At 28.0% G+C, this 60,948-nt stretch overlaps 3 protein-coding genes across 13 annotated transcripts in view; 2 read left to right on the top strand and 1 right to left on the bottom strand.

Annotated features, from left to right (window-relative positions):
- The first annotated feature begins 3,161 nt into the window (after positions 1-3,161).
- LOC100198164 (nuclear exosome regulator NRDE2) lies at positions 3,162-29,478 on the top strand. Of its 2 annotated transcripts, none has more exons than XM_065805808.1 (7): positions 3,162-3,246; positions 10,087-11,203; positions 12,928-13,057; positions 13,441-14,280; positions 18,153-18,795; positions 18,889-19,083; positions 28,128-29,478. In XM_065805808.1, the coding sequence occupies exons 2-7, from the start codon at positions 10,642-10,644 to the stop codon at positions 28,248-28,250; spliced, it is 2,493 nt and encodes an 830-aa protein (XP_065661880.1). In that variant the 5' UTR covers positions 3,162-3,246; positions 10,087-10,641; the 3' UTR covers positions 28,251-29,478. The 2 variants fall into 2 exon arrangements, with proteins under 2 accessions (XP_065661880.1, XP_065661879.1); XM_065805807.1 differs by having other exon boundaries at positions 18,153-18,807.
- A 5,680-nt stretch (positions 29,479-35,158) lies between these two features.
- On the bottom strand, positions 35,159-37,817 carry LOC136085497 (zinc finger MYM-type protein 1-like). The gene is made up of 3 exons (XM_065806811.1): positions 37,547-37,817; positions 36,316-37,401; positions 35,159-36,222 (listed from the first exon to the last, which is right to left on the bottom strand). The coding sequence occupies exons 1-3, from the start codon at positions 37,815-37,817 to the stop codon at positions 35,159-35,161; spliced, it is 2,421 nt and encodes an 806-aa protein (XP_065662883.1).
- Positions 37,818-46,895: 9,078 nt separating this feature from the next.
- The window catches only part of LOC100202335 (kinesin-like protein KIF16B), a 108,880-nt gene continuing 94,827 nt past the window's right edge, over positions 46,896-60,948 (top strand). For 3 of the 10 annotated variants that reach the window (XM_065805801.1, XM_065805804.1, XM_065805798.1), the window contains exons 1-2: positions 47,548-47,817; positions 59,402-59,504. In XM_065805801.1, coding sequence (XP_065661873.1) covers positions 59,458-59,504 — 47 coding nt within the window. In that variant the 5' untranslated portion in view covers positions 47,548-47,817; positions 59,402-59,457. Of the gene's footprint in view, positions 46,960-47,547; positions 47,818-48,028; positions 48,190-59,401; positions 59,505-60,948 lie in introns of those variants that run through there. The other 7 variants (XM_065805800.1, XM_065805803.1, XM_065805802.1 and 4 more) reach the window with 4 other exon arrangements.

Below are 60,948 nucleotides of genomic sequence, written 5' to 3'. Positions count from 1 at the left end.
AAATACAGCTGTTAAATGTGTGCTATGTCTAGTGTAGAATCTATGATGGTTCCGAAGTACTTTGCCTCCTGAATTTCTTTAACAATATGTTGTTGGACTTTAGAAGGCATTACTTTTAAGATTCCTGCCACAGTCTGAGAGGACAGATAGTTGACATGGCCCTTTCCTTTATTACCATGTTCACCAATGTGGCCTGCTAAGAAAGGATCAAACTTGCTGATTAACTCTAATAAACCTGAAAAATTGCCATTTTGTTCAGAACCAAAGGTTTCATTATCGCCAAAAATACCCAAACCTCGCTGTGCAATAAACTTTAATACTTCAACAATACGCACTATAACATCTCTCCAGTATGAACGCTCATTTTGATTTCGTTGTGCCATTTGGCTCTCACTACGCCCAGCGTTTTTGGAAAGTTGAGACAGTTGGCACACACTAGTACGATGCAAAAGTGACGTTTTACTAGCTAGTCTTGATGTGACATTCTTCCAGTCCCTAAATCCAGTGGTGCAAAGACCTTGATCGCTGTTTCCAAAAAGGTTGCAGAAATAGCAAATTGAACAGGAATCTCCAAAGGCAATTACTTCTTCTGAAGCAATTTCTTTTTCAACTGTAATTTCTTCAACAGGAGAATTTTCTTCATGAAAAGCTCTTTCTTCATGATGAGGATTTTCTTCATGAAAAGCAATTTTTTCATGAGGAGCAATTTCTTCATCAGGAGCACTAAAAACAACAAATTTATCCAATGACATGCATTTTGGTTTTTCTTGGACTTTTCTTCTTTTCTTTTATGTTTTGAAGATCCAGACGGATATTTTCTCGGAAACATTTCAAATAGCTCAATATAGAACATATAGGGATTAAAATAGGGATTAAAATCGTAATATTTATATTCGCTCTCTGGTTGAACGAAAAAAGCATAAGGCTAGAGAAGGTTAACGGATTACCGGAAATACAGCTAGGCTTATTGGCTTTTAGCATTACCGTAATTCTAAAAGCCAATAAGCGTCGGAAGAGAAATTATAATATGTTTACTGAATGTACAGATTTTACCGCTTAAATCGAAACAAATCATTTTGAAATCGTTTCGGTTCTTTTTTACACATAAAAAATTATTTATAGAAAGTGGTTAAAGAAAAAATTAAATCAAAACTTAAAATTTAAATCTAAATTTAAAATATCATAAAAATTCATATTTTAAATATCCTAAGGCAAGAAAAATAAACTAAATGTATATACCATCAATGTAAATCAACAAATCATCTTCATAATTTCATTTTTACTGTTTTCTAGCTCATCTATGAAGTTCTGAATTTCTGATTCAGCTAAATGGCAACCTTTATAAGTCATAACTGTTATACTTTTTTAAGTAAACATTTGGCCAAAAGCTCTTGATAAAATGACTTAAATGTTTTTTCAGACTGTTGTGTACCATGTTCATGATTTTAATTCCGAAATGCAACAGAACATAAGGTTTTTGAGATTTTGAGTAAAACATAGAGGTATATTTAAAAACATTTTAGTTCTTTTTTACCTAAAAATTTTTTAAATGAAATAAATATTTTTAAATTCTACTGTTACGTCAGAAAAGTTCTGATGGGCTAAAAAAGTATTAAAAGCTGAAAATTAGGGGGCCGCCTAAATTTTGGGGGCCCTAGGCCCGGGTCTTACGTGCCTTGCGGAAGATTAGGCTCTGCTTTCTAGAAGATTTTGTTTATTGACTTTTTGTTTATTGTTTTTCAAACCAATATTTTAGTTCATATGTCTGTTTTGATTAATGAACCGTTTTTCAATCCAGAGAATTAATAGTAAGGTAGAAGTACAATGTGCTGAATTAAAAATAAATAATTGCTGCGTTCATTAAACTTTAAACTTTGTAATTTCTTGGTTTAAATTAGGAGCGCTGTTCTCCATCTTTGACCCTGGCGCCATTGGCGCTCTCGAAGGCCCTAAACATAAGTGCAATATAACACTTTTATTAGAAGTGTTCTATGTTGTTATACTTAATGTATTTTACTTACTATTTTATTTGCTATTTACTTAAAGTAATCAAAATAACTTTCATTGTGTTTATTGTTTATTTATAACTTTATTTTACGTCTAACAACGGTCTGAACTGATCGGTCTGAAATTAAAAAAACAGTTAGCCCTTAGCCGTTTTAACAACATTAAAATGGAAACGTTACCATAATTATTATATTATGGTATTGGCGACGTTTAGCTATGGATAAGAAGTAATGCGGCGGAACTTCCTCTTTAAATACTCTTCCGCGGTGCTCTGTAAAATAAAAATATTTTTTATTAAAATTGCTTATAATTTAAGGAATAGTCCTTGCATAAAGATAATTTTATTTCTTATATAATCATTATATACATTATAATAATGATTATTATAATGTATACTAATTATATAAAATAATATTTGATTAAAATTTAAAAAAATATATGAAAAAAGCAGTGGCCAACTTGAAAATAAATAAGCTTGGAAATGTGATATTTAAGGCCTAATACTTCCAGATCAGCCACTGCTTTTTGCATTTTTATGTCATTATTATTAATAAAATACATAGTTTAATGACATTAAAAGTTATGACTTTTATAAAAAATTTTCGATGAGAAAAAGTTTGAGAGTGGATTTGGTAGGGCATACACTAGTACTATAATAGTAACTATTCAATAGTACTACTAATGTAGACTAATAGTCTGTAATTATACATTACAGACTATTAGTCTAATGTACAATTAAAAATATATATAAATAAAAATAAATTATAAATATTAATAAATGTATTATGTAGTAATAATATATTAGGATAGAAGACTATAAGTTTATTTTAACTTCAATATGCAATATTCAATATGTTATAGTATTTTATCTATACTATATTATAACTATATTGTATTGTTATAATATACTATATTATAATTAGTTACTTTGACAAGAAGGTTGTATGAAAATTTGTTGATTAGATTGCTTTTAGCATGAACCCAAAAAGAACAACAATCACATTAAATGCCTTTTTGATTATTGGCCTCTTTAATAATGATTGTATAGTAATTATTAAAAAATATATAGTAATAAAAATAATAAAAAATATAAATTATATTATAACAATATAGTTAAAAGCTACTATATAAAAGTATAAAATTTTTTAATTGTAAATGGTATCATTTAGATCAATAATATGAGCGGTTTATTGTTTCCTTCAGCAGCACATCTACTTACACAGAAATTTGATACTTTAGGTTTGTTAAAAGAAAATATTTTTTTAGTTTTAAAAGCCATCAAGTTACAAGATTCAAATTTTTATCTTAAGCTATAAATTTAATATAATATAATATAAAGATATATAATATTTTAGTACAACTTATTACAAAAAAGTTGATTATAATATTTTTATTATATCATGGGTTATAAATCTAAGTCTGGTGATTTTAAAGAATTATCTTAACACTTTTCATTAACAAACATGCTACCCCATGCAAAATAAAAATGATGTGTACTATTCTAAAATCCTCTGAAACTAATAATGCCAAACATTGTAAATGGAGTTATTCTTAAAGTATCAGTCATAAATATTAAAATAATATAAAGTTTTTGGTATTCAAACATATATTATGCATAAATTTGTTTAGCTAAATCAAAAGATATACATTAGGGTAAAGCGATTTTCATAGCAAAAAAAAAAAAGTTTAAAAATCAATATTCCTGAGACAAGAATTGATGTATAGTAATTATAAGATGAAAGTAAAAATATATTTTTTGATTTTGATGAGATTTTGAAACTCCTCTTTGGATTCTAAATTCTTGATGGGTCCTAATATACATTTTTTTTCTAATTCATATCAACCTTGGACTCAAAAAAGCAGAAAAAAATGCTTGTTGTATAAATAATAATTTTATTAAAAAAAAGTTTATGGTAAAAAAAATATTTGTTTTGTTGAAAACGGAGTTTTTTTTTATAAAAAAAACAACTCTTTTTTTTTATTTTTTAGTTTTGAATTAAAACAAATATTATTTTTAAAATCAGCATATTATTCTGCTTCTTTTGAGTACCAGGTTAATAAAGTTTAGAAGAAAAATAATTTCAACAATATCAGGACCTGTCATAACTTTAGAATCTAAAGAGGAACCTCAAGAACTCATCTAAATTAAAAAAAAGTAAGGTTCTTTTTTCACCAAAAGACATCGATTTGCATTCAAGCAAATCAAATTTTGAAAATTTTAAAAACTGCTCCACCCTAATATATATATTGCGGTCAGACAAAACCATTCGTTGCGTTCAGACTTTATGTATTTATAACAAAACTGAGTACATATATTTGTCCAAAAATGTATTTTTACAATGTTCAACATAAAGTTATACAAAGACATTTATCTTAAGTTACTAAAATAGTTGATAAGGTGTGCATTTTGGGAAGTTGTGGATAGATCTAACTATTTTGGGAGGTTGCAGAGTACACCATAATGTCTTCAGTTGAAGGGTAAGCGAACTCCACAGAAGAAGAAATCCATGCTTGTATAAAAATGGTATATGCTGACTCAAAGAATTCTGAGATTCAGTAACTAAGGTTATCACATTGCCAACATATAAAGCTGGACCTTTTTTTTTTGTTAGCGAAATTAGCTTTACCACTTTATAATCATCCACTTTGACAACCAAAGATGGACGTAGTGGAGCAGTTTTAGTGAGAAGATATAAATTAGATGAAATGATAGGGAGCTGAAAACCACCTGACGATGATTTATTTTTGTTGGAACGCACTGCATTGAATTAGGGTCACCACCTAAACAATTAAAAAGGTGAAAATGGTATTAAAAATTTTGATTAAATACATTTGATCAATTTTTACCTTCTGTAGGAATATCAACAATTTCAAATCCACCAATCATTTTGCTAAACTCAAGCATGCATATAGTGTTCTGGTTCTAAGCTGAACAAACAATTGAGACAATACTTTCATGAGTGTTTTTGCTAAAGATTGGAAACGTGTTGCAAAGGTTGACAAAAGTACCAATTTTCTACTGAATCTGCAACAATCTTTTCACTGGGGTAGGGAATAATCTGAAAAAAAAATAAAATGAGATAGGTTATACAAGATTTTAACATCACTAACAACATTATGATCTTGTAAAAAGGAATGCAGTATGTCACCTACCTGAATTTTCTCTGGTTTTTATGACAGATATGTTCATATATTTACCTGGATCACAGTCTGCATCCTCCAATAGTTCCAACCAACATTCAGAAAACTTCTTATATTGAAGATTACAACAATGTTCACATAAAAGTAATATACACTCTTCACGGGATGGATTGGGATGGGATGGCAAAGAAAATTTTTGGGATGTATGGCTTGAACAAGTATAGTGGCAAGTGAGTTGATCATAACCTGAAAATTCCCATGTATAGCACACAAGCATATATTTTCTGGAACTTCTCTTTGGAGCCTAACATAAAATGGTCTGCTGGAAGTGAATTTTGAAATTTCCCAGACACACAAGCATTGTCATTCTTGAATATTCAAAATGCTTCCTTCAGTGTGAATAACAAATGACAAGTTTGTCTTTTCTCCTGAGTGACTTTATTGATTGTAACAACTTTGATGAAAGGGGTTGAACATATCACCGCGTTCATAAAATTTATAAATTAGTAAAGTGAGACAATTCTTTTGTTCTATAGGTGTACTACTTGGTTGATCATTATTAACTTCTTGCAAACCAATCCTTTTGCCTACTTCTACAAATGCAACCAACTTCATCCATTGGTAAACTCTTCATAACTTTGTTTACGCCTTACCAAAAGATGTGATGTAAAATATGGCTGTTGATCTGTGGATGTACTTTCTGTCTCTTCCTTTTTTTTTTTGCTTTTCTTTTCCTTTTATGTTGTTCTTATAATTGATCAGATGTTGTGTTTTGTCTCAAGGAGTGTACCCGGTAATTTCTTTCACTTTGTAATCTGGATGAGTCACAAAATTTTTTGAATCTAGATCCCATATCTAAAATAAAATAATATTGAAATATAAATTATGACAAACAAGTGCTTAAATAGTCAAAACTGACTCCTTAAGAACCTAGTGAAGCAAACAAAACACAATGGCATCCTTATACATTATAAAAATGTACAAGAAAATGGCTTCTTGGCCATCCAATAAAGAGATTTTGTAGAAAGGTTCTTCCATCCTATCAAGAATACCATTTGAGACTTTAGCACATTCAAGATTGTTCTCCATTTACTTTTCGCAAAGCTTCCTGGGATCGAAAGTGCAAACAAACAAAACAAAATGCAAAGAAACTTAATACCAATTAAGAAAAAAATGTGTATGAAAATGCAATAAACAATGTTATTAGGATTTATATTCATCAGATTCTTTCTACCTTAAATGTTTGCCAGCTAGCATAATAAAAAAAACAGGAAGAACTAAAGATTCGATGACAAACTTGAAAAAATGGATAAAAGAAAAAGAAAGCTTTTGAAATGATATATTTAAACAAAAAGTTTACATCTTGCAGATTTTCTTGTTGAAATAGAATAAAAATGATACTAACATAGATGTAAATCATATGTGTAATCATTATAACAAAAAATTTTATAAACTCTACATTTGTTCTGATTTAACTACAGAATGCAACATGGTTGATTTTAATACTGGAAACAGCCATGGTTTTATTGTTGATTTTCTGTATCATTTAGTCCTTTATTATACAAACATGAAAAAGATGATTTTATTGCTTTAATGAATCTAAATTTTCTACTTAAATGATTTTCTTGTTCTGTCAAATCATCGGCTTTTATATTTCAGTTCAAGCAGTGTGAGGGTTGAAATAAAGTCTTCAAAGTTATTTGTAAAAATGCATAAGCATTTATAAAATTTTATATCAGTGTAGCATTAGTAATGTGGTTATATTTCAGAAGTGTGGAGTTAAGAAGTATATTAATTTTCAAAGTTCCCTTATCTTTTAAAGGATTTATAATTCAAGACTTGCTTTTACAGAAACAAACAACTATTTATATTGCACTACTTTTAGGTGTGTAAAAAGTTTACTAAAGAAGAGGTTATGCATTCAAAAGTTATTCTCAAAAGATTCAAATGAAAACAAACAGTTCAATCAAAAGTTTAGATTATTTGATGGAGTTATGCTTTATTTATTGGCACTAGCATCTTAATTAGTTTATGTTGTTTCATAATTGGTGAACTTTTAACAATGCTTCTGTACTTGAATATCATTGTAATTTTAAAAATTTGTTTTAATAAATTCAACTGTTTTTTTATTTTTTTTGCAAATTGGCATTTGTTCACTTTTTTTTTTCTATGTGTGCATATAAAGATTCTTTGTTGTAATCTCTGTACAAGTACTAATATACAAAAAAAAAGTAAATTTTAAAAGAATAAAAACCATTTTTAACGAATTTTTCAGACTTAAATCTACTGATAAAAATAAAAACTTGAAGTAATCAGGCTTTAAAATATCAAATTCAAACTAACTGATTAAGAAACTTTCGTAGTAAACAGCTCCTAAAAGTTCACTAACACTAAATAAGAATCCAAAAAGTTATTGAGAGTTTGTATTGAAAACTGAGAAACTTGTATAGCTGTTGCTATACATTTTTTAATTGTTTGCCCGCATTTCGATCCCAGAATCCTTAATTTTAACTTATTCAATATTTGTGTGATGAAAACAAAACAGTAACCTGTTCAAAAGTAGAAGGAGTTTAAATAATCTAGCTCTGAAAATATTAGCGAACATACTATTGTACACAAATCTTTGTGCAATAAAAATTGTTTTATTTTGGATATTTTGCTCATTATATTGTAGCAGTTTTTAACAATTTTATTTATTTGTGTTTTAAAGATAATTCATTGTTGAGTATCACACTATACTTTTTGCAAAGTCAACAAATCTAATGCATTCCATGTCAACAAAAATATTTTTAATAATAATATATTTTTGATTGATAAGTGGTCCCATAATTGATATTTTTGTTTTTAATTGGTTGATATATAAGAATAATTCACTTATTCATTTAGATATGCATAAAAGGCATTTTGGAACTTCAGATTTTTTCTATCTATATTAGCAACGTACTATAGTATATTAGCAGCATCAATAAGTAAGGCAGAACTTCCTCATTAAATGCTCTTTTGCGGTACTTTGCGACTGTTTCCTTAAAATTTAAGGAACAGTGCATGAGGAAAAGTTTGATTATTTATTTAATAATTACTAATTATATAAAATATTGTGCACTAATTATATAAAATATTGTTTGAATAAAATTTAAAAGAATAAATGAAAAAAGCAATGTCTATTTAAAAAAAAAATAATGCAACTAGAGATGATATTTCTAGTTGTATTGAGTTAGCACTGCAACTAGAGATGATAGCTCAATTGAGCAACTTTGCTAACTTTGCAATGGATTGGGTATATAGTTTCCACAAAACATCAGTAGTAAATAATAATCAAAATAAGACGTAAAGAAGAGGACTTGGTAAAAGGGTTGCCATTTATTTATATAGCAATGTTGACAATATTGCCGTTGCTGTTTGCAGTGAATTACTGAGTTTTGCTGAAGGTAAAGTTCACAAGCCACTGCAAGCCTCAAGCTGCTATAGAAGAGAGATGACATTCAAGATCTGTTCTAGTGATCGAAAAGGCTTTTTTGTCAAGATGGGAGTATAAAGTTGAGTCATGAGCAAATAGAGCGACTTGAGATGTAAGTTTATTAGAAAGATCATAAATGTAAATAAGAAATAATACAGGACCAAGGATAGAACCTTGAGGTACTCCAGAAGTTACTGGAAATATAGAAGAGTGTTAACTTTTGAGGATGATTTCAATACTGCATTTAGAAAGAAACGACTTAATAATCTCAAAAATTTCCCCAGATACACCAAATGAAGCAAGCTTGTGGAGAAGGCTAGCATGCCAAATTTCATTGAAAGCTTTAGATATGTCAAAACCAATAGGTCTTGCTTCGCCGCCTCCATCTAATGCACAATAGAATCTTTCAGTCACAGCAGTTAATAAGTCTGCTGTGAAACAAGAAAATCAAAGTCTGTATTTATTGTCAGAGAGGTGCTAAAAATTTATTAATCAAAGACTCAAAGACCTTGCTAATAATAGAGAGAAGACTTTTTGAATAAGAATTGGAGGGGATAGAATGTTCTCCAGAGTTTTAAAAAAATTGTGACCGCAGATGCCATTTTCCAGCTGGTAGGAAAATAAGATTCAGTCAAGCTCTTGTTAAATAGTTTAAAGAGTGTTGAAGAGAGTTCTAGAGAACACTTTTGTAAGACTAGGAATATTGCCTAGACCATAGAAGAAGGCCGTAGAAGAGTTGAATTGATAAATGACTTAAGCAACCAAAGTTGGAGTGATTTGGATATCTAACAATGGGTTAACCTGTTTAACTGGAATGGAAAGAAGAGTACGGCCATTAGATTAGAGTCGAATTAGAGGAAAAGTTCTCAGTACAAACTGGTATCATTGATTCTAGTTTTAGAATCAATGATGTATTAGCAATGTAGTTTAGTCAACTTTGTCCATTATTTATGATGTTTGATAGTTTTTTTTTTGTTTTTTTTTTTGAAGACAATGGATGAACTAATGTGCAAATGTATGTTATCTCATTGACAAAAATGTCAAATTGACAAATGGCAATTTTGCCAACTTATACAGCAACTTATACAACGAGCACAGCAATTTACGCAACAACTTATACAACGAATACCATTTTATTAGGAGTTTAAATAAAACATTAGTTTTGCTAATTTTATTTTAATTATTTTATTTAGATTTAATAAAATGTTTGGTTTTTTATTGTTGTTTTAATTGCTTTATTTACAATTTGAATAAAAGGTTTTTAGTTAGAATTCAAAGTGAGTATTTGTTTTTTCCTTTTTTTATTAACTATTTTATTAAGAATTAAATAAAATTTTTAAATTTTTAAAAATTCAAATTTTTATTTCGATTTTGGTCTGACAGTTGTTTATATGATGGTAGTTTTGTTACCTCAGTAAGTATGTCAGATAAACTATTATTTAATTTAATTTGTTTGAAAATATTTTAATAAATATTTTTAGATGAAGATCATAAAAATGTCCCCTCACCATGTAACGAGTTAAAAATATCAAAAAAAGAAAACAAATTTAATGTTTGTGTAAATGAAGAAAATGTTTATACTGATGATGAAGACATGAGCTGGGAAAGTGGTAGTTTAACTGAAAATGAGAATATAAAGGCTGTTAAAAAAAAAAAAAAATAAAGAGAAGAAAAAAAAAAGAAAAAAAGAAAGGCAAAGAAAAAAAAAAGATTTTTGCAAACCAGATATAACATGGTTAGAAAATACATCTTTAACTATTAAAGATGCTTATAAAAAAGACACTAAAGGTGATTTTAAAAATGTCGAGTTTGATGGACTTTACAAATGTGATATTCCTTCCTATCATGAAAAACTAACTTTTTTGTGTATTGGTTTAGGAAGTAGTTATTTAAAATTTTTTAAGCAACTTAAAAGAAAGAAAAATAATAAAGATATTAATATTCGATATTTCAAAAATCAAAATAAAATTAAGCAAGTAAGCATTTCAACTGAAAATGTTTTTCCTCAACATGTTGAAAGTAAGGAGTTTCTTCCAATGATTTCACTTAATGAATCAACAACAGACAATAGTTCAACAAGTTATATTAGTGCTGCATATTTAGAAGAAAATAAAAAATTTTCTCAGTTGCTTTTGGAACAACCTGAAAATGAAAAAGTATGGTTAGAATTTGTTGATTATCAAGATCTCTTATTTTCTTGTGAGGAACCCTTAAGCACTTCCTGCAAAGTTGTTTTAGAAAAAAAAGCCAGCATTTTGGAAAAAGCTCTTTCTTATAACCCTGTATCAGTTAGGCTGATACTTAAGTACATGAATATTGTAAAACAAATATGGACATCTGATAAACTATATACAAAGTGGAAGGACTTAATATTTCAGCTTCCAAATAAAACATTAATATGGAAAGAATACTTATTATTTACACAATCTGATTTGTTATCTAACAAAGTATCTAAAGTTATTACAGAATATAATCGTTGTTTTCGCATGCTTTTTGGAATTTTAAATGGAACTGTTTTGTCTCATAAAGCAGAAGAAAATATGTTGGAGGGTATAGTAGCATTATATATACAGCTTGTGTCATACCTCTGGCTGGCAGGTATTTAAGTTTAAATTGTTTTAATAGTCTTAAAAGTTGTTTTAATAGTCTTAAAGAATGTTTTATATGCATTGATTTATACATACATACATGCATACATACATACATACATACATACATACATACATACATACATACATACATACATACATGTATACATACATGCATGCATACATACATACATACATACATACATACATACATACATACATACATACATACATACATACATACATACATACATACATACATACATACATACATACATGTATACATACATGCATGCATACATACATATATACATAAACATTTTAAACCCCAAACTTAGCTGAAATTTTTAGTTTTTAAGGGGTTGGCTGAAAATATCCATCAGAACCTCTTTTTGACTAAAAATCATCTATATGGCAAGTAATTTAAATTAAAACAGTTTTCCCTTAAAAGAGCAATAAAAAGTATGTAAGAATCGATCAAAAGGTGGAAATAGTCATTTTGAAAGTTATAACACTTGTTAAAGACTCAAATATATATTATATATATATATTGTATATATAATATATAATATATATATTGTATATATAATATATGATATATATATATATATATATATATATATATATATATATATATATATATATATATATATATATATATATATTCTATATAGTTTAAATTTTAACTTTCAGTAAGAGTATTTTTTTTCTGTTTATTTGTATGTTTCAAATTTTACTGTTTTCTCTAAAAAGGTAAAAAAATAGAAATTAAACTAAAAGGCACTCACTACTTTCTTTAAAGAATTAAGTTCTTAAATACTTAAATATGCACATTGCTGTGTATAAATAAATTTAAAAAAAACAACAAGAATAAAGATTAAATATATATATATATATATATATATATATATATATATATATATATATATATATATATATATATATATATATATTAGGGTTTCCTAAAAAACAAAATTATAGAAAAATATATGCTGGCATCCCATTAATGTGTTCTATATGATAAAAAAACACTAGCTTTTAATAATTTTTGAATAAAAAATATTTTTAAAAAGATGTGACTTAGTTGAATGACAAGTTGACAACAATTGAGATTGAGTTTTGGTTGATGTAACAAGTAATGATAGCTTGCTTAATTAGCGACCATATTAGTATTTTTAGAAAATAAAAAAGATAAAACCTCACAATTATCGAACAGAGGTTCTAATTTAGCAGCTATAGCATGTCCAACAACATTAAAAATGTGTTTTTGGACCTTGCCTTAAAAGAGAGTACTCATTTAGTAAGTGACCGGGGTTGATATTTGACTGGGGCTGAGTTTGTTAAAAGAATGCTGGGGCCTGTGTTGAATTTGTGAGCGGGGCTGCATAAATATTGATACATCCTAAAGTATATTTTTTTAATTTGAAAATCATGTTATATTATATAAAGCCCTTGTATTTAGGAAAAATGAGGTCGGCAGCAGGTCTGCATATGTTATATATAATATATATATGTATAAATATGTGTGTGTATATATGTATATATATATATATATATTTATATATGTGTATATATGTGTGTGTTTGTATATATATATATATATATATATATATATATATATATATATATATATATATATATATATATATATATATATATATATATATATATATTGAGTCTTTCTCATTTAATACGGTTTTAACCTGTTTAGTCTTTATGGATTAAAACTTTTAGGATACAGTGAAAAAGTTACTTGTATGCTGCAATGTATAATTGAATACAATGTTGCACCTCCCAAGGAAATAAGTAATGAAATAAACAAGTTAAAGTTGTTTGAAGAATTTTATAACAAAGGTTTACCAAGGTATATTTAGTTATTTCCTTGTATTATATTCTTACATTTTGTTCAGGAAATTTTATAGGGTAAGTAAAAACTTGCATATTGAATAGACATCATTAGAGCCATTCAATGAAAAATAGAAATATACATAGCAGTATATTGTTATGTTTACGCAGTATAATATGTTTTGTTGAACAATAAATGTTTTGCTTTCAGTTGCCTTAGTAACCTTTCAAAAGCATATGTTTATACTACTAGTTGAATGCAATATGAATGAAATGTGATATTAAATTTATGTTTATTTTTATTTACATTAAGTTTCTTTCGAAAGAATACTCTCTTTTACATATTTTGTGGATTTTATTAAACAGCTATATGTTTGCATGTATACTCATTTGAACTTTTAGGTTGGGTGAATCTGGCGCTGTTCATTGGAATTTAGATGAAAAAAAAAATAACGTTGCACCAATCAAGTTTAATGATTCATTGGAGGAACTATCTTTTGAAATTTCTCTTGAAAACTTGAAAAATTCAGCTGCACCAAAAGATAAAGTATGGTTACATCTTGAGAAGGTACGAAGTTTACTTGAAGTTTTGCCATTTAAAAATGATCTGGAATCATGTGAAGATCCAGAAAGAATCATATTTTTTGAAGATGTCTCATTTACTTTATTTACAGTTAATTCTAGCCAATTGAGTTTTCAGTTTATTCTAACTTATTTGTTTATTCTTGGTGTTACTATACCAACCTATATGCTTGATTTTCTTGAATGTTATCAAAGTTTTTTTTTAGTAAAAAAGTGTTCCCGCTCTTGTCTTTGTCATCCAAAATCTTTTACTAATTTTGTATCCATTGATTCAATATTGTTTGATGGGCCAAAATTGGTTAAAAGTTCTGTGTTGCTTGTTAGAGAAATTTTTTCTCAATGTCTGGGACTTGTTTCAGAAAAATATGTTACAGACCTTTCACAAATTTGGCTTCATTTTGAAACAATGTTATTTTGTTTTGAGTTTGAAAATACAAATAAAGAACTTGATAAGAAGTATTGGAAAGAGATTTTAAAGTTTATTAAAAATTTATTGAAGTTGCCTTCAAATCGTGGTTCTGTTATGCTTTGGAAAATGTATGCAACATTTGAATGGAATTTAGGGAATACTGTTGACTCAAATAATATATTTTTCACAGCTGTTCAACTTACTGGCAAAGATAAAAAACATGGTATATATCACTGTGCATCCATTACTAGGTAATTATATATATGAACTGTTGTCATACTTGTTTTTGTTTTAAAATTATTTAAATTTATATAAGAAATAGTTACTAGCTGTATCACAGCTAACTTAAAAAATAACACTGAAGTTTGTTACAGAAAGTCCTAATAAATTTGAAAAGTCACAAACTGATGATTGACAAATTTATTTTGAACTAACGAAACTGAAAATATTAACTTAAGTAAGGACAGATTTTATCTACTTTGTATGGCTATGCTTGTTGTGATAAATTAAGTACTAAGTTAATTATTTTTTTAAATTTGATTCCATGGTATAGAATTACATCTGGGCATATCACTGATATAAAGATATGTTTGTGTAAATTAAAATAAAGATATGTGTGTGTGTGTGTGTGTGTGTGTGTGTGTGTGTGTGTGTGTGTGTGTGTGTGTGTGTGTGTGTGTATGTGTGTGTGTGTGTGTGTGTGAATCTTATTTTTAACTGTATATTGCAGTTTGCAAGAAACTTAGAGTTTTAAAAAATATGTAGTTTTTACTTATAAAAGTATAGACCTAACTCTATTTTAGTTAAATTTAGTTTATTCAACACTCTCTTGAATATTGAAAGATATATGTAGACTATACATCCAAACAAACTGCAATATAAATACTTTTATACTTACCAGCTTTTTTTTTTTAATGTTAATTCACCTCCCCAAGGCCGAGAAGGCCACTACAGTTGAGGAGGCTACTATAGTTACGATGTAACCCTCTAAACTCCGAAACTCAAACCTTGGCAAACTAGGCCACTGCACAGAGAAACAAGTTGAGAAGCATAGCTGCATAGAGAAACAAGCTACCATGAATGTTAAAAATTTTTTGGCTTCTATGGTAATCTAAATAGTATTTTTAAAGTTTTAAAACTTGACTGACTCCTTTTAGTGGATGTTTTAATGCTTGCGGGCGCCGTCACACATGCAAGTATTTTTTCAATTTTTTTTTGTCTGAGCATTTATTCGAACACTTACCAAAAAAAAAAATACTTTTAATCATATAAAAATCTTTTTCATTAAATATTTTATAGAAAATTACTATAATTTTTAACACTTGCATTTAATCAACATAAAATAATAACTTGTTGATGTCATTGCAAACCAATCAGAAAATATTGCTAACTTTTATTTATGAATAGGCTAATTAGTTGTTACCTTTTCCAATACTGGAAAAAGACTTCAGCTTTATGAAAGTAAGATTAAAATGAATGCTCAAGAAAATAAAAAGAATAAGTATAGAACATTCTATAAATGATATTTTAAAGATTTTTTTGGTTGCAAATTTTAAAGATTTAAATTATAAAGGAAGAAGGAGTTGAGTATGTTGGTTTAGTTTCAATTTTCTGTATTCTTTATTCTTTTATTTATTAAAATTAATTTAAATAAATATTATTAAAATAAATTACACGTTGTTAACTTAGATTAATTCTGTTTAAAAAATTTTTAAGCAACATAATTTTTAAATGAATTATTTTAATGGACCATAACTAAATTAATGAGAAAACAAATCATTAATAAATTTCCTTAATAATTCAACAATTAAAGCAATTAATAAATTTCATTAATAAAAAAATATAGAAGTTTCGTCATTAATAATGAATAAATTTCATTTTTTCTTTTTTAAATTCTTTCGAGGTATGAATGGTCGAGCAACTATGCAAAATTTTAAAATCTTTTAATTTTGTCCAGGAGTATTATTTAATTTTTAATATTATTATAAAAAAGGCCGTAAAATAAATTTTACTTTACACCAAAACTCAATTATATAATTATCATCATTCTTATTCTAACAGTTTTGTCATCTTTTTACAATTAAAGTTATATTATACATTGCTCTAAGTTTAAAAGAAATAAAAAGAATAATACTCTCCCTTTCTTATTTTTTTATTTATTCATAAGTTTAAAAATTGCATTAACCCCTTCGCCACAGTTTGTACTTATGTGCACAAAATTTTTTTTAAATTTATATAAAATGGTTTTTTAATATACCAAAACTTTATTTTGTTTTTCTTTCAAAATTTAATTATTTAAAAGAAAAAAGGTGCAAAAAAAACACCTAAGCATTAAATTTTTTTGAATTAAACAGCCCAGTTTTTATCATTTATATTAAAACATTGCAATTAATTATTAATTTAAATTTATATTTCAGTATTTGTTTTATTTTTTGTCTGATGGTTTTTATAAATTTCAAACAAATATTTTAGCTTTTAAAACCCCTTTTAAATTTATTTTATAAAAACTTTAACGTAATAGTTTGTTTAATGCCTAAAGAAACCACTATTGTTTATTACACTATTAAATGTTACATAACATTTGCTTTCGCGCCAATTTAAGTATGTATGTATGTGTATATATATATATATATATATATATATATATATATATATATATATATATATATATATATATATATATATATACACACACACACACATACTTAAAATATCACCTAAAAACTAACTATATTCAAATAAAATGTCAACACACACCAATAAGTTGAAGTTTATTATACAAACTAACAAGTTGAGGTTTGTAATACTTCAAAACTAAGAATGGTAACACTGCGCTGCAGCAACCACGCTTTTGTTTTGATTTCCTTAAAATACAACTTTGCCACCAAGTTATCGTAACCAAATACGATTTTTATTTTATTTATTTTTTATTTTATTGTTTGAAGAATAGCCATTAAAGCAAAATATCGAAGATTTTAGTTTTATTATGTAATGTTGTTTATTTTATTATAATATGAATTTTATTAAATTATAAATTAAAAAAAAAAATTTTCGTAAAAAGTGAGAAATTGTTTTTATAGATCGTTTACGCTTTTGTTTAATTCTACATTTTAACTAGCATTTTTGCAAAGCATAAACACACCACAGCGCTCATACCTAATATATAAAAAGTTTTTAGATTGTAGTTTTTTTTAGCAGTTACTTAATTAAAAGGTATTTTTCCGAAAACGCTATTTAGTTGTTTTTTATTTTAAAAATGAATAGATTTTTTTCAGAATGTCAAAAAAAAGTAAAAAAAGACCCATACTTGGATTAAAAAGTGCTAAAAGGCCCATATTTAAATAAAAAAGTGAAAAGCCAATGTGGGAATCCTGCACGGCCTCTGGGGCCACCACACACTTTTTATAGTGATAAGAGTATTCCATACATTCCCTGTATGGAATACTGTTATCATATTTCGGCTGGTTCTTCTAATAATGCTCTTTATCTTTTAGACAAGGTCCAAAAATGCGTTGTAATTGTAGTTGGACCTGTTTTATCTGCCAAGCCTGAGATTCTAACCCATCGTTGTAACGTTATATCTCTTTCTCTTTTCTACAAATACTATCATGGTTACAGCTCAAAGGAGCTAACATCTCTAATATTTATTTTTATAGAGGAAATAAAGTTTGTAATTTAACTTTAAAAACTTTAGTTACTCTAGTTTTTTCCCGCGCTTCAACAATTTGTTACACTCTTTCCGTCTTCTTCATTTTTTTTAAGTTAGAAAGTTTCAAATAAAATTTTCTTTTAACATTTGTTTTTTTCTGGTTTCTGTTGCTTGTTCACTGAATAATCCATATAAAGTTCTATGGCATTTAATTTAGAACATAGTAGAAAACAGCACAAGCTGTTTTCTACTATGTTCTAAAAGTTGCCAAAAAACGCTAAAATCTTTTAGCGTTTTTAGCCAACTTTTAAGCATAAACTTGTAGCAACTTATATGAAATATAAAAATTTTAAAATACTACAGAATTTTGATCAAAATGTTAAAGATTTTTAGGTCTGTATTTACTCAGCATTACTTTTTCATTTGTCAAATTATTTATAACCATTTGTAACATTACCTTGTAAATATATTTAGAAATCTTGCTGAACTTCTTGTGGACATTAATAAACATGAAGAATTGCAACATAAAAAACAAGATATACAAAAGCTATTTGTGGCCTTTGTTGAACCAAATCAGCAATTAACAGAAAATTCTGAAGTCAGTTGTGTGATGCTGCTGAAAATATATTCTCTATTAAAGGAAAAGTTAAATGATATTATTATTGAAGTTAGTCATTCTCAGTTGGTGAGCACTTCGTTCTCTATGATTCAAGATTTTTTGTGTTGTTTCATCTTATTTGAATATATGTATAATGGACCAAACATTTTACAAAAACGTTTTGGTGAATTTATTATTTTTCCTCCTGATATGGTTAAGCAATTACCTGATGTATTTATGTATATTTTGGTCTTGTTTAACAATTTTTGTCAATCGACACATCGCCATTTTTCTGAATACAAAAATATGATTTCAGATTGTATGCAGTTGTATGGTAATCATCCTATCTTTAATGATTTATTTATATCAGCATATCGTCATGGATTTAACAGTCTACATGCTCGCAGATGTTATGAAAAGATCATTAAGGAAAACCCACATGATATCAATGTATGGATGAATGCTGTAAAATATGAAGAATCTAGACTTGCTTTTATCAACTACAAGAATCACAGCGAGGTGAGTAATCAGGTATTTTGATTTCCATTATATTTTATTAACTTTTTATTTATCTTTTTATTTTTATTTGTATTTTATTTGTATTTTAATAAGGTTGAATTTCTTGATCCAAGTTGTGGAATACAAAATCGTATCAGATCTTTGTATGGGAGAATGGTTCAGGAAGAAACTATAATGCATTGTGCAGATATTTGGATTCGTTTTATCCAATTCCAGTTGCAGTATGGAACTCTGAAACAAGCCAATGACGTTTTTTATTTGTCCTTACGACTTTGTCCTTGTGTCAAGGTATGCATTATTATTTTTATAATTATGAAATATATACATAATTTGGACGTAGAAGAAATATGACCCTAAACAAGTTTTAATGTTGAGGCTTTGTAATTTTAAAAAACGTTTTTTGCAAAAATTGTTTTAAAGATATGACTGATGTTTTAAAGATATCAATAAAAAAAATTTTTTATTGATATATATATATATATATATATATATATATATATATATATATATATATATATATATATATATATATATATATATATATATATATATATATATATATATATAAACTAAACATATTATCTACCTTTTCAAAGTTATGAAAAAAGTTTTATAATGTATATATTATTAACTTGATAATATTAACTTTAAAAATTTGAAACGCTTTAGTAGCCAATACGCGAACAGCTACTTATTAGTGGTTCGGAAATAAATAATTAAAATAAAAAGTAAAAGAATTATATCCTTGACCATTTTATTTTAATTTTAATGGTGAGTCAAAGTCACCTCTATAGTAGTGGTGACTTTAGAAACCTAAAAGCAAATTATAATTATTGATTAATCGTTTCATATTTTACATATTCACAGATACACAGATATTAAGTGACAGAGTTGTAAGTCTTTGGCCTTGGCCTTACCTTAAGGCCAAATATTAAGGCCTTGACCTTAAAACTTTTGGTCTTGGCCTTGAAATTTTTGGCCGTGACCTTGATTGGGTTGGCCTAGGGCCTAGGCCAACCCAATTAAAAAAACCCAACCAAATTAAAAAAATACTTAAAATTAAAGAGTTTTCATTCGTTATTTTGCATAATTAATTATATAATTATTAATTCTTTATTTTAAGTATTTACTTTATCAACTTAGGGCAAAAATTTAAGTCTTTGATCTTAAAAATGTTTGCATAGGCATTGGCCTTGAAACTCATAACATGCGGCGTTGCTATTTTTGGTTTTATTAATATAATTATAGCTTAATAACTCTGTTAAGTGATATTTAAGATATAAATCACAAAGAAATCTTATTAATATTTAAAACACAAAAAATCTATGCATCAATAATCAAACTATCCGTGCTAGAGTTTGTCAATAGATTATCTGTAATTATTTGCTGTTCAAAAGTGAATAACTTGTTTTTGTTTACAATAGTCATTTTCTTCTTTGTTTTATTTGTATTTATAGCTGTTTGCATATTAACTACATTGATAATGACACTTTTTCCTGGGACAACAAAGACAATATGTTGCTTTTTATTAGGGGGTATATGATCATCACCTCTAGTAAATGTTGTACGAAAGAATCACTGACAAGAGAACCTATTTCCACAGTGACATCTTCATTTTTAAATGTTCTTTTAGGAAGTCTATCTAGCACCTGTTTTTAATCAAGTGGGTATAATTCAGTTTTTCTGAAGCCTGCCATCATACTATCACAACCAGGTTCTTCAATTTTTTTCATGAATTATTTAAGCAAACCTGGAAACTGATCTTTCCGAAGGGAAGGAACTTTATGACCTTTGCCACTTTTCTTCCAAGTTGTTAATATTTTTCTCAACTGAGCTTCATTGTTTAAAAATATGCAACATCAAATGGCTGCATTAAATACTTGGAGTTAGGAGGAAGTGCAATAAACTTGATGTTGTTTTCTTCACACATAAACAGCACATATGTATTTATGTGAAGACATATTGTCTCCTATTAGAACATGTTTTCCAGAAGTTATTTTTAGTTCAGGTAATAATAAAGATTCAAAAATCTGTAAAACAATTGGAGTCAAACCATCCACTCTTTGAGTGGTTATAACATGCTCCTTTTGGTCTATTTTCTGTCCAAATTGTCCACATCGAATATGCTTTGTATATAATATATGGAGAAAGTATTCTGGTCTATTAGTTCCCTTCTGCATTACCACAATACATCAAAGATGTAGCAGATTTTGTTGAATTAATTATCCTGTCAGAATATTTTGATTCTCGCTTTGTTATTACTAGTTTATTACCAGAGTCATTGGTTAAATTAGTTTCATTGTTTTCCAAATGTTTGATGCGGAACTCCTGCCAGTTCAGGAGTGATATTATCAAAAAAGTTATTAATAATAACAGTGCCTACTGGAATATAACCACGACTCTCAGCAACACGTTTATATGTTCTTGGCATGTTTACTTTTATATAAATATGATTTTTTATTAGTATTTTATCCTAAAAACAAAAATTGAAAATTAAATCAATAATATTATATCTATAGACAACATTTTCTGAAAAAAATAACATTGAAAATTAAATAATTACATTTTTTTTTACATTTTACATAAAGTTATTTTAAATTAGAATTGGTATAAATTTGGCAACCATTATACAATACTCATACTTTATAAATTTACTATTAGTTATATCATCACAACCCATTCAAATATTAACAGCAGTTCCAACTAACTCACATTATTGTAGCATATAAATTTAACAAATTTTGTAGAAACAAAACAAAATTATATAACTTGTTCTGCAAACTTCAATCAATCTAAGTAATAAATAGACAGAATAACTTTACTTTTGTGGAAGAAGTTGCAGAAAAGCAAAGTAGTTTTTAAAAGTTAAAACTATTTTTTATAAAATAGCTAAAGTCTTCTACCAGGCCAAAGTCACCTCATTTCAAGGAAAAAGACTGGATTAATAAAAGTTTTTACAGCATGAAGGGACAGATACAATAAAAGGATGCAACTTATTGAATAAGAAGCCAAGCAAGGTTTATTGTAATAGAATGATAACTCGTTTGAGTATTGACCATGATGGTATTTGTAGAAAAAAGAAAGAAATACAACCTCACAACAATGGGAGAGTGGCTCAAGCTGGGCAGATAAAGCAGGTCTAATTACATTTGCAATGTGCTTTTAGGCTTTCTCTAAGAGAAAAAGGGTTGTTATTTATCAATATAGGAATGCCAACATTATTGCAATATTTTTTTGCAGTAAATAAATGTGTTTTGTTGTCTAACAAAAGTTGTAGATTTTAAGTCCAGAATATAAATTCATAAGCTACTGCGAGTCTTAGGCTGTTATAGAAGAGAGACCAGATTAAAAATCAGCTGCTTTTTCTAAGCAATCAAAAAATTAAGATTTTTTGTCATCAGCAAATTTTTAGATGTAAAATTTTCTTGAAGATTGATATTGTAGATAAGAAACAATCCAGAAGCAAAGATACAACTTGTCGTACCCTTAAAGTTACTTGAAATAAAGAAGAGTGTAGGCCTTTTAAGAATAACTTTAATACTGCAGTTAGCAGTGATGCGGAGTCCCAAAAAGGACTCCGGATTTGAAAGTCACAAAAAGATTACTTTATCCTAGTTTTTGGTATCCAGGAGCTCTAAAAGTATAAATAAGTTTATGGACTACTAATAGGAAAAAAATTAAGACTTTTATGTTAGAGGAACAATCGTTTTTTGAGCCCGGAGTCCTTAGGTATAATGGCAGCAAGGACTCCGGGACTCCAGGTCTCCGGGGTTACAAACAATAAGTTTCAAGTCATTAAACCTCATGAATTTTTTTATTATAGCAGATAATAAGCCAACAAACATGTTTAGAGCTTCTGGGCACAACAGACTTGGAAAAAGTAGAGATATAAAGCCGGAGTCTGTTTGGGACTTCACATCCCTGGCAGTTAGAAAGAAAAAATTTAATAATCTCAAAACCTTTATACAAAGAAACTAATAACAGAGTAAAGACTAATTATAGGATAGTTAGAAAGGTCAAAATGTTTAAAAATTAGTGTTAAAAATTTAGCAAAAATTGAAGAGAGTTCTGGAGAACACTTTTTTAAGACTATTATGGAAAGCTTGTCTGAAGCACAAACTCTAGAAGTGTTTAATTGAGAATTATCTTAAGCATTGGAAGCCAGAGTGATTTGGATGTTTAACAATGGTTTAACCTGTTTAACTGGCAGGAAGAGGTCAATTTAAGAGCTCAACATCAGACAGGACCTTTTTACATTGGGTTCTTGGAATAATAGAAGGACATATGTTTTTAAGAGTGATGTTTTTGTAAAAAGGATGAAAAAAATGGTTAATGCTTAATAAAGCAACTGCTCAAGATGCTGAAAAATGTGGAGTAGAATGAGGCTTGACTTAAAATTGAAGAGTTGGAATAAAAGCTTCCTAACTTTTAGTCCTGAAGAAATAAAAGCTTCTAAGATGCACTTTATGCATAAATGTTGTGGATATAAACATATATGTTTGCTATTTATTTAGATGCTAACATACAATATCCTTTCATTTTTATATAAACTTTAGTATTTATATGGTATGTTATTTGCCGAAAGAGAAGATGATCAGATGATGATCAGATTATGATGATGAGGATGATCATGTTGATCATAATGATGTTTATATATACATATATATATACAAAGTATAACATGAATTTTGAATTAAAAATATATAATTTAGAATGTATAAATGTTTATGCAGCCCCGATCACACACCCGGCTCCAGCCCTGGCTATATTTTATCAAACCCGGCCCCAGTCAAATATCAACTCCCGTCACTTACTACATGGTATATATTTTTTTATAAATTCTTATTTTCAAATAAAAAGTTATAAACAATTCCTTGTTAAATAAATGTTTATATTAATCATTGTTTATATTAAACAGAATAAAAATTATTGTTATTAAAATATTGCTAGTGATTTGGGATCACTTTTTGGTTTTTTCTTGGGCCAACTGAGATTTGATAACATAGCTACCTGCTTGATAGTTGAAATTCAGAACATTTATCAATGAATGTCTGTTCTGTTATATTCTTATGTTACTCTGTTGATTTTATTCTAAAAAGTTACTTTTAAAGGTCTTTATATATTTAGTTTTACTATTTAAAACATAAAATTTTTGATGAGTGACTCAAGTTATTAAAACTTCAAGCTTTTATGATGTGAAAATCAAAAAATTATTTTCTGTACCTTTAGCTATGTTATCAAATATATTTTCAAGCTTGGCATGTTTAGCACTAAATTTGTTTTTTTGTGTGAATTTTTGTTTTCATTTTGAAGCAATGATGTAACTTTAAATGCGTTACATTTTTATTGGTGCTTTTTACAGAACAAAATTATCTGTAATATTTTAAAAGTTATAACAGTTTTAGTAACACCTCTTAAGTAAATAATTTAGTAGTAGTAGTAGTAGTAGTAGTAGTAGTAGTAGTAGTAGTAGTAGTAGTAGTAGTAGTAGTAGTAGTAGTAGTAGTAGTAGTAGTAGTAGTAGTAGTAGTAGTAGTAGAAAATAAAAATCTTTAAAGTCTTTGTTTGGAGTTAACGATTAATGTTCAATACTTCATAACTTCTTATTGCAAAATTGCAAACTTCAATAAAAAAACGGGGATGGGTTTATTAATTTTATTCCTATTAACTTTTTATGGAGTTATTAATAGAAACTTTATAAAGAAAAAAATTAATAACGGAATGCACTGTTTTCAGAGAAAGTGAGCAATGCAATGTTTGCGTATACGGTAATCATATATGGTATAGCATATTAAGATTAAAAATATAAAATATCGGTAGTCGGTTTTAAAAGATATCTTTAAAGAATTTGATATATAATTAAATAAAAATTTCTATTAAGGATATAATCACTGTCGGATTAAGGAAAGCGGGGGCCCTAAACTTTTTCTTAATGTAAATATTTACCAATGCACATAAGCCTTTTCTTCAGTATCTTCATAAAAAATTATGTGATAAATCTGGTATTTATTATTTTTTTAAACATACTGTTTTTTTTTTGTTTTTTTTTCACGCTTATAATTAGGACATTTGCAAAAGCAACTTATAAACGATATCACAATTGACGATTTCGGCATTGTTATATAAGATGCCCTTAAATATATTTTTTCCTATATCTTTTATCAATAAAATCGTTTATTATATCATCAAAATCGATCTCGCGAAAAATATCTGATTCAATAGATATCAAGCTTATCATGTCTAACTTTTCCTGACGCATGGTACTTCTTTGCTCATTTTTAGTTTGTTTTATTTTTGAAAACGAGCGAGTGTTAAAAAAATGTGAAGAGAAATTTCGACGTTTGGAAAAACAGATGCAAGATTGTCATGAACCAAAGTTTCGTATTAAGTTGACGTAGCTGTTATTTGAGGTAAACTTTGCTTCGCTGACGTATTTGTCGGAAACTTTGCTTCGCTGATAAATCTCTCTTTTAAACCTATCAGTAATTACTATAGACCCGCTGATACGAAAAATCTCGGGGCATGAAGTTCTTTTTAGGCAAATTCGCGTTGTATCATTCGCATTAGATATTATCGCTTGCGTCTCTCTGTATACTCCCAACATATTTACGACATTGACGCAAGATGGATTTCCTTTACCTTTATCCGCATTTGTTGCGATGTGATTTTTCAAAAATGGGTCAAACTGAGCCAGTGATGAAAGTCACGCATTCATTTATGGTTATTATTTTAATGACTATTGTAGTTTTATAATTGTCATCGGAATTGTAACTTTGTATTTATATACGATTTTATGTAATAGAACAGAGGTTGAAAAACGCTCAGGTAGTTGTTTTTTTAATATATATATAAGAATGTAACAAGCAATTTCGGCCATTATGCCACCAGTATTTGATGGCAATCATCAACGGTGCATCCGTCAACTGCGAACATATATTGCAGCAATGGACATTGACGAAGCGAAGAGAAAAACGATAACATTAACATGTTTGCCACTACAGATTTATTCTGCATTAGAAGATCTATGCTTGCCGGCATACCCAGAAAACGATTCAGTGACTTACGAAGAAATCGAGGAAAATAATATGAAACTTTTTACACCGAAGTCATCTTTAATACTACGCTTTGAATTTGCAACAATTCAAAAAGCAAGTAACAAGAGTGTGCCGGAATTTTCACGACGGATTGCAAGAGCTGCTGAAGGATTCAAATTTACGGATAGAGATGACAGGATGCGCCACCAATTTATTACTGGCCTCAACGATGGAGCTAAGAACTGTTCACACAATCATCGAGCCAAAGACTGCATCAAACGGTTGCAAGGCTTAAAAGCAAAAGGGAGAGTTTGGAAATAATATCATCCAGTATTCTCCCGGAAACGGCGTTGCCATCATTAAAAGTTAAAATAAACGGTATGTTCCGAACAGCATTAATTGACTTTGGATGCTCAATTACAGTGGTTCATGCTGAATCTACACGTGGACTTGTTTCAAAAAGTCAAAAATTAATCACAACTTTGGGAGGTACTGTACAAATACTAGGTGAAGTGGTAATCAAACTGGAAATTGATGGAGTATATCGGATGGTTAATTCGTTAATTGTAAAAGACAAACCGGGTTTGATTTGATTTTTGGAATGGATGCTATTGAAAAATTTGGAGGAGCCGTAATCTATGGTGATAAAAACCGTACTGTCCGAATGTTAGCATGTGACACGGCAAAAAATGGTGCAAATAATAAAGAAGTAAAGAGAACAAAGTAAACGAAGAGAACGAAGTAAACGAAGATAATGAAATGAGCGAAGAAAAAGAAATAAACAAAGACAACAAAATAAACGAAGAGAACGAAATAAACGAAGGTTGAAAAAACGCTCAGATAGTTGTTTTTAATATATATAAACCAATGCAATAATGCACCACATTCTGATAACGTTATAATGACTGGTATAAGATATTTCAATACTTCCAATAGTTTTGCTCCGTTTGGAATTAAGTTGTGTCACGCGCAACGGAACTTTATTTTCTTTGAATATATGTCAACACGCATTCTCTGTGAAGAGATCCATTTTCATGTTGATGTATTTGAAAAAAATTCTTCCAATCATTAAATCCATCGCTAGTGAGTTTGTTTGATTTTGCTTTAGACACAAAAAGTTTACAACGGAAACAGTACACACAACCAGTTGTTTGGTAATAAATAAGTTATTCTCGCAAAAACCTTTCGCCATTTGCTTTTTTCCCATGAAATGTGCTCTTTGAGCAATACCTTGTCTTGGATTCTGTATTGTAAAATCTACAAAAACACTCAAATGGTCCAGAATGATTTTGATACTCTTGTGGACCTCTTGTGTATTTTTTTTCTCTCTTGCGTATTTTTTTCCACTCTTGTGTATTTTTATAAATAAAGTAGAATAATGATAAATTTTAATGTTTACATCGCATTATTTGTACTATTAATTAATTCACAATAAAATATTATATTAAAACGTTCAAAATAAAAAATAATTTTTAAAAACAATTGGCCTAGTCAGGCCTATTGGTTAATCCAGCACTGGATGTAACTCTTTATTTTTTGAATTAATTTTTATACAATATTTCAAGATAGTATAGATACCCTCGTTATCAAGTATAATTTATATACAAATTACCAGATATTTTAATGACCACTACAGTTATGACCTTTAAAAAAACGTTTGCTCGTCAGTTTTTTCATTTAAATTAAATATAATGGATTTTGATATTTTACGTTTCTGCTTGAAGTCCATAAAATATATAGCAAAATAATAATATAGCAAGCGGTAATAAAAAATATTACATCATTAACAACCAATAGGACCATGTTTCGCAAAAAAGTTCGCGTTTTACCGACTAACTAAAATATCAACAAATTTTTTAGACACAATAAAAGAGTTATTTTAAAAAGAAGAGGAAAAAAAGTGCGAATCATTTTCTGTTTTTTATCTTCTTTTTTTTTAATAATTAAATTATTTAAAATAAAAAATTTAAATACTATATAATATAAAACATAATATAAAAGCATTTAAAAAATTGAATATATGTATATGTATTGTATGCATTTTATGATCTAAGGGGTCGTCCATAAATTACGTCACGCAGTTAATGAGAGTTTTGGAACCCTCCCCTAAATAAATACTCCCTTCCCTCCTGTAACAAATCATTAAAAACATCGCTAACCCTTCCCCCTTCCTCCTCTATTGTGTGACTTAATTTATGGACGACCCCTAAGCTATTAATAGCAATATCTAAAAATTATTGATAAGAGTTTTTTTTTAATTTGTTTTTTTGCTTATTTTACGCAATTAGTATTGTTTAGATGTTATACTTATTTGCTTGTGAAAGACTGGATGAATTTAATCAACTGTTAGAGCTGATGACTGAGAAAGAAATACGTGTTAAAGTCATAATGGAGGAGCTTGATGTTCTGCTAGAAGATTAAGTATAAGATTCGAGATCTGCAAAATGATTGCTTTTGTTTTTCATAAATTTGATATATTTTAAATATATCAAGAAAAATCGAGTGATACAAAAAATTTTTGCAAGTTATTTTTGTCGTGTTTGATAATAACAAAATCTTTAAAAATAATAAAGACGAAATTTATAAAAATAATAAAAATGATACGTTTGAAAAAAGTGAGGTAGGATATTCAACAAAACAAACTTTAAAATATGAAAAGTTTGAAAAAAAGATACATAAAAATTCAAAGCTTAAAATCTTGTTTAAAGAAAAAAATTAAGTATTGAAATGATAAAATACTTGTAATTATCACGAGTGAAATAAAAATTACAAATATATTATAATAACTTATAAAAAAAATAAGTTTTTAACTAAAAATTATTTTTTTCAATAAGATTGCTGTAAATTTTATAATAAAGGTTTGAGTTACCACGATGTCACAAAAATAAATAAGTTACACGTGACAAAATACGGTGTCTTAATGCTATGACTTTCGCTGCTACTGCACGCTCATGCTGAGTAGAAAGAAAACGAACGCTATAAATAGAATTTTGCACTGTGGATTCGAACAGCTAGGAATTGAGTTATAAATCTTTATATATACTTATTTTATTTATATAACATCAATATGCTTAAAATATTAATTAACCCGGTGGACATAAATTTTTCGCTACTGAAAAAACGAAACTTCGACGTAGTGAAAAAAAATAAAGATGGTTTCTTATTCCGACATTAAAGAACATTTATCGAAAACGCGAATTGAAGTTGTAATTATATATGATAAACGAAGGTGGCAAGTAAAAGCTGGTATCAAAAAAATTTGGTGTCCTATGTCAACTGAAAAAATGCTTTTTTGGATGGTAAAAATGACAATGATGCCTTTTAAAAAACATGAACGTCAATTATATTTTAAATCTGGAACATCTCCAACAAAGACACTTAATGTTGATAATGTTATAGCTTACGTTCTTCCTCAAATGTCGATACGCTACCGCTTATATTGTAAAATCGGTGTGTTCGGCCGTTTTAAATTTGTCGGCGAAACAGAAGTAGGTTTAGGAAATATATTTAAAAATAACGTCTTAGTTATTCGAGAATGGAAATATTTGAATGGACAAAAAGATTTAGAACACGAAACATTGGTATAGAAAAGTAACTAAAGTTAGTAATTTTGTAAATTTAATCATACTAAAAAATAAATTAAAGCATAGTATTGTGTTGTTATAACACGTTGTTGTGCATGTGACTTATTGGGCAAAAAATTTTTCGAGTAGCTTTTTTAAAATTTCAACGACCTGCGCTAAATGATTAAGCACTGGTAAATAGTGTTTCATTAAACAAGTAGCTATTCGTTAAACTTCGGTACCGAGGTTTAACGACTAGTACTATTCGTTTAGCGATGTTTAACGAAAGTAACATTCGTTTAATAGTAGTAACATTTTTTTTTCAATTATGTTCATAGATACTTAAGCGTGAAAAAGAGTACTGAAGGTTTTAGAATACTTTGAGTTAAAAAGGCAAATTTAAAAGGCTCTTGCATGAAAGTTAAATAATTCACGTATTAAGCGAATAAATAAAAAGTTCACGAATGCAGAGAAAAAGCGTAAAAAAGGATTGAGAGCCAGAAAAAAAGGATTTTTTGATAAAATGAGTGAAAAAGCAAAAAGTTCATATCAAACTGGTTCTTACTGAGTTGATAACTTATTTTTTAAACACTTTTTTTATTTATTTTTTATTTTTCTCTGTTTTTAATTTTTTGCACACTTGCTATAACTCAAAACATGATAACTCAAGATAGAATTGATAATTAGACTTGAAACTTTGAATTTGTGTTTGATATAATCTAATACTCCGGATGACCTTTGGGTTTTACACAAAACACTTAATATCTTAGGAAAAATTCAGTTTATGTGCAAATTTGTACTTACATTTGTTGAAAAAAAGTAGTATTTTTACAAAAACTATAATTACCCTTAGGGAAAAATAATTTCTGCTAATCCTTAGGGTCATCCGGAGTATAATATAATAATGTACATATGTGAAAAAAGATTTTCAATTTTCTTATGTTTTATCAAGGTATCATGTTTCAAAAACATCATTTGTAAGGGTCAAAATTGACACATTTTTCGCCATTATTGATTTTCCGTTAAAAAATAAAAAAAAACTTTTTATGCAAACTTTTGCTCTTAATCATTTAACAGTTTTAATTAACTAAAAAATGTTGCAATGACGAATTTTTGAAAGTAGTTTATTTGCATCCCTACTATTCTATTTTGTTCAACTTTGGAAAGTGAAGTTAACCATGGCCTACTCAAATTACACGGCCTGATTTGTTGCATTATCCGTAAAAAATTAAGAGGCCAGCTTTTTTACGGCTCAAGTATAAAAACTTAATTTTTGTTATGGTTAAGAATCATAACCATAACAAAAACTTCGCTGGAGCTTATAAATGATACTATTATTTTAAGAATAAGTCAAGTTTGTCACACAAATTTGTTTTGATACAAAAAATAAAAAAAAGGTTAAACGTTTAAATCGTAGAAATTTAATTCTTTAAATTTAATGTTGTCTTGTGTAAATCTCTATTTTTAATTTCTATCAAATAGTTCTGATTGTTTTTGAGTCTTAAAACGGTTTTCGTAATAAATTTTACGACAGATACAAAACAAATGTCTTTAAATACTTTAAAAGTATGCCTAAGGCACATTTTACTTTTAAAGTTGTATTTTACTTATCGTAATAATTGATTAGAGAGGAAAAAAAAGTTGCAGAATTATTTCAGTGAGATTTATTAATTAATGCCAATGTAAAAAAATATATAATATTAATGACATCCTTACTGCAAAACGTACATAGCACGCTCTCCAAACTGTTAACTGTGTTGTTTAATAATAATTAATGTTTACTGATATAAATTTTTGTGTAATTTAATAAATTTTTTTTAATACTCAATTTAAATGCATCAATTGTATGCCATCAAGAGCAAACCTATATGACAAAGTCTTAAGTGATTGGTCCATAGTTAGATGCAAAAATTAAATTAAGACAAACAAACTTTTCTTGCATGTTTTAAAATTTCCATTATATAATTAAACATTCTGTTACATTGCATTATAATGTTAATTGTTTTACTTACGTGATAAATACGATCAAATAGCTGTCATTCCTTTTCTCATTGTCTCATTGTCTAACGGCCTCGTCTTAAAATTAAATTTTTGCTACCTTGAATGGTAACGATGAACTTTAAATTTTTTGTATCTTGTTTTGGTCTTTAACTATATATCTTTAGTAATTGAAAGAGCTTACAGGGAGAGGAGTCCCCAACTAACATAATACAAATTAAAAACTGAATTATTTTCATAGTTTTTTCAATAAACGCTTTATTGTATTCTAATCAACCATTTGTGGATTCTTTTTTAATTTTAATTTAATTCATTTGACCGACTAAATATTCATATGTATATCAATCTGCATCACTGGCTGAATTAAGTTGTAAAAAGAAGCTTCGGTAATCGTTGAGTAGTTTGAGAGATAGTTTGAGAAAATTTTTCAATTCAACCGAGAACTTTTTTATTTTAACAAAGAAAATCAAAAATGGCGAAATTTTCAACAACTCAAAATCGAATATTTACTTAAGGAAATACACTAATAATCACAAAAATACACTAATAATTTGGTAGATGTTTTGACATCTACCAAATTACATTAAATTAAAATTTGATCGATATTTTTTTTGATCGATCTTTTATTTGCCGATATTTAATTTGCCGATATTTAATTTGATCGATCTTTTTTTTGCCGTGCCATTGCCGTGAACGCACGTTTTTTTGGCTGCTCTTCGAGAATATTAATTAAAAAATGGAAATAACGATCAAAAATATCGAAAAAATTATTATAAACAAGTTTGAAGAACAAAAAAGATCTTTGCTTTAAGAAACAGAAAGGTTATTAAAAGACCAAGAAAAGAACTTTACACAAATAGTGAGTTGGAAATATAAAAATAATTACTGATAGACTGGACAAAATTGAAAATGAAATAAATGTAAACAAAGTAAATATGAAAAATATTGAAATAGACTTAAACGATGTTAAAGAAAGTCTCAACTTTCAAAAAGAAAAAATAAAAGAAGAATTAAAACAGATAAGGAAAAAATATAACCTTGAAATTAAAAATATAAACAAGAAAAATACTGACTTAGAAAACCGCTCTCGTGGAAACAACATTAGAGTCGATGGTCTGAAAGATTCACCAGGAGAAAGTTGGAGTGATTGTGAGAAATCTGTGAAAAAAATATTTACAAACAACCTTAAAATTTCAACTGAAATTATGGTGGAACGAGCACATCGAGTTGGGTCGTACAAAGAAGATAAAACACCAAGAACTATCGTAGTAAAACTTTTAAACTACCAAGATAAAATTAAAATTTTTAATTCACTTAAAAACCTTAAAGGAAGTGGAATATATATAAATGAAGACTTTGCTAAAGAGACGATGGAAGAGAGGAAAAAACTTTGGCAAGAAGTTAAAAATCTTCGCAACCAAGGTAAATACGCAACAATTAAATTTAATAAAGTTTGTCGTAAATTTAGAAAATAAGAAAATTTTTTGCGTATAATTAAGATAAAGTTTTACGTAAGTTTAAGCGATCGAAACTAAGTTAATTCTTTTAACTAATGGCTAAACAAACAATAGATTACGAAACGCAACACTTTAATGTTTTCAAATCGGCTAATAACTTTTTACTTAATAACTCTTACGATCCAGATATGCATTTTTTTAATGAAAATAATTTTAACTCGCGGTTTTTTGAATTAGGAACTTTTAAAAATGAATTAAAATCATATAACAGTAACTTTACGGTGATACACATAAATATAAGAAGTATAATTAACAATATTGACAAACTAAAACATTTTCTTATAGAATGTAACTATTTGTTCAGTATGATTTGCTTAACAGAAACTTGGTGTTCTGATGAATCATCCAGAATAAATTCAAACCTAATAATTCCGAACTACAAACTAATATCTTATGAGCGAAAAGCTCAAAAACGAGGAGGTGGAATTATAACATATATTCATAATGATCTGACTACTAAAATTAAGACGATCTTTCGGTTTCTGATGCCGATGGTGAGGTCTTTACAATTGAAATAATAAACAAAAAATTAAAAAATATACTGGTGCCCATCTGTTACAGACCACCTGAAGGTGATATAAAAAACTCTTCAAATCACCTAAAACAAATATTTCTTAAAAATAACAAAGAGCACAAAATATTATTCTGTATTGGAGATATAAATATAAACTGTCTAAAGTACGATGAAGATGCCGTTACCAAAACTTTTTTTGACGATATGTTTCAACACTACATCTTTCCTATAATAAACAAACCAACCCGGGTAACATTTAATTCAATCACTGCAATGGACAACATATTGACCAATTCATTATATGATCCTTTATTAAAAGCAGGTGTAATCAAAACGGATATATCCGATCACTTTCCGATTTACTTTTCCTTTTTTCAAGATACAAAAAATAATAACTCTAAAATTAAAGTCTATAAACGAAAAATTAATAATTTAACTATTCAACAGTTTAAAGACTCACTATCGGCAGTAAGGTGGGATAGGATTTACCAAGAATGTAACCTTGGGCATACCAACTCCGCTTATAATGAATTTATAGAAAGATTCTTAAAGCACTATGATAATCACTTTCCAATTATAGAACAAGAATTAAAAATAAAATACTTACAATGTCCATGGATTACCAGAGGTATAAAAAAATCTTCAAAAAAAAAAAAAAAAACTCTACATCAAATATTTAAAAAATAGAAATGAAAAAAATCTAAATACTTACAAACAATACAAAAATCTATTTGAAAAAATAAAAAAAAGCTCGAAGAAAAATTACTATTCAAACCAAATAAAAATGCAACTGGTGACATTAAAAAAACATGGAATACTTTAAAAGAAATAATTGGAAACAAAAAATTAAAATCAAATAGTTTACCTACTCAAATAATCATAGATAATATAGAGTACAGTGACAAAAATACGATTGCTGAAAAAATCAACGAATTTTTTGTTAACATTGGCCCTAATCTTGCCTCAAAAATTAAGTCTCCTAACATCTCATTCAAATCATACCTAAGTGATACCCAGAGCGAAATAAAATACAAAGATCTAAACTACCAAGAACTTAATGTTGCTCTAAATTCCTTAAAATTAAATAAAACTCCAGGTATCGATGGTATCTGTAGTAGAGTAGTGGCAAATGTCTTTACAACGATAAATAAACCAATATTTGAAATTTTTAAGTCTTCGATTAAAACAGGAGTTGTACCAGACAAGCTTAAAGTAGCTAAAGTGGTACCAATATTTAAAACAGGTGAAACATACTTAGTTAATAATTATAGACCTATCTCAGTACTCCCTACCTTTTCTAAGCTTCTCGAAAGAGTAATCTATAACAGATTGTATGAATATTTATTCCAAAATAAAATTCTAAATAAAAAGCAATTCGGTTTCCAAAAACAATATTCAACTGAACACGCAATTCTAGATCTAGCTAACAATATATGTGATTCTTTTAATAAAAAACAGTTTGTTCTAGGCATCTTTATAGACCTTTCAAAAGCGTTTGATACTGTAGATCATGATATCTTACTTAAAAAAATGGAAAGCTATGGGATAAAAAACATAACCCTTGACTGGTTCAAAAACTATCTAAGTAACCAGTGGCGGATTAAGACTTTTCGGGGCCCGGGGCTATTTAAAAGTAGGAGGCCCCGTTCCACTAACAACGACAAAAATGAGTAAAACAAAGATTTTCTTGAAAAAGCTATCACTGATATTTATTTATATACAACTTTTATATTTATTTTATTGAATTAAGTTGAGTGATTTTTTTCTGCTTATCTTCCCCGCAAATTCTGCAATCACATCGCTGAAATCCAAAGTTTCTAATAATTTTGACTCAATAGTTAATCTTGCTATATTACTTAAACGACTATGGACCATTGTTGATCGGTGCATGTTCTTAACTCTTTTAAGAGTAGAGAATGATCTCTCAGCCTCGCAATTTGTTATGGGAATAGTTAGAAACAAGCAATATGCTATATAAACATTTGGAAATACATCAACAATATCGGTTTCAACAATCCAATTTAAAACATGCAGAGGAATCAATGTGTTTTCAGTCTCAGATTTATCTTTTTTTTGCGAAAAAAAACCCGGAGGCTGCAACTTTAATAATGTTACAAATTGTTCTATTTCAAATATGAAACTATCTTCTAAATCATTTGAGTACACTTCTACAATTTTTTTCGCGCTAACTTGCAATTTCATGGAACTAATAGTTAACAGCTTCGATAGAAATCCAAATAACTTATTTATGTGGTTGTAACCATCACTTCTTATAGTTAATTGTGTCACAAGTTTGTTAATAATGACAAAAAATGTATTCACTTGAAACTTGTCGGATACGCTTAAAGAATCAACTTGGTTTTCTCCGTTGCTCAATTTTTTAATTACCTTTCTTTTGTTCTTATCAGAATAGTCTTTTTCAATAAACGAGCTAAGTTTTTTTGATTCATTCTCAAATCTCGTAAAGTCGTTTCGTAAGTTTTTTACAAAGTCAATTAGTGAAAGTAACATACTGCTTGCTGTATGCAAATCTAATTCAACTTTTTGAAGAAATTTGCTAACTGCATTAAACCTCTTAAGTATGTGATGCCAAAGTACAGCCATGAATGCAAACTCTAGCTTAGTGATCTTATTTAATAAACACAAAGCTTCATGAAGAGTATCAGATTTTTCTTCTGTATCCTCAGCTATATGACATAGCGCTGCATGAATCCCATCAAAATTTTCTACCAAACTTTTTGAAGCATCTGACCTACATGACCATCGTGTATCTGATAGGCGCTTGAGTGTAGCATGATTTCCTTTCAATAAATCCCATCAATGCGTTGAAGCTACAAAAAATGAATACAAACCATGGAGAACGCCAAAATAGTTGATAGAATTGATACACTCACTGACACTGCACTGCCCTACTAAATTTAAAGAATGTCCAGCGCAGGGGATATAAAAAGCTAATTCACTCCGCTCTTTTAAACGTGCCTGTAATCCAGAATATTTACCAGACATATTGCTTGCATTATCGTATGTCTGTCCCCGACAATTGGTTATATCAATATCATATCTTTCCAGTAGATCTAAAATGTCAGTAATCAAAGATTTACCGTCGTGGCTTTTAGTTTGTAGAAAACAAAAAAATCGTTCATACACGTGGCCATTTAGATAATAACGAAATATCAGAGAAAGTTGATCCACGTGAGAAATATCAGGAGTCGAATCTACGATAATTCCCCAGTATTTTGCTTTTTTTATTTCGGTAATAATGTGCGTTAAAACCTTTTGAGACATAATATCAATTAGCTCTTCACAAATAGTTTTAGACAAATAATTTACATTACCTTTGCCTTTATTTGCAAAAGTGTCAATGTGTTGCTTTAAAACTGGATCAAATTGAGTCAACAGTTCTAACATGCCTAAGTAATTTCCGTTATTTGACGATCCTATAACTTCATTATGGCCTCGAAATGCTAAACCTCTTCCGGCTAAAAAACGAATAACCGCAACTATTCTATTTAAGATTGCAGACCAATAATTAAATTCCCTTTTAATCTGGCTTACCATATATTCATCGACATGAGTATTTTGTTTTATGAATTCTATCCACTTAATCATACATTGAATATGTTCCTTGCTGTTTTCGTGGCCGAAAATAGTTTGTTTAGCTTTTTTCCAATTGTAAAAACCACTTTTGACAAATACGTTGTCGTAATCGGTTGAAAACAACTTGCAAACATAACAAAATACACATCCAGTGGATTCAGAAAACATTAACCATTTTCGGTCACACTTTTCGCCATTATTCATCACTTTTTGAAAATATTTAACCGAATAATATCTGTACTGGTTTTTGAACATCCGCTTCGAAGATTCGTAATTAGAGTCTTTATTTTGAAAAAAAGCATACCCCTTGTTTAAATACTTCATTCGTTCATTTTCCTTTAATTGTAATGGCCATAAAGCAGGGTCTTCGCGTAGAATGGGATCTAGGAAAACAAATCATAATAAATAAGCCTAATAAAAAAATAATAAGTGAAAATTTATAGAATAAAAATATTAACTGCCTAAAAAGTAAATTGTTTGTTTAGCAGATGTTAGAGGTGTTATTAAAAATAGGAAAAATTGGAGTACCTGAGTCAAGCTCATTGTTATGCATTGCAGATTCAACACTTTCAACTTCTTGAATTTCATTTGAAGGACCTTGGCAGGCTACCTCATTTTCCGTGTTATTGTTTTCATTTTTTCTTTCATTGTTTTTATTATTATCTACAGTTTGTGGAAATTGCATAATAGTTTGGTTTGATGAAAAAAACTTTGTCATTTTCGGAAGTTTAGCTACCATTTCCTCTCTCTCTTTCTTCAATCTTCTTTTACAAGCTCCACTTTCATATTTTCTTAGCATTTTAATTATAACTGTATAACCTAAAAAGTGTTAAACTGTTCTTTTTTTCTCTTTCACGAATTTAGCGCTTCAGCTATTAAATGCATTCACACAAGAACTCTTTTGTGCGGAAGTACAAAAGAATTGTAGAATTGCAATCGTTAATGCATTTTCAATAACAATATAATTATTTAAGTCATTATTAATTTTCCGAAGGGAATTGTTTTTGTAGCAATTTGTACAAATGTTACATTCAATTATTGCTATAAGGCGCTGCTACTAATTTAGTAATTTTTTTTTTGTAGAAGTAGTTGCGCGCCATCGTTGTCAAAGACCGGAAAAAATATATAATGCAGCGTTTTTGTTGACAGTTATTTTATTTTTGTGCTTTTGTTTTCAGACAATTTAGTCAATTTAACTTTGGCTCTTTTAAGTTAATAAGTTTTAAGTTATTTCTATGAAGTTGACTAGTTTATTTTTGTTATTTCTATGGTGTATATTAATTTATTTACTTTTTATTTTTAAATCTTACTTTAAATTTTTAATTCTTAAATAAATGATAATATCTTATTATTTTTTCTTATTCTGAAAAAATGATCTTACTCTTTCCTTAAAGTTTTATTCTTTAAGTTTTTCTTTAAATGATAAGGAATTGTTATCTATTTTACTTTTTTACTTTTATTTTTTTTTTTTTTATTTATAAATAGTTTGTTAACTATAGATATTTAAATATTACGGTTTTTGTAAATACGTGAGAATAGGGCTCGGTGATAAGGCTAAATTAGTCTTCTTCTTGCCCTGCCAATATTTATTTTTATTTATGTGCTTCGAAACTGTATATATTATTTAACGGCAAAAAAAAAAAAAAAAAAATAAATAAAAAATAAAAGAATAAATTTTCAGAGTTAATAAAAAATTATTTACTTTGAATCGGGGCCCCTAAAATTGTGGGGCTCGGGGCTATAGCCCCCCCCCCCCTCCCTCATTGATCCGCCACTGTAAGTAACAGACAACAATGTGTTTTTTCAGATAATTATAAACACTCAAAACTACTAAGAGTTGAGTGCGGTATCCCCCAAGGTTCCATTCTTGGACCTCTTTTGTTTCTTCTATATATTAACGACCTTACAAATGTCTCGGATAAACTTGATGTCATCATGTTTGCCGATGACACAAACTTATTTTATTCCTCGAACTCAATCAAAGATCTTTATGAATGTATGAACAAAGAGCTTAAAAGATTAAGTATATGGTTGAAACTAAATAAATTATATACACTAAATTATATACACTAAATACAGAAAAATCAAAATACATACTGTTTCATTCCAAAAAACAAAAAATTAATATACCAACTATCCTTCCCTCGCTAAAAATAGATAAACATTGAAAAAACAGAAACAACTAAATTTCTTGGGATCCTTATTGACGAAAATTTATCTTGGAAAGCCCATATAAGTACAATAAACACCAAAATTTCAAAAAAAATTGGGATACTCTACAAAGTTAAGCCTATGTTGTCCCAACATAATCTTAAATTCCTTTATTTTTCTTACATCCAAAGTTATCTTACGTACGCTAATATTACATGGGCAAGTACACACAAATCCAAATTGAGTACTATTTATATTATTCAAAAACACGCATCAAGATTAGTTTATAATAAAGATAAACTCACCCATGCTGAACCCTTATTAAAAACCTTGAATGCTCTAAATGTTTACCAAATGAACATCTACCAAAATGTACTATTCATGCTTAAATACAAACTTGGACTAGTCCCATCGTATTTTTTAGATAATTTCTTTCAAGTTAACTCTAATAGATATATAACAAGAGCAACAGGCAACTTCATACTGCCTAAAAGAACAACAAATTTCTCACGGTTTTCTATTTCCTACCGGGGTCCGTACCTATATAACAAAATAATATCAAAAAATATAGAACTTAAAGTATTAAATAATCCTGCCAACTTGAAAAATAAATTAAAACACCTCATACTTAATATCAACAATTATATTGACATGTATTAAACTTAGCAACAAAATTTATACTAAAATATATATGTGTATCACTAACTATATACTGTTTAACCACTTCTGATTATATATAAATATAAAATAGACTTTATTTAACCACTTAAAGAGGTACTCGATGATAAGTCTTCACAGACTTCTACGAGTTTTCCTTTACAACAACATGTTTTTATGATAAGAAACACTATTAGTTTACGTTATACTTAGCTATATTTGTTAAACCACTTTTTATTATGATACGTGGTAATATTATGTTATATATAATTTTATTTTTTACGTTGCAATATATTATATTATGTAATTGTAACGTAACGATGTGCAACGATATTGAAGTTGTATAAAAAAATATATATATATTTAATGCATTCAAGTTTTTAAGTAAATTTTTTCAATTAATGTTTTGAATATTTTATTTTTTGAAAATCCAATTTTCAAAAAGTATCCTTTTGAAATTTTTTAAATTCGATTATTTTTATAACTAGTGAAGAGTATTTCTTTAAAAATTTTTAAATATTTTATTTTTGAAATATTAAGTCATATTAAATCAACGTTTACAATATTGTATAATTATTGATCGTAGTGAGCGGAAAGCGGCCTAAACTTTTTAATGTAACTAATCTTGATACATATTAAATATGTGTTGTAATTAAATAAACAATGTGTTTTGTAATTAAATAAACAAAAACTCTTTATCGCTTGAAAATACATAAATTATATTTGTTGTGTTTTAAAGCGTTAAGGAGTTATTGTTTGAATATTTACTATTGCATAAATATAAATACGGTTAGTCGTGGTAGATTTATGGTAGATTTGTTTGTTAAAATGTTGTATAATGCTAATTCGGAGACGGTCCAAAGTGTCAAAATCCACGTCATCGCCACAAGGTGTTGCAGGAGTTGAGAGTCCGTGTAGTCTAATTCAAGGTGGCGATCCCAAAGTGATGGATTACTTTGGGATCGCCACCTTTAATTAATACTTTGAAAGATTGCTACTCTCAAGTGACAACGAGAAAGAAAATAGTAATTCCTTGGATTGTATAAAACTCACAGAAGATTTGCTGTCAAGCACAGCATCCCACGATGTTTTTGTTTTTTATGATATACATATTTGTCTTAATAAAACTGAATTTATTTAGTTTTGAAACAGAATAGCGCTAAAATGGATGCTATTTGTATCGGAAACTCACCGAGGTAAAATTGTATGTCACGCAAATAATATAAACTAAGACTGCATAGAGACTAAGCTACATATAGACTAAAAGCTTGTCATCGGACAATTTTATTGATGTAAGTACAACTTGCTTTAAAATACTGTATATCAACATACTATTACATACATATAAGATTTGATTCCAACATTTTGATATTTAGTTTTAAAATATATCTGAGAATTGTAATGACTTTGTCAGTGCATACACATCATATTGTTTATCGATAATAACTGTGAGATAAAAATAAGATCTAAAAATAAGATGTTTAGTAAATATAAGATCTGTGTTTGACATAGATAGCATACTCTATTTATTTACTATCATCAACTAAATAAAATTTGATGCTTATATAACGTATTGTGATCTTTGTTTCAGATTACTGCAATACCTGACATCAGTAATAATCACTTTATTGCAAACCCTTCTTTGTTTGCTGATATCTGTGAGGTAATTATAAATCCTTTATTAAACGTAGACAACAAAATCTATGATAGTTACTGTTCGCTAACAATCTTGTGAATTATTATAGCCTTTCTTTAATGTAAGAAAACCCTGTCAAGTTGTGTTATTTTTATAGACAAATAGAAATGATAACAAGAATTTTTTTTGGCTTGGGCTTTTCTCCAGAAAAGTTTTTAAAATTTTAAATTTATTTGCAAAAATAAATACTTTCAGAAACTCTTTATCGATGACCGACGTTTAGAATTGGATAGATATTGGGTACTATCTTCTTATGATGCTCAAACATCTTACACCGCTGCCAAGGTATCTAAACAGCTTGTGAAGAAAAGTTATGTGGTATCATTAAAAATCAATGTTTTGCTAAATATTTCAAATTTTTAAGTGTTGGGTACAAACATCAATGTCCAAGGTAAGTGGACGTGCTCCAATTAATGACCAAAAATGTGTAAAACAGGGTCCACATAATGCTTTTGATTTTGAAAAAACACAGGCAATAATTAATCTTATTTAAAAAATTCCTGTACATACGTCGTATTACTGTAGGGAAAGATACAAGCTAATTTTTTTATCTCCATAACTTTAAATAACTTTAGCAAAGCTGTTCGAACTATACAAATGTAAAGAAATGGATAATGCCGTTAGTGTTCAAGATAATATTTTATCCTTCTTTCAATTTAAGAACTAAAGCTCTAAAAAAAGACACAACTTTTGAAACAAACAGGATGCCACTAAAAGGGGGAATCTTATGTTAAAACATAATGAACATCTGGCCATGGCAGAAAAGGCCCAAGTCACACTAAATCCTGACGTGTTGTTTGAAAAATAAAATGATGATATTGAATGCATCATATTTGATATGAAAAGCACATCGTCGTTGATAAGAGTTCCTACAAAAATTTACAGTGCAAAAAAGCAATCAAGGTTTTGTTACGTGTTACTGGAAGGCCAAGCTTGCAGAGGTGCCCAAAACGTTGGATCTTGCTTGAACAGACACATTGAAGAAAGGCTATTTTTTTTGGTTCGTCATAATCCTGTTGTCTGACTCCTGTGGCGATTAAAATAGAAACATTTACATGACCCCTATATTAAATGCAATTATACAGTCAACTGCATCTGTTTTTGATTAATTTAAAAAAATGGTTTCGTTGATCTAGAAGTTAATGTGTACATTTGCTCCAAACGGAGAGGAAGGCAAGACTATCATTCCTGTCAAAATAAACGAAATGAAATCAATGCTGCATTTAATTTTATCAGATAAAAATAATTCTGTACAAACTTGCAATGTGACGGCTTCAGTGTTGAAAAAGACGTTTAAATCAAAATCTCTACTAAATATCACTAAGCTATGTATACTTAATTGTAACTTCTTTTTAGTAATAAATAATGATTGTGGCTGTGTTATTGGTTGTACTTTAAAATAGATTGGTGATGAGTTGCTCTAAGTTTTTTGTTTTGATTGATGATTTGAGAAAGTAATGGGTTAGTTTGTCAATAGAAATGTCTTGACTGTCACAAAACCATTTGTTTAAAAGATATTGAGGAAAATTTAATTCATAAACGAAGCCGGTTCTTACAGTACAGGCTCGTAGAAACAAAAATTATATGGGGGGGGGGGGCAGTACTTCCTCTAAAGCTTTATTCATTGACAATCTGTAATTAGATAAGAACAAATTTAAATTAAATGCTCATATTTAAAGTGATTTGTTATAATGAAGATTTGGAAAATTCTGTCACATAAGTGGTGGCAAGTCCCTTGTCAGTTTGAAACACATTATTTATAGTGAGAGAACAATTCAAACTAAAATTTTAACAAAAAGAATTTTTGGAAATTATATCAATGCTGTTAAAGATAAATAACATGTTAAATTTTTGATGGAACAGATCCGAGAAAGTAATTTTGATTGTGTGAGTATATCAGATTAGTTTATTATATGAGGTAAATTTGTGTAACCCAAATATAAATATTTTTGCTATTATTTTTTTTAATTTATCATTAAGATTTATAAGAAATTGAAAAAGCGAAAATTGCCTGCCAACCTGATTATATATTGATTTAACAATGTTAGAGTTTTTATAAACTAATAGAAATATAAATGTGGATCAGTCATAAAAAAGCCGTTTGTTTTTGAGACGATTGCCTAGAAGCATCCTAAAGTTTTTTAAAGATGACACGTTACAATGTCATTAGGAAAAGAGTTTATTTTTACTAATTATTCTACAAAAAGAGTTCTTACGTAGACTTAAACAACAGGAGTATTTATATACATGACCATGATTATTAAATTGGCTATCAATTTTAAATAGACTTCTATCATATAAATTATTGCACCACTTTAAGACGTTAATTAGATCTCCACGAAATTGTCTATATTTCATACTTGTCATATTTAGTGCTAACAATCTTTGTTCATGCGCAAGGTCATATAAGCCTTTGAATCGTTTTCGAGATCTTTTTAATGCATTTTCCATCTGCTGTTTGTCTTTAATAAGCTGCGGTTTACAAATTGATCCGTAGTATTCTAAGTGAAAGCGGAGTAGAACTGAAAATAGCTATTTTGAACGATAATAAATCTGGATAAGATGAAAATGTTCTTTTTATTAGATCTAAAAATTGCGTTGCTTTGTTGACTTGAATAGAAGTGCTTTTGAAAATGATATTCGAATCTGCCAAAACACTTAAATCGCAAACGAGATTAAAGTGTTTACGCAGATTTATTATTTTCGGGTTTAATGTTAACTCATACTTTATTCTAAATCATACATAGTATAAGTATGGGATTGGTTGTTGTGTTCTAGATGTAGTCCAGAGCATTTATAAGTATTAAATTTCATTCCCTATTTTTGAGACATATAACAAGAGCGTCAATATTGTTTTTTAATTCTTGCAGAAGTTGAATATTTCAATAGAATGAAAGATTTTGGTATCGTCAGCGAAAAGAGCAGCTCTTGATTTTAATATTTTAGGGATATCATTGACTTGTATCATAAAAAGTTACGCTGAAAAGACGGAGCCTTAGGGAAAATCTACTCTCAACGGATACCCAGATTGAGAATTTGCCATTTACAACAACTCTTTGTCTAGAGTTTTCCAGAAAGTTTTTTATCCAACATAGTATTGGTTCATTTATACCATAAGCTACAAGTTTAGAAATAAGAAATTTGTGTGGAACTTTTTCAAAAGCTTTTATATCGAAGTAAATGTTGTAAATCTATAGTAATATTATTAGCAAGTAAGAGTGCACAATAATCAATTATAGCTAGAAGGTTAGTTAAGCAGGAACAACTTGGGCGAAGTCCATGTTGGTGCATACTAAGTTGTGGTTAATTAGGTGTTTCATTATATGTTTTTGTATTACTTTTTCAAAATTTTTTATTGAGATACAAGTTATACTGATTGGTTTTGATCTGTCTCCTTTGATGTGTGAAATTGTTGCATCTTTCCATATTTAGGGCATTAAACCACTTTCAAGGACTTTTTAAAAAATAATGGTTAGATATTTAGACATTTGAAAGTTAGTTTTCTTAAATGTTATTGGATGTTGTTTCTCAGGGCTTCGTGGTTTAGATAAGCTTAGATTCAGGAGGTATGCTTTAATATTTTCTGAATTTAGATCAATATTGTTATGCAATTCTCTTTTTTTTTTTTTTTTTTTCATTACCTCTGTTCAATATATAATGACGATGTTTTTACTGTGTGAGTTTTAGTTCATTATTTGAGAATCAACCCATTTTGATCATTTTATGTTTTTAAAGTTAGATTTTGGTATATTATTGTTGATACTAGTTTAAGGTTTATTGAAAAAGATACTCCATGGTTGTTCTGAGTTGGTTGTTGGATAGAGTTTAATAGTTACAAGGTTTTCATTATCTTTATTACAGTTTCTTTATGTGTATTAATGATTTTGTATAGTTTGGTATAGTTTGGCGGTAAATTTCGATAGATTCAATTGAAAGAATAAAATATAGTAGTTGATGAAGACTTTTGTCTATGGGTACTAGATGTGTTAAAAATGAAGTCATGTTTTCATCAAATGTAAATAAGAGGTCAATTTTAAATTGAGTTTGGGTCCGGGTCCGTTGATACGCAACCCAGACTCAACCCTATTACAGCCCTAATTAGTTATCTTGTTCTCATCAAGTTTTACTTGTCAACTTCAACCACTGATACTTTTAAATACTTTTAACTTCTAAAAATATAAAACATCTTTCTTGATATCCGGCGCTGACATACAGTTAATCTCAAGGTTGACATAAGTAAGTGAACTTTTGCTTATTTTAATTAAATCTTATAGACAAATGCTTTCCCTTTGTATTTACAGAGTAAAGATTAGGTAACTATGTTAGGTGAATAACAACGTAAAATGCAATAACTTAGAATAAATATTTAAAGTAATTTTAAAAAACTAATAGTGGATAGTAAAGCAAACTATATCATCATATATTACATGAGGACCTTTTTGTATTACTGTGTGGTATACTACACAAATTCCAATTACTGTGTAGTTTACATACAACATTTTTATAAAAAAATAGTCGATTCGCGTTGACAAACCTTTTTTTATCAAAGCAGGGTTTCTGTCCTTATATGAACTCAACCGGAAGTATTTTTTGAGACCAAATAACTGAATTCTAATTAGGCTCTTCGAAAGGGGGGGGGGGGGTTTAAGACAGCGAGCACGTAAGCGGTTTCACTGTCTATCGTACTATATATCTATATATCTAAGTATGGACGCGGCTTTATCTCTTTTAAAACTTTATTTCTTTTTTTTTTAAAACAAAAGCATTGAATTTCACGAATTTAAAAAATCAAATCTATGTTATGTAACAGAGAAATGTTGAATAACTAATAGTTTTTTTATTTTAAATGATTTGAAAAATTTGTGCGTTGCTGAAAGAGGGGTTTATTTTGTAATAAATAATGCATACGTAAGCCAAAGGAAGGGGGGTTGGGGTTATTAAAAGCATATAGGTGCGTTCAAGGGAGGAGAGGTCCTAAATCAGTGCTTTTACTGCGTACGTACTTTATGGATGCCCCCTTGTTGAGTGAATAAGTTGATTAAATTTTTTTTCATAGCCATAACATCGTCAAAGATTAATACTGACTGTCCAGATTAGCTATTATTCATCAAATTTTAACATATAACTGAGACATTTGATTGTTCAAATAGCCAATTAAATCAAAAAACAATTTTTTGATATAATATTAAAATTTTTATTTTGATCAAAAAGTGACAGACGTACTTGTTAAAAACACTGTAGAGTTTTATCCAAATGCACTGTCACCTACATTTTTCATCTTTATGTTAATTATTTTAAAAATTGATTTGCATATAAGTTTATTGCAGTATATTAGACAATTTTGTTAATATAATAATTTTAAACTATATTTTTTAGATGTGGAAAAAATGTTTTTAAAAAGTCAACAGTTTAATAATTTAGACACACTTAAACGCTGGTATGAATTTGTTTAACATCTTTTTATTATCTGTTTTCCTAACAATAGAAAATGAAACTTCTCTGTTGCTGAAATCATGACTGTTAAACTTTGATAATTGGCGTTTCGTAATTTTATTTCGTATTTCGTAATTTTTTCGTAATTTTATATTTCGTAACTTTAAATTTCGTAATTTTCATGATTTTAAATTTCGTAATTTTCGTAATTTTGGAATTTACGGCATATAAAATTATATTTTTAACTATCAAGGTATATGTTACATAACGTTTTGTAATGTTATATAACGTTCCTTGCTTTCCAGTTATTTTTCATTGCACCCTTTATAAACATTTACGTAGGGATGATTCTATTTTATATAAAAGTTTTTTTTCAACATAAATCTTTTTGGAAGATTTTTTTTAAGTTTGGAAACTCACTTTTAAATATTTTATTGTTTCTTTTTCTTTTAAATCTAATTTTTGGTAAAAGTTACATTTTTAAAAATTGCACTTTGTGTAAACTTTAAAATTATTGAGTACAATTGTTAAACATGATCGAAAATAGCTGTGCTCAAATTTCTTATATAAATTCATTGACATACAATAATGAGCTCGGTATTTAAAATTTTTGAGTATAGATGTTAAATGTCATTAAAAAGATGTACTTAAATTTTTGCATTGACCTAGAATATTAGCACAGTATTCAAAATTTTTATAGATGATATTAATCAAAAGAATAGCTTTGTTAAAAGATAGTCTAATTTTCTCCTTTAATTCACTGACGCAAGAGAAAAACGTGACACTTATCGGGAGTATCCCGTATATAACCTTTAAGTACACCTAAAACATTATAAATCATTTCGATTAATCACATTAGCAGGTAGGTACTTGCATTTATTAGTTAATAAATTAAATATTTAGTAACCAAGTGCCGCACATTTTATTGAGTGAGTACGTTTAAGTTTTGAAAAAAAAAACATAAAAAAGACACCGTCAAAACACGCCGACAAAAAAAACAAAACAAAAAAAAAAAACAAAAACAAAAATAACAAAAACAAAAAAAACTTGCAAAGAAAATATGAACATTAGACACTTAATATTCACCGAGTTTCCGCGTTAAAAGGAAAATTAAATAGACATAAATAAAGAGTTTTCTTAGAATTAGCTACGATTTTTTTTCAGTTTGTTTTGAAAATCTTAACAAATTTTTTTCTTTACAAATATTTATATGTTTCAGTTAATCATTAAGAAGGTAATAAGTTTATAAATTAACAACATTTAAACATTATTAGGTGAAATTAAGTTTTTTTACAAAACAAATAATGAGTATTTATAATATAAATACTTTCTATTACTAAGTATACTACAAATTTATTTATTTGCTTAGCGTATTTGCTTATTATATATATGTACGTATGATGTACACGTTTATATATATATATATATATATATATATATATATATATATATATATATATATATATATATATATATATATATATATATATATAAATTAGTAAAAACACTTATCTATCTTTTATCTTCAACATAATGTTTCACCATCAGTAGGTTCATCAGGAAGCAATATATATATATATATATATATATATATATATATATATATATATATATATATATATATATATATATATATATATATATATATATATATATATCTATATATATATATATCTATATATATATCTATATCTATATATATATCTATATCTATATATCTATATCTATATATCTATATCTATATATCTATATCTATATATATATCTATCTATCTATCTATCTATCTATCTATATATATATATATATATATATATATATATATATATATATATATATATATATATATATATATATATATATATATATATATATATATATATACATATATATCTATATCTATATATCTATATCTATATATCTATATCTATATCTATATCTATATCTATATCTATATATATATATATATATATATATATATATATATATATATATATATATATATATATATATATATATATATATATATATATATGTATATATTATACATGTATATATATTTATATATACACATATGCATATATTTATTTACCTATAGTATATAACTTCCAACACAAATTTGTTAGAAACACTTAACTTTATTTCTTCTTGCAACAGCAATGAGGTTCCTGTTTATGTAGTGATACTAGGTTCTGCTAAAGCTTTCGACAATGTTTTTCACAAAACATTGTCAAAAGGTCCAGGTTTTAGTTCAAAATAGATAAAAACTTTTCTAAATAATAGAAGAAAAAAGAACTGTCCATAGAAGTTGTTTCTGTGAGAGTTGAAATTTTCAGTGGTTTGCCTCAGATCTTTGTTGTCTTTTGTAAGTGATTTGCTCTTGATGTTTATTTTGTATATTATTTGGTCTACCAAGAAAACTAGTGAATGAATGCAAATTGTGGACAGTTCTAATATTTTATCTAAGGTAATTTCAGAAAAATGTTCTTCAAGTCTACAGAAAAGTTAAATCCATCATTTAAATGAACAGAATATTAACTTCTAAGTTTGTAAGATTTTATAATGTTGATAAATTTTTTGTTGTAAACTAAAGTTAACTAAAGTTAACTGAAGTTAACAACAATAAGAGTCCTTTTTATTTTAATGTCATTAAATTATCAGAATCAAAATATATAAAAATCTAGGTGGAAAGGTCAAGATATTGTTGCAACAAATAATACTAATAGAATGTTAAGTCAAGTGAGAAAATAGTTTACAAAATTGAACTGCCAATTGTTTAAGTAAATATTTTTCTTTTATTCAGTAAATTTTTGTCTTTTATTCATCCTTTTTATAAAATTTTCAGTACCAGTTTGGTCCTCGTATCTAAAAAATGACTGAAATAGTTAAACAAGTGCAGCATTGAGCCATCAATCTGATTAATTTGAATTTGTCTTTGAGTTATGAAAATTTTATAAAAGTTTTGAAACTGTTGACTCTGACATTAAATTGCAACTAACAGCAACTCGACACCTTCACTCCTTGATTTGTATGTTGTCTTTGACCCTAGCTTGTATTCAGTTTCTCCTTGTTCTCCTTTAAGAGGTTCCGACCATGCAATGAACTCTATAACTCTTACATCTTGTATTTCTCCTTCTTATGATCATATCATCACACTACTTACTACTAACTTAAAGCTGACTAAGTATCTTTTCATGATTTTCTTCATGACAGCTCTTGGGCTTTTCTCTCTCTGCTGATAAATGCACCTTCTATGTAACCTCCTGGATTCAGGAAGGTATGGAAGCTTTTATTCTGCTCGTTGGTTCCAAGTCAAGCCTCATTTTACTCCATGATTTTCACCTTCTTGTGCAGCTGTTATATCTTATCATAATAATTTTTTCATCTTTTTCAAAAGAACAACTCTCTTGAGAACAAACACCTATTTATTATTGCAAGAAATCAATTTAAAAATGTGCTGTCTGACGCTAAGCTCCATTATTCCCAAGGTTCTATCCTTGGTCCTGTTTTGTTTCTTATCTACATTAATGATGTTCCTAATATCTTTTCATCTAAGGCGGCTCTATTTGCTGATGATTCAACTTTATACTCCTGTTTTGATGAAAAGCTTTTTCTTTTAGATTACTTAGAACAGGAATCTGATCTTACTTCTGTAACAGATTGGGGCTTGCAGTGGCTTGTAATTTTTAATTCAAACAAAACTCAGTTTTTACTGTAAACAACTATTTCAATACTGTAGACATTCCTATATTAATGATTGGCAACCCTCTTACTGAGTTCTTTTCTTTACGTCTTCTTGGATTATTGTTTGCTACTGAGCTCTCATGAAAACCATATATACAATCGATTGTAAAGTTAGCAATGCTTAGGTTGCTTCTCTTTATCTTGCTCGCCATTTTCTTATTCTTGATTCTATTCTCTACCTCTACAAATCTCTTATTCCTCCCTGCATGGATTACTGTTGTCATATTTGGGGTTGTTCTTCTAATGATGCTTTTTCTTTTCAGTTATAGTCAAATATAGTTAGATCTGCTATCAGCCAAGCATGAACCTCTCTCTTATTGCTTTATGGTTTCATATCTTTCTCTTTTCTACAAATACTATCATGATTGCTGCTTCTTGTAGACCCGATCAAGACTAATACAAGTAAGTTAGTAGTAAGGTTATTATTATATTATCTAAAATATAAAGGAACACAATATACATAATATAAATATAATAACACATTATAACAATAACACAACACAATATCACAGTCTTCCACCCTTCCAACAGATATTTATATATATATTTTTTGACTTTAGTTATGTTTTGTTACAAATTGAGCTTTGAAGGTGGTCTTCTTGTACAATGTCGATGGTTTGTGTTTACTAGTAAGTTTTGGGTTGTAGTAACATTTGGATATGGAGTTATGGATGGTGTAATATTGGTTCTTGTAGTTGTTTTATTTTGAGAAGGTAAATCATTAGTAGCAGATGGAAGATGACTATCAGTTGGTCATATCAGGTTATTTTCATCAGTTTTAAAGTTATTGCTAGTGTTTGTAACTGTTGAACTGTCTTCTTTTGGTGAAATTGATGTATCAAAGGTTTCAGGTGGTTGGGTTATTTTTTTAATGTGTAGTGTGACACATGGTGCTAAATGTCATGTTGATACAGTGTCAGTTCTGCTATTCATATATTTTATATGTACATAGTGGGGTGATATAGTTTCAAGCAAAGTGACTGGTGGGTCTGCTTTCAATTAGAGATGATTTTTATGTAGGGCAGTACTACCTGATTCTACTAGGAAGTCAGGTAGATCAACACCAGTAATAGTTAAGCATTTGAAGCCCAATAGTCTGTTGTGTTTACTAGAATTTGTTGAAGTGCAGAGTAGTGATTGAATAGAAGATAGAGCTGCGGGTAGTACCAGTTTCCAGTCATTTTTTTCTATTTCAATACTTCCTAAAGCTAAGTTTATTGTTTTCGTGATTGTGGAGTTAAGTCTTTCACATGGCCCCTTCCCCTGTGGTCAATATGGTGTTGTTTGTGTGTTGCTGACACCGTTGCTTAAAAGAAAGTTTTTTAGTTTTCTTCCATTTTACTGAGTACCGCAATCCGAGTGAATGCAAGCAGGGGTGCCAAAGAGAGAAAATATTTTTAAAAGATGTTTTATTACTGTATCAGAAGTGATTTGGAAGCAAGGTAATGCAAACGGGTATCTGGAAAACTCATCAATTATAACCAAAAGGTATTTGCTCCCTGTTTTTGAGGGAAGAGGGCCAACAAAATCCATAGCGAGTCTTTCCCATGATTTAGTAGAGGAGATGAGTTAACCAGGCGGGGGTTGAAAAAACTTTGGTTTGAGCATACCTGACAGTCAGAAATTATCTCCAATAGTCTCTAATTTCACCGGTAGTGTAAAGTAAATTCCATGTCTTTCAGTAGTGGTTCAATTGTGTTACTCCTGGGTGGCATAGTTTGATATGAATTGTGGTAGTGTACTAAGATTAATATTTATGGCAAGACATCTAAAAAGTGCATCTGCTGGAATATTTTCTGGTCTAGATCGACATGAAATAACTGATATTCAGATAGTTCTAAGCTCCATCGTGTATCTTGTTTCTCACTTTTTATTTTGGGAATTTGTCCTGGATTAAAAAGTAAGGAAATGACTTTTTGGATCTTTTAAAATATTAAATTTCAGAGTAGAAAACAGTAGATGTCTCCATCGATGACAGCATTCCATAATAGCTATTGCTTCTTGTTGTATGACAGATTGGCGACTTTCAGGCTTCGATAGGACTCTGGAGAAGAATGCAATAGGTCTTCCTTTTTGACTTAGCATTCCACTAATAGCAGTGTGTGATGTGTCGGTTTCAATTTTAAGTAGATTATTTGGGTAAGTTGTAGCTAAAGATGCAGTGGTTATTTGGTCTTTTGGTTGTTTAATGGCCGAGATAACTTCATCTGAAAGTGGAATATTTTTGCTTATTGAGTCATGATAATTAGTCAGAACGGTAGTTAGATTGGTGCAGTTAGGGATCCAAAAGAGCATAGTATGCAAAGAAGCCTATCAAGCTGTTTAATTGCTCAATGTTATTTGGAATAGGATATTGTTGTAAGGCCCGGCACCTTTCGGGATCTGGTTTCATTCATTTCGGGATCTGGTTTCATTCATTTCTTGGACACCTAATAGAAAACATTCTGTTTTCTATTAGGTGTCCAAGAAAACAGAATGAGGTTTGAGAAAACTTACACTTTTGATTGTTCATTTTCATTCCAAAATCATTTGCTGTTATTTTAAATGCTGTGAGGTTTTTGCTGTGTTCTTCTTGATTAGATCCATGTATAATAATGTCATCTAGATAAAGGTAAGTTTTTTGTAGTTTGTATTTTGAGACAAAATATCTGTGATGTGTTGAAAAATGGCTACAGAAATTGTGCCAAAGGAACTATCATCTCTTGTTCTATCAACCAAAACTCATTCTCGCTTCACTCGTCATTCAGCAAAGTCACAACCTTTTACTGAATCTGTGCCTGTATGCTTTAAAAACATTGGTTCATATAATTTTTCTTGCACTTTTCCTCCCAAAGTCTCTTTCATCTTAATGTTTTCCTGACTCATACAATCTACAACTTTTAAAGTCTTCTGTCAACTGCTTCCTTGCTTTATAACTCCATTTTTTGTTTTCTAGTATCTCCCAACAAAATAATGTTTGCAGCGGGTCAGGGTAAAAAAATTAGTTTTTGGTATGTCTAATAACACTTGTCCAACAACATCTGTAAACACACCAAGGTGTAAAACATCTGTTCAACAACATCTGAAATTTCATTGATGTATAATAACATCTGTGTAAAAAGTATACGATTACTACAGATGTAGCTATATCTTTTCAATTATCTAAGTATAATAACATCTGTGCAACTACATCCAGATGTAGTTACATATTTATGTTTTTTTCCAGATGTAAGACATGTACCAGAAAAAATCTGCGTGTGTTCTGATGTGGTGTTTACGGAAACGTTGCATCATTTTAAACAGCTAATTGTTTTAAAATGTCATTGTATTAGTGTTATTCAAAAATTTAAACAACTCTGTTATTTAAACAATTAGTTTTAATAAAATTTAATCAAATCAAGATAAGAAGCGAGAATAAATTTTGCATTTTCTCGTTGAAAATCCTAGTGTATGAAACAAAACAATTTCTAAAGAGTTGCAGGTTGCTTTGAGAACAGTGCAGAGCGTTGTGAAACAATTTCAGGACACTGGTACAATCAAAAGGAAATCAGGAAGTGGAAGAAAAAAATGTTTTGTTAGACAAGATCTTGGTAAAAAAGTGAAAGATACCTTAAACAGAAAACCGGAGATTTCTGTTTAAACTTTAGCGAATAAATTCAAAACAAGTGCATTCTCATGTACAAAACTTTACAAACTTTCTTAAGTGAAATTTAAGTATAATAATATATGTACTTTTAAAATATATATAGCATTCAATATTGAAATACGATAGTTAAAAAAATATCCTTTAAAATGTCTGCGCAGATTTTTTCTGGTACATGTCTTAGTTACATCTGGAAAAAAATATAAAATAATAATACATTATTTTAACCAGATATAGTTTCATATATGATTTTTTTTCAGTATTTACGTCTGGGAAAAATATTAATTATAAATATATTATTTTAACCAGATGTAGTTACATATAAGATTTTTTTCAGATGTAATTACATCTGAAGGAAATTCTTTCAGATGTTATTGGACTTGGTTAAATACTACCAGATGTAGTTATATCTTCCTAAAAATATTGTTAGCGGTCATTGAATTTCCAGATGATATTGGACAGATGTTGTTGGAGTAAAAAAAAGTACAGATGATCTTGGACTACTTTACAAATGTTGTTGAATAGATTTAGTTATCTTTTACCCTTGCAGCTTTTTGGGAGTAAGTTAGAATTAAAAAAAAAAGTTTTGAAACTTATTATTAAATTTCTTGGTTTTATAAGTTGAATAATTTTATAAGGAAAGTGTTTTCTAATTGCTAATTTTGGTACATGTACATTAGGGTGACACAAAGTAGAGTCAAAAAATGAAATTTTGAAAATCAATAACCGCAGTTGCTTATCCTGTTTAACAATGTTCAGTTAGTCTAAATACAAAATTTCACTCATTTTTGTTCGTTAGAATTGCTACATATTATTTTTTAAATAAAGAGGATTGGCTGAACTTTATGTCATTTTTACGGGTTAAAATTTGTTTATAACCAAACTTTTGCTTGATCTTACAAGAAAAAAAACACTGTTTATAGTTTCATACAGTTAGCTATTATTTTACATTAATTTTTCAACTCTAGGTTTCAGCTTTACCAGTTCCTTAAGCGACATATCTTTTGTTATTAGCTTTCTGTGTTCTCTGACTACCAAAAGAATGTTCTGTCTCTGATCCTCATTGTGGGAACAGTGAACAAAGTTTTTTCTTTGGTCACAATAAGATTGCTAACTAACTGAGTGAAATGCGTGTATGAATCTAGCGCTAAGAAATTGAAGTATGCCACTAAGTCGAACAAATTCAGTGTTACCTGTAAGTATTAAAAAAAGCCAACTCTCCTTCGTAATTAAATCCTCTAATTGACTATCACTACAGAAATCTCTGATAACCCAGGAACTGGAAATTTTAAAAGTTTCAATGAATAAACATCTGCTTTCATATGAGGATCACTTAACGATAGTATGACAACTTTAGGAGACAAATACCATGTGTGGTTACTCATGCTTTTCTGAAGTGAGTTTCCAATTTCATAATCCCATTCTGTTTTAATTGTTTCAGCAATTTTGAATGCATTAAAATCATTTAGAAAAGCATGCTCTGCTTTGCCTGATTTAAGAAAAGCAGGTCCATAATAAATAGCAACAATAAATGCTACCCTTTAGACCTTATGTTTCTTTTCAGGAATCAGATATTCAATGACTGTGGATGTCATATCGAGCATTAGAAAGTATATTGCATAGGCCATAAACCTTGCATTGTGACAGGTACCAGCTGATAGATGTGAAAATTATTTAATTTCCCAGATTTAACGTTCAAATAATATGCCAAATATTCAACAAGTTGCCTGTAATCATTCCTAAAACATTCTTTATTTTATTTAATATCCTTTAAAAACGTATCTAACATTGCCTTCTGACAGATTCTCTGCTTAACTTTATTTGTTTAACATCTCCTCCTAAATAGTTTACTACGCTTGCAATGAAAAGGGTTTGATCTCGAATGCTGAGACCGACCTTTATACTGGTGAAAGTTGTTGCTGTAATGAGACCCTCACTGCTTATCTCCTTTTCTACTCTGAACTATGCTGGTCTAAACTGATATCTACTTTTTGAGCTTGCTTTGTGAAAGTTAACATTTTTAGTTGGGACAAAAACTTCCGACTCAGGAATTACACTTCCAGCATCTAAATTAATATAAAGATTTGGAGCTCAGTTATACCTTTACTTCAAAAAATCAATAATTTTACCTAAAATGCTTGTGCATTATTAAAAAAAATTGTTTATATTCTCTTTTTATTTAATCAGGAGTTAAAACAAATATTTTTATGTGTTAAACAAATTATACTTTAATATTACCTAATTGTGATACAGCTCTTGTTTTTTTAGGTTCTGTAGGTTCCTCATTTGCGAAATTGACTCTTTTTCCCATAAAACTCTTTTCCCCATAAAATGTAAACGCTTAAAAAAACTTAAAAAAAAAAAATCTACCTATTTGTCAGTTGACATATAGTGTACTCCTCGCATGTTCTACCAATTTGTCTGTTGATATATGTACACTCTGCTGTGCTAATTCCTAAACAAGTAAAACAAAAATGAAAAACAATATGTTAAATAATAAAAGCAGAAAAAAGTTAAAAATAAAAAGATTCTGAATGTTTTTTTTTTGTTTTTTTAAAAATCAAACAACATTGAAAATAAATTTTTTTTAAAATTAAGTTTTTTTTAAAGATACCATTTAATTACTTTCATCATTAATTTAATGGTATTTACATAAAGTAAGTTTAATTCAAGTAATTTTATTCAAGAATTATTCCTACAAGATGCAGATTTTATGTGAAAATCAGCCATAAAGCTTTTAAATCAACCATGAAAGCTTTAAAATCAACCATGAAAGCTTTAAAATCAGCCATAAAGCTTTAAAATCAGCCATAAAGCTTTAAAATCAACCATGAAAGCTTTAAAATCAACCATGAAAGCTTTAAAATCAACCATGAAAGCTTTAAAATCAGCCATGAAAGCTTTAAAATCAGTCATAAAGCTTTAAAATCAGTCATAAAGCTTTAAAATCAACCATAAAGCTTTAAAATCAACCATAAAGCTTTAAAATCAGCTATAAAGCTTTAAAATCAAGCATAAAGCTTTAAAATCAAGCATAAAGCTTTAAAATGAGCCATTAAAGCTTTAAAATCAGTCATAAAGCTTTAAAATCAACCATAAAACTTTAAAATCAACCATAAAGCTTTAAAATCAACCATGAAAGCTTTAAAATCAGCCACGAAAGCTTTAAAATCAACCATAAAGCTTTAAAATCAGCCATAAAGCTTTAAAATCAACCATGAAAGCTTCAAAATCAACCATGAAAGCTTTAAAATCAGCCATGAAAGCTTTAAAACTTTAAGCACAACATATTAATGAAAATCATTTTTTAAAAATCAAAAAATAGGGTGACTTGGCCACTTAACAAAAGAAGCTAATTCAAACAACAAAACATTGCAATATATGTTTAAGAAATTAATGAAAGTTGCAAATCATAGAACTAGATTATCAAATAAAATACAAAAAAACTAAAATTACATAAGATCTCAATTATATAAGAGCTATAAATTTGTAAACTTTATTCAAAAACTACTCATACAAGATGCACATTATATGTGAAAATCACCAATTTTGCTTTAAAACTTTAATTAAAGTTTATTAATGAAAATCATTTTTGAAAAATCAAAATATAGTTTAGCTAGGCCACTTAACAAAAAAATCTAATTTAAACAATGAAACATTGCAATACATGTTTATGAATTTAAAGGAAGTATGTTTCAAATCCAAAAACTAGATTTTTAAAACTAAGTTCAAAATACAAATACAATAAATACAATAAGTCCTAACAAATTGCAAAGGCATTTCAATCTTTATAATGATATCTGGATGTCTTGTGGCCTTTCTGTAAATTATTTTCTTGAAGCCAAGGTTTTTACTTATATTAGTCTTATCATTGTTCATTACATTAAAAGGACAATCTGTCCTTGAGCAGATTGTACAGATTGATGAAAAAAAATCAAGTTGTTCTTTATTTACAGCTGCATTGCTCTTTAAAATGTTCTGAACAATTCTCTGTAAAATTAGGTTGTGGTGCCTTTTCAAAAATCTATAAGCCTAATCTTGTCCAGAGAAAATCACTTTTTTTGGTAAAGGATACTTTTTATGAAGTTATAAATGCAGTCAGATCCCAAAGCTCTTCATCCTGCTGATGAAGTGCTTTGTTATTGCTCAATTTTGAGTAATGACAAGCTCTTACTCAACAAGAAAAGCAGTTCAACAAGGTGTTCATATATTTTTGGTCTTACCACATAGATAATTTTTAAGAGTTGATCTGGAAACTTTGTAAGTCTCAGAGGCCCTTTCAATTGGAATACCAGCAGCAATGGGCTTCATAGCCTCGTTTACTCTCTCTATGGGGTGATTACTGTGTGTATAACCTTCCTTTGGTTTGTATGTGCATGGTATATTGCAACTGGTTTAAAAAATAATAATTTGATTAATTTATCAACCAAATCACAAGTGGCCATATTACCCTAATTTAAAATGGCCTATTTACCCCACTTACTTCAAGGTAAATGCTTTGAGTTTTAAAATTTACTTACCTAAATAGCTCATAGAGGTCTGGTTAAAATTTTTCCCATATTGCCTCTCAAATATTTGTTTGGCAATAATTAGCGTTTTAAAATCTGAAAAGACTAAAACTATGAAATGCGAAAAACACTCAATAACAAGAGAATTATTATTTTAATTTTTTTGTAACAAACATTAAAACGACAAGTTAACATTGAGTTTGTAGTATGTAGAGAGGGAACTGCGTGTTAAAAACTTCAGCAGATTTTAGCAAAAAACTGATAAAAATGCTAAACTTGCCATATTACATCATGGTAGCCATATTACCCCATCTGACGGTATATATATATATACATATATTTATATACATATATATATATATATATATATATATATATATATATACATATATATATATATATATACATATATATATATATATATACATATATATATACATATATATATACATATATATATATATATACATATATATATATATACATATATACATATATATATATATATATATATATATATATATATATATATATATATATATATATATATATATATATGTATTTATTTTCTTAAGTTATATTCTGAAGAAAAGTTAACATTTGGATTGCATTCATATATAAAAAATAGATCATGACAAGCGTTACTGTGTTGGTCAGGGCACGACCCTTGAGTTTAAGGTATCTATATTTCATTATTAACTTAATAACTAATTAGTAACATATCCTAAGGCCATTTATATATTGACACTCAATAAACTGAAAAGAATGACTTATGGTAATAATGTGTGGAGTAAAACAAATCTAAACTAAATAGATATAATCTAATATGTATTTACAGAGAACAGAAACATACAGCACAATTTGTTTTCAAAATTTTTATTATATATACATACACAAATATATATACATATATAAATATATGTATATATATATATGTATATATATATATATATATATATATATATATATATATAAAATATATATGTATATATATATGTATATATATATACATATATATATAAATATATATATATATATATAGTATATATGTTACTGTTACCCGCAGTACCAAAAATCAGCTAAATGCTAATGTTTTCAATAATATACATATATAAATTATATATACATGTATAAATATATGTATATATATATATATATATATATATATATATATATATAAATATATGTATATATATATATATTTATATATGTATATGTATATATATATATATATATATATATATATATATATATATATATATATATATATATATATAATGTATAAATAAAGTATATATAATATATGAAAAATAATATAATAAAATAATAGAAAACTATAGTAGTTCAAAAAATTGTTAACATAAACCATGTATATTATATTGTTATATAATATATATATATTATATGTATATAATAATTTAAAAAATTATTTAACATACATTGTTTATTTTTTCTAGGTAAATTAAATTATAAATTACAAATCATTTGTTTATCAATGCGAATTTTAAATAAGTTTAAGCTTTCATTTTTGATGATAAAATGTTCCACATTGATGAGACTCTATTAGTTGAGAATTGATGACGAAGATTACAGTTTCTAACAATTTCTCTTTTGACTTTAAAATTATTGCTGCTTGTGTTTTGGCTGATATGAGGCAAAAATATTACTATCTAGTTCTTTATTATTTTATTTTTTATATAATTTGTACATTTGAATTAGGGCCCCTTTTTTATGTCTTTTTTCCAGTATGCCAAGTATTTTAATTTTTGTTTCATAACTTTGTTTTCGAATCTATCAATTTAGTAGCATAACGTTAAACTTTTTCAAGTGCATTAATATCGCTTTTAAGGTATAGGCGTCATTCTTGTTACATATAGTATCCTTAATAATTTTTTGTTGATGTAATGAATTTTTTTTTTCAATGTTCCAAGCATTGAATAAGCTTTTGATGTACAGTTGGTAATGTGACTTTTCCATATGAAATATGACGACATTGTAATTCCAAGATCTTTTTTGGTATCAGAGACTGCTGTTATTTTTTTCAAAGTGCATAATACAACATTTTTCATTATTAAGTTTAAATTGCCATATCTCTGACCATTAACTTGGCGTCATCTGCAAA

The sequence above is a fragment of the Hydra vulgaris genome, chromosome 09, assembly GCF_038396675.1.
Source record: "Hydra vulgaris chromosome 09, alternate assembly HydraT2T_AEP".
Taxonomy (NCBI): Eukaryota; Metazoa; Cnidaria; class Hydrozoa; order Anthoathecata; family Hydridae; genus Hydra; species Hydra vulgaris.
Note: the sequence above shows the minus strand (reverse complement) of the source record. Positions and strands in the feature narration are given on the sequence as shown.

What these genes read in the sequence shown, in the direction of transcription:
- LOC136085497 (XM_065806811.1), bottom strand. Translation starts at nt 37,817, where the DNA reads ATGCTAAGAAAATATGAAAGTGGAGCTTGTAAAAGAAGATTGAAGAAA. An exon ending in TAACAATGAGCTTGACTCAG is followed by an intron (nt 37,402 to 37,546) that starts GTACTCCAATTT and finishes TTGTTTTCCTAG; the next exon opens with ATCCCATTCTACGCGAAGAC. An exon ending in AGTAGGGCAGTGCAGTGTCA is followed by an intron (nt 36,223 to 36,315) that starts GTGAGTGTATCA and finishes ATTTATTGAAAG; the next exon opens with GAAATCATGCTACACTCAAG.
- LOC100198164 (XM_065805807.1), top strand. Translation starts at nt 10,642, where the DNA reads ATGATTTCACTTAATGAATCAACAACAGACAATAGTTCAACAAGTTAT. An exon ending in TATAACAAAGGTTTACCAAG is followed by an intron (nt 13,058 to 13,440) that starts GTATATTTAGTT and finishes TTGAACTTTTAG; the next exon opens with GTTGGGTGAATCTGGCGCTG. An exon ending in ACAGCGAGGTGAGTAATCAG is followed by an intron (nt 18,808 to 18,888) that starts GTATTTTGATTT and finishes TATTTTAATAAG; the next exon opens with GTTGAATTTCTTGATCCAAG.